This window comes from Lottia gigantea (genome assembly GCF_000327385.1).
Source record: "Lottia gigantea unplaced genomic scaffold LOTGIsca_223, whole genome shotgun sequence".
NCBI classification, from domain to species: Eukaryota; Metazoa; Mollusca; class Gastropoda; family Lottiidae; genus Lottia; species Lottia gigantea.
Window position 1 is genome coordinate 28,972 of NW_008708585.1, and position 72,089 is coordinate 101,060.

Sequence of the window (72,089 nt, forward strand, 5' to 3'; positions counted from 1 at the left end):
TCTCAGATCAATGATTGTACACACCATTGAGGCGAAATTTATTGAGCCGGAATTAATTGGTTTTAAAAGGAATTGTGCTAGACTGGTTTCTATCTTGAGGCATTAGGAGAACTAGTTCGTTATCTCTTCTATCTTTATAATTTGGTAGTTTTCGACGATCGCCGTCCAACTCTCTTCTAGATGAAGGGAAGATTGCCGACCTTATCCTTTCTCATAAAGACGCTATAGGCATCATTTGATTAGAAATTCTGGTGATCAAACTAGCGATAATCATAGCTGTCAATTTGAATTGAGACTCCCACGGCGAGCACCTTTTCTAATCAATACACTTGTATTGTTTGTTATGTTCGTTTCATAATTTCAAGTTAATCCAAGTTGTTTCAGCCAGATAATGGAATCCCTTGACGATGACAAGGATATTGTCTTTATTGTAAATAACAAGTCGTATCGTAGAAACGATTGGAAAGGTTGAGGAAATTGCATGATTCATCAAATCAACATCATTATGAGGGGGTGTTTTGAATGGAAATGAAAACCTAAGGGAGGTGAAAATCAGTAATTGTGCTCGAATTTAATTCGCAGAAAAGCCGTCTGTATAGTTTGACGAAAAGGCTGCGTGAACGAGTGTGTTATCGTGAATATCTTGAATTTGACTACTTCGCATCTTTATTTTAATAAATCGTTCAAATTAAGAAAGGTTACGCAATGTGAGGTATAGAAACTTTGGAATTATTCTCTATATATCTTTTCCACCAAATTATCTGGTAACCTATATGACCAGCCGAATTAATACCTAGGATCACAGCTTGTAATTCTTTGTCGCTTAGCAAAGATCGTTCAGGTTAAACCAACCTCAACCAACATGATGTTATAGACGGACATTTAAGTTGCAGGTCCCATTGATTGTTTTGGAATCTGATGAATAATTGCCTCAAATAACAAAGTCTTAAGCCGTGAACACACGACGTGTACGCGGGTCCGTACAAAATTCGCTACTATTTCCTACTGCATTGATAATCTCGCATCGTAAACCGCACCGGACACCTACATCGTCTATTCGCACTTTAATTAGTTCTCTGTTTGTGATCCATTGTGAAAGGAAACAGATTTAAACTTCCATTTCAAAGTTAGTTAAATAGCAGTTAAGGATGATCCTGAAATAAGATCAATTAGTAGTTTCACACCCTACATTCGGAGAATCATACTGCGCACATCTTAGATCAAACGGAAGTTCATCCACACGGCAAAGTACAGATTTCTTAGCCAAGAATAACCTAAAACAATCATTGATACAGATCTATAATTGGAGGTTTTTAGTTAACTTTGATTCCAATTTTGTCCAAATTGTTTTTTAGAGATCAGGACAGATTGACAACGTGTTTTCGACAGGTATTAAAAGCCTGTATATTTGAATGACATAATGTTGAATAACTTGGCCTTCTCGTTGAGTCTTTTTCTTCACAGTGAGATCATAATGTCAAAAGCTGTTTGGAACTTTGACATTATCTTTAAAATTATGGTTAGCTTAACCTATCCGCTAAATTTAATTAGATCTGACTGCATTTTCAGTCTCAAAATCCTCTCAAATCTCTTTATCTTCAACACAAACCAATTCAATTAACTTTTCTCTCTACCATCCCCAATTTACATCACATTAAAAAGTAAGTAGAAGCTTTTAGGATGGTAATTGAATATAACTGTAACGGGTAACGATGTTGCGTGTTTATTGAGTGAAATATGTAAAATTCTATACAGAATACCAAAAAACAGACATAAATACGAAGTTGTTTTTGTGCTAATATCTGATATATGATAAGCAAAGATGGTAATTAATTGTTTCAAACTCCATGTGAAGTGACAAAGCGATCAATAATTCAACAAGTTTGACAGCAGAAAAACATTTTCATATCACGAAACCATTATACAGATTTGATATATCTCTTAAGATTATTGTTATTTTCAATTATTAGTTTTGTTACAACCTTACAAGAACGATTTTCACAATTTAACAACCACCTGATGTCAAATATATCACCGTATACTGTTTTTTTTGTTCACGAAAAAACAAAGACACGGTTTCGATTTTGGTCAATATAATTCTGAGATAAAATTCCGGATCTATGACGTACAAAGATTCTATTCGTCTTCCAACTAATTTAGCCAATCAGAAATAAAAGGGGTAAGTTTGTCGCAAATAATTCGACTAATATTCATGCCGTCATTTTATTACGGAACCATTGTATTGAAATAACACAAAATGACTTTCGTCTTGTTATTAGAGCTATGTAAATCCATGCGTTAACAGATAGAAAAAAAGGTGTCGTCAATGGTTATAACGTCGAAAACCTTAATACAAAAGGTTACATATCAAATGCTCAAAAACGTAAAAGTAAAAACAATTAGGGGTATAGCGAAAGGCTATAATCTCAATTCGAGTAATGTCCTCAGTCTGAATCTGATTTTCATGTTTAAATATGAAATATAAAATGATAAATTGAATGATGTTAAGAGATCAGACATTACTCTTCGACTTCTACAAAAATCAATATTTCCCTTCGTTTTATATGAAAAACGTAATAAAATCATAAAGATATAAGATCAATCAAATTCGTATAATTAAAGTATACTTTCAGAGACAGCCATAAATGAACGTTGTTTAAAGGGAATTTAGTAGAAATCACAATTGTTTTCATTTTTCATTCTTAGGGCAAATTGTATTCATATTTACAGAAACTATCCAGATTTGACGAATACAGATTAATCTGACTTACAATATTTTCCTTATATCAGTTGTTTTGCTCCATCAAAATAAATATCATTGCGAGTGACTCTTCCTGGAAAATATATGCCCTTTTTCGACTGTTCGTCAAGCCATGCTTCTACGACAAGGTCATATTGTTTTCTTTAGTTGTATGTTCAAAGCTGGGTACAGTGACTTGTATTCTATTATGGTGGTTAGAGTTTATAATTAATGAGAACCCAGGCGAATCTAACTTCCATTACAATAAATCAAGGTTACGGAAACCATCGTGGACATCCCAAGGCATTAGGTATAAAAAAAAGATGTGTGCAATGTCAACAGTTAATGGTATCTATCGATTTGATTACATGCAGATGTAGAGTTTTGTTTCCTGTTTTTCTGCGCATGGTTACGGCATTCGTGGTATACACAATATAATACAAATCCAGAATTTATAAAGGAAGCTTATCGCAGAGTCGCCACACGTGTGTTTTAGAGGCATAGAGGACGATAATTAATCTACTTTAAGGTTTTATTTCTTTAATTAATGGATCGAAATGCACAGCAAATTTAACCCTAACATACCTTTTTATATAACAACGTTACGTTAAAAGGCTGCAATAAAAAACTACTCAAAGTTCACATCTTCTTCACAACATCAAGCTCTAGCGAGCTTCGTCTTGTACCCTGACTTCAATAATTACTGCCCTGTTGACATTATAACATTAACTTACTTTTCCTTATAAACAGGATGATTTAAGATTCCCGTTTTAATAGCTCAGTACAATAAATAAAATAAGAAGTCCGTTAATTGGCTAGACATTATTTTCAAAGTGAAGAAGGACAAGTTTCACATTGGTTTATTTTAGAATTATTTAAAATCAGTTCCTTAACCAGACATAAAAGACCCCTTTCAGAAATAATGCTAGAAAAATACGAATCTTAACGCCTTGATACGCCACTAAATTTCCATTTCCATAAATTTGATCATTAAGGAGCACAGATAGTTCATCTAAAAGTTCAACCTACACTAAATGTTGATAAATTTGATATTTTACGGTTCATATTTAATGGGTTACATAAACCTTATTATAAAATGTAAGTATAGACAGTCTTGCTATTAGTATGCTATTAGTCATTCCCCTTATTTAGACTAAATCGAGAGGTGACACAATTTCTTGTAATTTCAACTATCGATTCTGTCTGAAGACGGTGAAATCCTAAAACTAATTTTCTTTAAAGATCCAGTTAGAAACTTAGTTCCAAATTTACTGTAATTGAAAGATCTCCAATCGCTTTTATTCCATTTTATTCCTGATTTGTTCCATCTATTTCAGGCATTTAGATTGCTACAAAAACTTCGTTTAAAGTGCAATGAACTTCTTCAATTCAAAAGCACTGCTGACGCTCCTTAACGAGTACACACAGAAAACCTATGGTAACGATATTGTGAAAGTAGGAGATTTGTTAATGTAATGTACACAAATCGTTCATGGTTGGAGTAGATAAGAATTAAGTCATTTAAATATTTGCTTTAGAGGCTGAAATTTGTACAATGTTGAATTTCAGCTTTCATGAAATCCAACATTAGCTTTTCTGCGATTAAATTAAAACGTGTCGGTTAACGTCTTATAGTCATATCTGCTGACTGCTTTTGAAAATGTAAGCAAAGCTGCTGAAAATTTTAGTTCATTTAATTGTAGAATAGCCATTTAACCAGGCGTCTGACTAGTGTTCTGATAAGTAATCCAGATAGTTGAAAATTATCTTTATCAGTTGTCTGGAAGGAATTAAGCGATTTTCGTACATTTCTAGTACTTCTGAAGACTATTTACAAATATACAAGACTCAAATCAACCTTCGAAAATGGCGATGCTGTCCCTTTAAGGGTAAGTTTAAGTAAGTGAGTATTCCCTGCGTAAACATTTATTTGTATAATTCAAAAAGTGAAATATTGGAAATCAGAATATTTTTCAAAACGTTATAAAATCAAATAAGTTCACGAAAGAAGGATTACTCCCTCTATTGACATTTATGTTGAAAGAACAAAATTATTTTTAATGTTAACAGACACTAATAAATCTGAGCTCATACATCTTCGACTTGTATCTGCAAAAGCCGCCTGTATCATGAACTGCAGCGATTTGATTATACGTCATCGAATACAGCCTATCAGAGTAGACAGTAACATTATGGCTTTTGGTTTACAGACTTCCTGTCCACGACTCTGGTTGTATTCTATGGCGTACAATCAAAGCAAATCGCTACATTTACAAACTTAAGTTATACAAAAAAGGTGGCCACTGCAACTATTGCATTGTAAAGAAGGTGCTCATAGTGCTCCCCCATTATATTATCTGCCACAACTGTAAAAGATGTTTTTTCCTTCTCTTCCATCTATTTGAAAAATGGCCTTTTTATTCTAATATATGGAGAGCTTAAAATAAGTTGTTATCTAATATCTAAGAATAATATTTGTGGAGGCCTAAGGCAAGGTAAACAACATCAAGATTGGTTAATATTCTATTAATTAAATGCACAGATTTAGAATTTTATTTCAATATTTTGTAGACATTTTCATGGTAAACAGATTTTCACGTGCCAAATTTGTCAATTTGGGAATGATTGTAAGGTTTTCCAGGAGTAGTAAATTTATCACTGGCAAAAGAAAAAAAAATGGCAATTGCTATTTTCCTGTAAACTGTTTTTCTACTCCTACACATAATTGGCTAGGAAATAACAATTTTATTGATTGAATTACTTTAAATAAATAAGGCCACTGAATGAGATATCCATAAGAAAAAATGGTTGAAGGCCATGGTTCACCATGTTTTACTGTTGATTTGTATTTGAATAGTTTTCAAAAGTACTAGAACTGTACGAATATTGCATAATCTCGTCAAATATACCTCGGGGAGCCATGGCGGCTCAGTGAGTTAGACGCTTAACTTGAAGGTCGAGCTAATACATTCGGATTTTTCAAACCGGCTTCCTCCTGTCGGTGATGCAGGTAAGAGGGGCTGACATGGAAAAGGCGTGTAGTTCGGATGGGACAATAATCCAAGGTCACGTGCTGTGCACTTTAAAGATCCCTCGACAGTTGGAAATCGAACAAAAGCAGGCTTATGCCGCTGTCCTGTCAAAATTTCCCTCATGGCATTGCCCGTCTTCATTAGCCCACATGGTGCAGAAAAGTAGGACGTAAAACTCCATTCATTTCATTCCATTGCACTTCAAATATACCTCAAACTAGAAATTTCCGCATTTTCTGTATATGTCTTTTCTATATAGCAGTCGTCATTTTATCTTTCAAACGCAGATCATTCTGGACATGCATTTGAAAGCCCAAATTTCGACGGTGAACACTATTACTCATTAGTACAGGTAAAATATCCCGTTTCTAAGACTAAGGTTGATTGGTCAAACAAATGGTGAATCTGTCCTTTTAAATTACAAATAGAAACAAATAACTTGAAATTTTTATTCATGATTTGAAATGTACATTCATTGACACAAAAATCAAAGGCTTATTCATCTTCATAATATCCCTTGGTTTCCACATATTTCAATGCTTTTTCTTTGATAGCAGCTACTCTATCAGGGCTACCATATTTATTTTCAAAGTCTAAATATTTTTTAAAAATAAATTTCATCCTTTTTGCATTCATCTTCAAAGACAAAACTCTTTCAAACAGTTTTCTGGAAAAAAATTGTTTAAAAGCAAATATGGATGATGAACCTACTGAATTAAAAGCATTGACATAACAGTTAAAAAGGTTATAAAAGTTCATACTATTATTCAACATGAACACTTAAAGGTCATTGTCTGATAGATGTAACCACTTCTGCAGAAGAAAATATTTCCTGTGCCTGAACATGTAAGACATCTGCTTGCTAGTCTTAAGGAATACATACTAGTTTTACAATATGTCTTGTACGTTTTATGTTTCCCTTTCAATGGAATTGAAGACTTAAAATCATTTTTTGCATTGTAGGAAACCTGTCTTTAGCAGCCCATTACACTTAAAAACAAACTCCTTGATCTCCTATTTTCAAGACACCAAACAAGGGGAGATTACAACTTCAGACCACAATAAATTAGTACTAACCTTGTGCCATCTAAATCGCCTAATATTCGTATCATATCGATATACACAGACCATAAATCTAATCTTTTTGGATAATTAGTTACTAAATTTTCATACATAGTGCGACCTCTCTCACCATCGCCAAATTTTATCTCCATTTGTGCTACTTTACTTATCATTTCAATATCTGTAAAATGAAAAAAAAAAGGAAATTTCACTAGGTTTGCAAGAGATTTTCATCTGTCAGGCCATGGTCAAATAAAATTGCAAGGTGTCGTTTTATGGGGGGCAAATGTGGCAAATGCCTTTACAATGATTAGCTGTTTAGACATAAAGCGAATTCTGAAAATACCCCAATCAAATCTTTACCTCACTGTTTTACACAATGTTCAAATTTATCAAAATATAGTAAGTGTAAATACACTTACGTTCTTTCTTTTCTAAACATTTGAAACATCTCTGTAACAATTTTCTACCGTTATCAAAACGATTATTACGGAAACAAAACTGGACATAATTCAGCCATATCTGTTTTTCACCACTGAATTTTTTAACTAGAATTTCATAGAGTTCTTCTGCTTCCTGTAAATCAATGCACTTTTGTAAGAATAGAAATTTGCAGGTTTATAAAGTTAGATGAGGCACTTTTTACATTATCTAAAGCCCTTTCCCTAGGTTTTTATGTTATCTAAAACCTTTCCCTAGGTTTTTATGCTGTTTAAAACCTTTCCCTAGCTTTTTATGTTATTTAAAACCTTTTCCTAGGTTTTTATGTTATTTAAACCTCTAGGTTTTTATGTTATTTAAATCCTTTCCCTAGGTTTTTATGTTATTCAAAACCCTTTCCCTAGTTTTTTATGTTATTTGAAACCTTTTCTCTAGGTTTTTATGTTATTCAAAACCCTTTCCCTAGGTTTTTATGTTATTTAAAACCCTTTCTCTAGCTTTTTATGTTATTTAAAACCTTTTCCCTAGGTTTCTATGTTATTCAAAAACCCTTTCCCTAGGTTTTTAAGTTATTTAAAACCTTTCCCTAGCTTTTTATGTTATTTAAAACCTTTCCCTAGCTTTTTATGTTATTTAAACTTCCCTAGCTTTTTATGTTATTTAAAAACCCTTTCCCTTGGTTATTATGTTATTTAAACCTTTTCCCTTGGATGTGTATTAAGCCTTTGTGATGTTCCTGTGTGATGTTCATTAACAGTAAAACAAAAGTTTACCTCATATTTTTCAGAGCGGACATATATACTGATCATACGTTCATGTATTTTCTTAAAATCACAAAATTTCTTAGCTCTTTCAAATAATTCTTCTTGTTGATCTAAGGTACCATACATATTCTCAAGATTTAAATATGCCACCCAAATATTTAACTTTTCTTGTTCATCTCTGTAAAAAAAATACTTAGATAATTTCATGCTAAGATCATAGTTCCTATTTCTAGTTTTATATATGTAATTTGACCAAGCTGTACTTGGGTACAGATAATCTAAAATATCTCCCTACTAAGAAGATAGTAGAGAAGATACTTGTATACCTAAATTGTTTTCCTTGTCAAAAATGGTGGTTTCTTCTGTCTTTAAAATGACTATACCGGGTTAATTTGTAATGGTATAAATCATATTCCATTGAAAAAAAAAGTTCACAACTTTACCTAAAACTGATAGTGTTTAAAGCCCTTTCTGCTACAGCTCTAGCCTTATCTATTTCTGTACATTCTAGATGGTAAGCCATATAACGTGTCCAAACTAGAGAACTGTCTGGTGATTGTAAAACTAAACGATCAAAATCATCAGCTGTTTCTAATTCTTCTTTACCTTCTAGTCTTTTCTTTTCATACTGTTAAATACAATACATAACAATTTATTATACATCTAGATTAAATTTTGCAAAATTCTGTCATTAAAATAAAGCAATATGATGAATTTTATAAAAAATTTAATAAAAAAATAATACCTCATATATTTTCTTTTCTTCTGCTATTTTCTCCAATCTAATTTCAGCTCGACTTTTTTCAACTTTCTAAAAATAAAATTTGACCACAAATCAAATCAAGTGAACCCACTTTTAAACTCTGCCATGAAATATTTCCCTTTTTGACAATAGATCATGACATCATATTCTTAATGGCCTTTATTACGAAAACCTGTTCTGTGTCTGGTTTGTGACAACTTAACTTTCCTCTTCTGAAGAATCAGTGTGTAAATTACAGACTAAAATTTCTTCTACAAAATGGTAATTAGCAGTATAACACTTTAAGCCCAAAACTTAACTAATACTACTAACCTTGTCTTCTTCTGAATCTGAATCATCACTACTACTATCTTTGTCTTTATTAGTACTACTAGTAGGTAATGTAAACTCATCATCCCAACTAAAACCACTAGATACCTTTAATCTTGGTAATTCTGATTTCTACAATAAATGTCAGTATAACTACCACATGAAAATTAATACTAAAAATTGCTTTTATTTCTATGGACTCAAAATTGATTCAAAGTGACAAACCAAGCCACAAAGTATCATCAGGTGTTTCAAAAAGATGAGTAGGGCCTATGCTAAGCATGATAAAATAATTGATAGATAACCCTATAGTTTGCTGGCTGATTATAGGTGTGTATCTTTTGATAATCTTAATTTGGAAAATTATAAAAACTTTATTGACAGAGACTAGGTAATCCTAGGTATCCAGTGTTCTTGAAAATATTAATTTGATAACTACTGTACCGGTACCTGTTTTGAATTATGACCACTGCTACTGCTGCTAAACTTTGATGAGGTGAAGGATTTAACTATCTTTGATGCAGGAAATGAATCAATTTTTTGTTGAAATGGTTTGTTAAGGGGAACATGTTTATGTTTTTTCTTCACCTTCACTTCCCTTTGTGAACCAAGTTTTATTTTTTTGGGTAGGATAATGTCCTCATCCTCATTCTTAACACTTTTTTCCTTTACATCAGATTTGATATCACTGTCAAGTTTTCTTTTTTCTTTGCTTAATTTTTTCTTTGACATTTTTTCTTTTTTACTCTCATCACTAGTGCTTGCTTGTAGTTTATTAGTGTTGGCATTTTTGTTCTTTTTCTGTTGAGTTCTGTCTTTGACAACATCATTAGCATTTCCTACCACCATTTTCTTTTTATTCTTGTTTTTCTTCTTAGTTATTGGATTGCCAACTTTATTATTGCTTTTAGTACTAGTACTAGTCAATCCTTCTGTCTTAACCTTAGAAACTTGCAATTTCTTTTTCATATTCTTTACCATTAATTAACAATACTGCAGATAGGACTTAGCTAAAAAAAACAATAGGGGATTAGAGATATATTTATTTTGGTGTTATTAACTTTTGGCATACTTATAATAGTCTCACAACATACAAAAGTTTACAATATTAGTAGCTCAACTTGGCACCTAATCTAACTTTACATAGTACCATTTTGACTTTTTCCAGTGGTCATAATGGTAAGATACCAAGTTGACTATGACTTAACCCCATGAGAATGTCCATCTGGGGGAGTAAAGAGCTAGGGCTTAGCGAATACAACTACGAGAATCCAGGCTAGAGTCACAGACCGAGAGTCGAGGATGTCGATGGAGATGAAATGGTTAACCACAATATAGCTTTGTGAAAAAGAAAACAAGAGTAGAGAGTGAACTTTGAACGAAAATTAGAAGTTATCGACCAAAATTAATGATCTAAGTTCAATTAACTAGTATGTTTACATCTGAAACAATGCTGTTCATGGGCGCAGCCATATTGGACTCTTCATTTAAGAAGGTAGGTTTCACCCAATTAGGTCCTATGTTTTCTATCCGCTTGCTATGAAATTTAGTGTCAAAAGGTAAAATTTAATATGTGAACGACCCCATATAATTTCACTGTACCAATATTAGATATGAGGGTGTCATAATTGATACTTGAGAAATGTATCACTTTTTATAAAAAATATATGCCATATTATGTTGTTTTGTCATGAAAATGTAATAAAATATTGTTTTATCAGGAACCTTTAATCATTATCATTCAGGGAATTGTGATTGTATGGAGTTATGTTCCTTTGATAGGCCTACACTTGAGAAAGAATGACTTACAGCTTACAGGGGGAAAAACCATTATGGCATCAACACGTTTCCAGTGAGAAGGATTCATAAACTTTTCATGATTGATGTTTTATATTTAGAATTCAAAAGCTTCTAAAGTTATTGATTGAGTAGGCAAGATTTCCACTTGTCAATTATCCTATGAAATTGTAAGTTCATACATAAGAATTTGGAAATATATTAAACAATAGGGATAGGGAATAGGGATGCATGAACTGATTTGGAACTTTTGCCTGGACAGCAGCATTAGCCTACTTTTTTTCGACTTATAACTTTTGAGGGATCTTTAACATGTACAGCCTGTAGCACACCTGGCCTTGGTTTATTTCCCACCTCAACATCTTACTTGCTGAGCCACCATAGCTCCTTACAAAGTAGAACATCGTGTTACAAATGAATATTTTTAATTACAAGTTATACAATGAACACAAGAAATATCTAGCTTAAAATTATGTCTTCTCTTTTCTTGAGTTCTTCAGTTTTATAGTACATGTTCTTTTAGTCTTATCTATTGTTAAGACATCACACCAAAACCACTGACCAAGACGGTAATTTTCAATGTTCTTATTGACTTTCACAATAGCCTTATATTTCCATGGTAAAGAAACTGATAATTCATTAGTTTCTATATCTATGTGATTAACAAAACATTTCGTTGTTTCACCTTCAACAGTTTTTTCTCTGTGATCTGGAAAAAAAGAAAGGTTTTTCCTATGAAAGATGCAAAATTGTAGATGTAGATACAGTGAATACATTTTTGAAAGCCAAGATAAATAAAAGATACATAAGTTCAAGTGTTGCTATGCCAATGAAAATGTTAGACATGTTTCAAATCAACAAATAGCTAAAAATGAAATATATATTACCTAGTAGCGACAAGACAATTTTTCTCCTTCCTTTACAGCCTACTACTTCTGCGTCATAGCCTTGACCTTTCTTAAAATGATCTGCTACATGTTCTAAAGCCTAAAATCATGAAGAACATAAATGAATGAATTGAAAAAAAAGTGAAGAAAATGACTTTAGCATTTAGTTTAACAAATTTTTGTTGGAGACAAAACAAGAATACCATTTGACAAGAAGAAGAAATGAGCTCACAACTTGCCATTTTCCAGATCAATTGGTACAATACATACAATGAATATAAAATAGTACTTACTGTTAGGTCATTCGATAAATCAAATTTTGAAATCAAGCCCATTCTTTTAGATGATAAAAATACACAGACCTCTTCTTTATCAATCTACATAAAAACAATATTATACTGATGTTAGTATTATCTTTAAAAGTCAAGCAACAACTGATCGAACTGGCTCTCCAAAGCAATAATCCTACTGCATATTTCCATAGAATTGATCATTCACTAGCACACAAACCATTCCACAATTAACTTTTCTTTAATTCACTATTTTTTTAAAATGAAAACAGAAAAAATGAGTAAATTATCAAATACCTTTTTAATGAATACATTTCGACGACTCTTCAGTGGAAAACTTTTGTCAACTTTTCCAATTTTTCCCTTCAGCTGACTGAAAAAAAAGAAATCTGTAATTTAAGGCTCAAAACACTAAAAACAGCTGAAAAATTTAAATATTATTACTATTTCATCCAAGTACTAACCCAAACATCAAGGACTATATTAGCAGTCTCTGACAACTTTAATTGTCCTCAACACATATCCACAGCAACCTATCCACTATAAAGCTTTCATTTGAACATTTTAGTTTTGCATTTTGCCTATGACACAAAGGTACCATGAGAGAGCCAAAAAGTCGAAACCAGGAGAGATATTGGTACATAAAAAACCTTTTTCTTTAAAAATAGCAAATTATCCAAACTATATGTATATAATCAATAATTATAATATTTTATACCTAGGTTTAGCTACACATTCTGCTATCTTTTCTTCACTTTTTCTGATAAAAGAAATAAACAATGGTATAAATGATTAAATTTTTTGTTGATTTTCAATATACATTTCACAAACAAACACTAAGTTATTTGAACACATTCATGATAATATATATTAATGTGATGTCATTTCTTTTCAAATAACATGTCAGTGCGGTGATTTTTATTCAGATAAGCGTTTGGTAGTATGTGTATATCATCAATGGCAAAATTGATATTACTAATAATATATCATCAATCTGACTTGTATTACGATATATACCGCAATTCTATTGTATGAACTTACTTCTTGGCAAAGCCAATGACTCGAACTTTAAGTTTATCATTTATCTTGTATTCACTGAAAGGATGATATCCCTGAAATTAAAGATGAGTCAAAATTAAATGAGATCAACATATTATATTTTTACAACAATTTGTTATTTATTGTAAGTAAATTGAAGGGCGATAGTAGCCTAAATATTTACCATCCAAATCAAAATCAGGTAGATTTTAGCTAAATGTGTCCCTATGAAAATCAGCATGCATGCTGGTGATAATAAAATTATTAGCATGAAATGCCTTAGGAGGCACATGTTAGCTCATACAAACTTATTCCTCACATTAAAGATAAAAGTCAAACTTTAAATGGTTAAGTTTCATAACAAAATGCTTACATTATTTTCAATAGTGTCCACCATATCAGCGCAGTGTATAGTACCAGTATAACCCTCTATATCTAACTCCATGGTAGAGGGATGAATCTGTTTTATACAAGCTGTGTAACACCCACCAATAGATAGATAGGTCTTATCTTTTACAAACTTCTCTTTAAATTTCTCGATCTGAGCTTCCATTAATTTATAGTTGACTAACGCTATCAGATTCTCATTGTGAACACTAGAACATAAACTATCAATTATCATTAACCCTTTCAACATAGACTGCTCTACCAGCCTATGAGTTGAAGTTATATTACATGGAAGTTAGTGTTTGAAGGGTTAATAAAGAGTCAAACTTTCATAATAAAATGGAGTTTAATGTCTCACACTATCAAGTATATACCGTGAAGAAAATCTTTGCACGAAAACAGGGACAATGTGACTGCTTTTTGTCCTACATCCACTTCAGGTATAAACTTATTGATGCTGGCCAGATTTCCCCGAGCATAAGAGAAAAAGAGACTGGATGACACAATCACTAACCTATTAATTTTAACATTTAATTTGTGATGAACTGGGAATAATTCTTTATCATTGATACTATTAATAGTCTGAAATATATACAAAATACCATAGTCAGGGTTGATATTCTCTAATAATTTTACTTCAAAGTTTAAGAACAAGTATTTATCTTAATTCAAAATTTCATTGCCAAAATGGACATTCGATAGCTAACACACAAACTGTTTACACAACCAAATTAATCAAGTCTTTGATTAAGACAATAATTCCAATATAAATCCAGTCTATTTATGTATTATGTGGCAAAATTCCACACATGTATGTATCTTGCAATACTAGCACAAAATGAAATTTTACCTGTTTTGTAGGTACATAAGCCATAGAACCTAGAGCTTTTCCTCTTAATGATACTAAATAATATACAGGATTGACTTGTAATATAGTAGATGATATAGTTGTATGGATATTTAACTGAAAATATATTGATTTTAGAACTTATTCCATCAATAAAGGCCAGATATTTAAGCATATACACTTGATTTCAGCAATCATTTTTTAATTCTTTGTTCAATAGAATACATTTTCACTGTCATAAAAAATTTGTATTCATGATAAGGCCAATTGAGAGGGACAATGCAATGCATTAAGGCAAATTTTGCCAGGACAGTATTAGTCTATTCATTATCCAAATTCAGTGTCAAAGGATCTAAAACTTATACATTCTGCTTCCAGACAGGGGGAAAATACTATCTTGGCCCCTGTTAAGGCCTCAGATCAAAATCATAGTAAGCAAACATCAGCTGTGTAGTTACCTGTTGAACATCATCTTCTGTTTGTGTTTTTTTCATGGCAGATATAACCTTATCATCTAGAGATAATTCTATTCTATTATTTAATATATCTATAGACAATACAACACCTAATATCTTATCTCCTTCCATCACTGTTTTACCTAGAATAAAAACCAGAATTCAAATACATAATATTTACTTTTAATCACAGTTTTACCCATCTTCTAAGCTATTACAAACTCTGCCTTATACCTTGACTGCACTAGCCACTATTTCTGTAACTCAAAATGCAACCATTTGATTAGATTGTACACCAGAGAACAGGACCAATCAGAGCCTTCCATTGAAAGAATGTAATCATGGCTTATTGTTTACAGACTTTCTGTCAAGGGGATATTGTTAGTATTCAAAACTATCCTCAGAACAGGGCTTAAATTCCTGAAACATTTTGTTATAAAAGTTAATTATAATTAGTTACCATAAGTTAGATCAGTAGAGACGTGTGCCTGTAAACCATTAGATAATGTAGAGTCAATACCATCATCATCTAGATTATTAACTACAGTACTAACAACAGAACCTACTGGTATACTCCTCATTTTACTCATAATATCTGACAAAAAAAACAGTAAAATTCTAATTCTTATCTTTTCAATCGCTAATTATATAGCAACAATCATGGATTTTTTTCAAATTCTTCATTTCATTTGCTTTTTAACATCATTGAAAACAACGAAAAATATACTAGATAATATGAAACTAAGTAAACAAGATCCAAGAAGTCTGGAAAATTATTTTTTGATTTTCATTTTAAGTGTCGAAACTAGGCAAAAGTATAGTAAACATAACACTTACCTTTACAAGACATACTAGTACTCAGTAAGTCATAAACCAAATCTTTATTATCTAAATAGGATTCCATCAATAGTGAAGCTTTATTTACTGAGTTAGGAAAACAATGTTTGGTCAACATGGAACCAACAAATGTTTTTTTCTCTATATCAAGATAGGTAATACGTATAACTATACTCTGTCCAATATGGAGGTGTTCTACTATATCTTCATAAGATAAATAGTTATCACTTGCAACCTAAAATATCAAAATATTGATAGAACTAAACATTACCTTCAGTTTAACATAATGACCACATGAAACGTTTAGCAAAATATGTCAAAATATATTACCTAAGGGATTAAAAATGCTGGGTTGTTCTTTGAAAACCCTTGTTCAGAATTTTACTTAATTTGAGAGGAATATTAACAGCACCTTCCTAGCAAACAGTTACCAAATAATACATACCTTCATTGGAACTAATCCACCTAATCCACCAGTCAATGTAAAGAAAATACCATATTCTACTATATTCTTTACTACAGCTGGTAATATCATATCTTTCTATAAACAAATAATATAAATTATCATTTTACATGAGTAACCCTAAAAACCTTTTTACAATAAGATTTTATTCAGTGACAGAAATAAAAATTAAAAACTATATAACTTATTTTATCTTCTCCACCTGTTAATGTTTCCATAGTTCTTTTAAGTAGAGAACCAAGGGACATGGGAAAGGGGCAAAACAGAGAAAGGGCAAAATGTGAGTGTTTAAGGGGTGAATGAAGAGCGGGCAATATAGGAAGACGCCAACAAAGAACGTGTAGATCTTCTGGATCAATAAAACTCATTAGAGTGTTTAAAGATACTAAAATATATTAACGAGATCCTTAGAATTATACTGAAGCTTCAAAAAGTTACTGTTCACAGGAAATATGAAATGCATATATCCTTTTCAAGCTGATAAATCACAATCTACTTACACTGATATCAGAGAAATCTCTAGGTATAATATCATTCTCTGTCTGTTTTAATAAAGATGGTTTCATTGATACTACCTATAGTTAGATGTAAGGAAGAAAATATTCCAACTCTTCATGGAGTAAAAAATATTCCAAATCAATACATTTAGCAATTACCTACAATGGCAGCATATGCCAATTGTTTTGAAAGAAATAGAAAAACAAACAAATAACTATATTTTACAAGGCAAACACTCCAAGATTCCATAGTTCTTTTAAGTAGAGAACCAAGGGACATGGGAAAGGGGCAAAACAGAGAAAGGGCAAAATGTGAGTGTTTAAGGGGTGAATGAAGAGCGGGCAATATAGGAAGACGCCAACAAAGAACGTGTAGATCTTCTGGATCAATAAAACTCATTAGAGTGTTTAAAGATACTAAAATATATTAACGAGATCCTTAGAATTATACTGAAGCTTCAAAAAGTTACTGTTCACAGGAAATATGAAATGCATATATCCTTTTCAAGCTGATAAATCACAATCTACTTACACTGATATCAGAGAAATCTCTAGGTATAATATCATTCTCTGTCTGTTTTAATAAAGATGGTTTCATTGATACTACCTATAGTTAGATGTAAGGAAGAAAATATTCCAACTCTTCATGGAGTAAAAAATATTCCAAATCAATACATTTAGCAATTACCTACAATGGCAGCATATGCCAATTGTTTTGAAAGAAATAGAAAAACAAACAAATAACTATATTTTACAAGGCAAACACTCCAAGATTCCAATCAACCAGCTGGCACTTGGCACTGATCTGTCCTGGCTTACTGGTAATCATTTTCAGCTGGGTCAAGGCTGGTCATTTTTCAGTCTGGGTGACCTCATGTGGTAAGAAAACAATGCTCTGACCAACTGTGCTACAGAACCCAATGAAATTTATCATTCTTTTAAGAATAACAGAAAAAATCTTTTGTCATGTTGATGAAATAAAGTTCTACTTTGATTTTGAGCAGCTGCAAGTTTGGTACCATGATAACCACTGAAGTTGTAAAGGATACTATCTTATTGGTGCCAGAAAAATGTATAACTTGTTTTAAAACATCATCAACTTGTAACTTTTCCCACAATAAATCACATAAGTCATCAAAGTCAGCAAGATGAGATTTATATAACACAGCTTCATAACTACTAGCTAGATCTTCTACTATAAATACATCTCTTCTTTTAATCTTTATTCTACATTCTATTATCTACAATCACAGTTAGCTACATAAATACACTATTCATATTCACAAAGATTTCATTTTCTGCTATAAACATGTTTCAAATATAAAACTCATCATCAGGACTCTCATTTCGAGCCGGATGTCATAATAAAGGTGCCCAGGTAACACCATAGCAATTACCAGTCGAAATAATGAAAGTGGTCATGAGTACAGAAGAGAACTCACAACTAAGTTGCATGAGACATGCGTTGAAAATAGCCAAACACAACTGGTGATTTCTATGAGTATCCTTTTAGAGAAGAGTAGGCTTTTTTTGGAAATTTCTTACCTTCCCAGCTTCAAATTGATCAGATACTGAAATCTGTCTTTTTCTTGGTTCTCTTTGTCTGGTGCCTTTCTGAAATAGTATAAATCATTCATTCTATCATATTTACTAGAGTAACAACTAAGGTTCACCAGGATCCTGTCTTCCAACAGGTCCTCGGCCAAACCTCTTGGTATTGTTCGATTCTAGATTATTTGTACCCATTTTCAGATTAGAATATGAGGAAAGATGACTTTCAATTGCTAATCGAGATTAGGGCCCACCACCATATATAATAGTATAACAGTAAGAATAGCATACCTTGAGAGAAAGTATAATTTTCTTACTCTCTTCATCATAATTTATAACTCTACATCTTACTACTTGTCCTATATAAAAAACTTTATCTGGATGTTCTATTCTCTCTTCAGTTAGTTCTGATATAGGTACCCAACCCTACAAAATACAGCAAACAAGTCAATAATCAAAGCATTAAAGTCAGCAGTGCAAGGTTTAATTAGGAGCCAAAACTCATTATGTTGATACCATATAATTGCGAGTATAGTACGCACCCTTTCATACACTTGAGTAAATTGAATTACATGCATAGATATTCAAAGCTTATAAACTAAGGATAAGGGCAGATAACTCCCACCTACCTTTACATTATTATAGAAAGCTACCAGAACACCTTTATCATTCATCATAACAATAAAGCCTTCTAATTCTAGATGTTTGTGTATTTGACTGGTATCATGTACTATAGGTAAGGTAGTATTAACTAGTGACTTTTTATTAGTAAGAGTTACTTTATTGTCCTTCATATCTACCGATAGAACCTGCAATTAAAATAGAAATAGAATTATCAAAAAATATTTTCAGCAAATGGACAAATGGAGTCTAATAAAACATTGAAAATAGGCCTCAGAAATACCATGTATATCCCTTTTTAAACCCTATTTTGGTTTAAGTTGATTTTAAGGATTTTAAAACAAAAATTAAGATTAACCTACCCTACAATCTAGTTCATCTCCTTCATTAAATAATTTCTGTGGTGTTTTTAACGGTACATCAGCCATATGTAGAGCTGGTATAATACCTTTTAAATCTCCAATTTTAACACCTATTACTGTATCTTTTACATATTTCACTTCAACCTATTCAAATTTAATACAATAATACAAATTTACTCAGAATCTGAAAATTAAATTAAATTCTGAAAAATGAGAAGAAACCATTTAGCCTCTACTGTTCCTATTTAGAGTTATGATAATTGGCAACATCTTGAAGAAATTTTGCCAGGATAGAACTATTACCATTCTATTTCTAGGCTTTTTAAATTATAACATATACTTATTCTATGAAATATATATTAATTTACCTTGAACAAAGATCCAGGTACTATGTCTCGTATCTTGATAAAATCTCTATTTAATATACTCCTAGAAAAATAAATAAACATGTACAATAGCAGTACAAAATGTCTGAAAGTCATCAAACAGTTTTTATTCTCTGCATTATAGGTTTAAAGAGTATATCATGCAGAGACTTGTAAGTTTATGGCAGGTTATAGGAATTGGTTTATAAAATTCATCTTTTACCTAAGTAACAATTTCAATACTTACTGTTTCAAAGATAACATAATAAAATTATCAATTGGTGAAAAGCCTATAACTCTACATCTGAAATAAAGAAGATGGTATCATCTATTGATGAACATAAAACAAGAATGAAAAATTTTTTTGCAAGCCATTTAAAGAGTTGAATCATAATAACACCTGCCTTGAAGTTTTAGCTCACAACTAGAGTTTTCCAAAAATAAAAAAATTAAATTTTAAGTAAATACCTTTGTTTTGAGCCTATAGGAAACTGTTCAGATATTTTTTCAACTGTGGAATCTGATAGATGACCTTTCTGGAAAATGATAGAAAAAAAACATACTTAAATCTTTTCAAAAAAATAATTTTTAACTATATAAAAATATGTTATAATAATATAAAATGTCCATATGGCAATTTTTTAATCATTTTGTATCATATCACTTTTAGCAGGCAAAACAGACAGTAGAGTGAAACATTGAATCCATTTAAAACTATTAAATTTACCTGGGCAAATCCTGTTATTCCATGAGTTAATTTCAGATATATTCCTTTCTTGCTGGTTTCACAAACTACAGCATTCTTAACAATATCTCCCACAGTAAACTCATTAAATTTATTATCTAATGTGGTACCATTATAATATAGTAGATGTGGTAGAGTGGTAGCATATACTGTCTTACTCTCTGGATGAATATACAGAATTTTTACTGGAATCTGAAATAAAGAACAAAACAATTGAAACAAAACATTATATCAGAGGAATTTGTACTGCTACTAATAGGTTTTCTCTTAGACACATAAAACATCTTCTCTGAGCGAAAGTTTAAAAAAAAAATCTTTGTGGTTGATAAGGGGTCAGTATGCACATTTGGCAGTTGTATCTGACAGGATTTGCAAAATGTGGTATTTTGTGGTCTGAAAAACTTCATTCTTAACAAGAGTTATTCCCCTTATAGTACAACACAGTTGCTCGTACTGTATTAATCCTATTACCAGATAAGAAAACCCTATATAACATTAAATAACATGTTAAGTCACATCAAACTGTTTTTCATATTTTCAAATATATCTTAAAGAGGAATTAATATACTCAAGTCTCTTAGGAATATTCCAAATTTCAAAACAGCCAAGGTAATTAAGAATGAGAAGATTTATTTAATATCAAACATCATTTACAAGAATTACCTTTTGATCTTCTTTAAAATCTTCATGACTACCATTAACATGTGTAGAATGTATAACACAGAACTTATTACCTACACGTACTACTATACCATATTCACTAGACTGAAATATCACATGATAAACATCAAATAAAATACCTAGATTCTCAGTTGAAATCAGCTTATGTTCATGAGTCTGTTCAAACTTGTTCCACGAATCAGGAACATGCAGAACTCACCAATCGAGCGGCCCCCAAATGTGATGCTTCTTAATCCTGCTGAAGTGACATCAGCACATATGTTTAACAAGAATTACAAAGCTTGTTTTTGCAATCCTTTCTCCAAAACTAATGATTGATGAAGCTTTTTGAGCTTGATCTTTCCCGAACAATATTGCTTGTAAGAAGAAATATTTTCACTCTACCTTCTTGACAATACCAGTAACATTTAGGCCAGGAACTAAATTATAGTATGTAATAGGTCTATCAACTTCTATCTACAAAATAAACGAAAACAATCTACCATCTTAACCATCAGTTTCAATGTCTCCAAAGCAATTGAAGTATTGCTACAAAATGTGCATACAAGGTGTATCAAGGCTTTGAAAATCACAACTTTCTTCATGTAATGTAGCCATATCTGAACAAAATTTAATGTTTCTGAAATTTTAGTGAATAATACTGGTTATATGATCAATAATTACCATTGTTTTTGAGATAATGTCTGGTTGAATATTTAAATATATTGTATGGATACTGTCTGATAATAATTCTTGTTCATCTTTTATTTCTACATGACACCATACTAGCTCTCCTACCATTAAACTATCACCTATACAATAAATACACAATACAAGTTAATAAACACAAAACATATCATTCTGTCAGTATTTGTGTTGAGTTTGGGTTTTCCTAGTTTGAAAGGTAGCAGCACTTAGAATAATCCTTATTAGATGAATTCACTAATGTAAAGAAAATAAAGAATATCAGAAAATTCCATCTTGCATTTCTGAACCATTTGTGAACAGCAGTGTATTGGAATAATGAACCAAAGGTTCACATCAAAAGGCATACCTCTCTTAGGTTCAAGATATGTCACTTGAAATGAAAGGAATTCATAGTCAATTTGAAGAAGAAAACACTAACCTTCACACATAGTCGCGATATAAGTCTGAGTATATTTTTTTGAGAGAAAACCAGTAGTTTGTTGTATACCAATATCAACTAAATAACCATGATCTTCTTCACTTACCACACTTCCACATATCAACTACAAAAAAAAAATATATATCAACCTTTTACTTATTTCTTTATCTGAGTCAAAACCTGACAATATTTCCACTGTTACACTGTGCTCAGTACGTTAATTGTAAAGCGATCTAGTAATACCATAACAGAACCTGAAACATGTTGTTACTTAAGGGAGTTTCACACTGTTTCATGAGATACACAATGCATATTACAATAAATGTTACTAAAGTTTTTTCATTTGATTCCCTCTTGAGTATAAAAAATCTACATACCATGTTATTTTTCAAGCATTTAGCTGTTTTATTCTCATGTACCAGACGAGGGTTTAATGTTAAGTCTAATATTTTTTTATTGATATTATATTTATTATCAGCTATTTTACAACATACTATCATACCAACTTCAAACATTTCCGATAAACCATATACTTCCTGAAAAAAATCATTTGCGAAATAAATTAACATTGATAGCCCCTTCGATACTTATCATCTTATCACGTTTTTCTCTAATCAAAAGAAACCACAGATGTTGTAATGGTGCAAAATGAAGCAATAAGTCTCCCAAATACACATACAAAGAAGAGAAACCTCTTTTTGTGTAAATGTAAAAAAGTTTTCGATTTCTGTTATCTGTTTCACTAACCTCCTCCTCTGTTATCTGTCCATCAGCTAACTGTTGTAATTTATTGGTATAAGCATCAGATATTTCTGTTATAGCAACCACACCTTTTATATTGTTCGACAATGTAATGATTAGTTTATAATCTTTAATTTCACTGATACAACCTAATAATACCATACCAGGACATACTGACTGAAAATACACAAACAGTACAAATTACTAGTAGGGTTGTCAATAGTGTTTTCAAATTAATTTTGGAGCTAGAAATTGCTGATTTAATTTTGAACTACTGAAAAGTTAATACATGAGAGTATTGTTAGCACACATTAGACAATAGGTACAAATTTCATGACATACCTCTAATGGTGATTATGATATTTTCTAAAGAGATCAATGTACACTACCTTAATAGTAAACGGTTCTATCTTGTTTGAAATATGAGTGTCAACAGTTCCTTGTATTTTGTGTTTTTTTCCATCATCTTCTTCAACTTTAGAAATCTTTCTTTTCTTTGATTTAGGTCTACTTTTCTCGGTCTGGAGAATATAAATTTAAAAAATAAGTAATAACAAAAGAATTTGCATCTGAAAAACTATAAGCCTACATGAAAAGCATTTATCATTTAGTTCATATACAATTTCAATGTTGTGAAGCATTTTTGTCATCGACACCTCTTGTTATAAAGCATCTATTGGATTACAGGTCAAGTCAATACAAAGGATATCAAATTCTTGATTTCAAAATTAAAGCCATAGGCCTACCATGAACAGGTTTTTCTCCCGTTTTCTTTTGACCGGCTTCCTAGCAGTTGCCTTTTTATCTCTCTTCTGGCTCCCTTTACCTCGAGGAAAATCAACCTCCATTATTCTGGTAATATTATATCACAGGTTCCTGAAAGTATAAAACAATACTCTTAATCAATAAAATAATACAAATATAGTTCTTTTGGCCAAGGTCTTTCCTCGTGTGATAATTACATTTGAATGAGATGACAATGATAAATGACCATTAAAGGCATTGATACCCAAAAGTGATTGAGGGCATTTTTTTAAAGTATATGCCAAATTTGTAGGAACCTGTGTATCAGTTAAAGATCAAGAAGTGGGCATTTCAGTTTGAGTTGGACTTGACAGTAATTCTCATTTCATCAGATCAAGACTTACTCAAAGGTTGCACACGTTTTGGATTGTTATATTCAGTGGTAAATAAAGAGTTATGATATGATATGCCAATGTTTACACTTTTAATGAAGCACGTGTTGTTTTTAGGAGACCATATTGCTTTATATCAGGTCAACCAGGCGGTTGTTTATTAGGCTCCTTAAATATCATGATATTCGAGTCTTTAACGGTGTAACTTATTTATGGTTCATTGTACATGTTCACCATTTCCGGACTAATATGATAAGTAGTAAATGAAAAGATAGTTTTATGTATATATACATTGTTCATTTCTATTTACAATGTGCGAATGTTTTTCAAATTAGACTTTGAAATTGGACATGTCTGCTCTGTTATTACCTATGAAATTCAGTGCATATAAGATACCGTACACAGTTCCATTTAAATTTTATTCATGAAACGAAACATTTTATTACAAACTAATTGTAATTAATCATTACTAGGGTAGAATTCACCCTTCATATTTTTCAAAATAAAATATTGTTTCTCACAATATAACATTAGAGAATATCAAGATGGTTAAACATTTTTCAAAAAATAATCTTCACAGACTGTGCAGCAGTAAATCATATAAAAGGATAAAACATGGCGGAGATTTCACTCAACGTGAGAGCATACTGTAAAATAATACTCCATGCTGCCAAATATCCACATGCGGCTGTTAATGGAATACTCCTGGCAGAGGAGAACAAAACGAAACAATCAAAATCACTGAAATTTGTAGATTGTATTCCATTATTCCATATATCATTGAGTTTAGCTCCCATGCTGGAAGTTGCCCTTTTACAGGTAGGATTCAATAAGCCTATCCATCCCATAGAATCTAATTGTATCGATCATGTATCAATATTCTTATAATCTAACATCTGGACCATTTTGAATAATACAGATGAATGAAATTGAAGAACTGCAAATGTCATTAGGTTTATTCCCTATGATTATTGAGATAAGCTTGATATTTTTATTTTCAGATTGATGGGTATTGTAAAAGTAAAGGTTTAGTCATTGGTGGTTATTATCAGGCTAATTCTAATTATGAAGATATGACGTAAGTAACACACTACCTTTATTTTATGAATAAATGGAAAGTTATAAACTTTTGATTTGTTGTCTTATAAGCTTATGCTTAAGGAACAGTGCAGTTTGTGGAATTAACTATCTTGAGGTTTTCATAGTAATGTTAACTAAACAATTTCACAGGGACAGTTTGCATGTAAAGAACTTAAAAGTTCACCTTCATATTAAAGCTATTGAATAAAACTGTTCGAACTTAACTATTATTTTTCAGTTTGAATCATTCAGCTAAAGTTGTTGGTAGAAAAATATCAGATCAGATTTCAGATCATATTTCAGAAGCCTGTGTTTTAATGGTAAATATGATAATTAGAATCTGACATATAAAAATTATTGAAAATAAAGCCATCAGACAACCACACTATATAATGAGGAAATTTTGGAACAACTGAATTGGTTGTGTTAGCTATTTCTGAAGTAATATTTGATCTTTCTCTGCTGCTCGGATATAATTTTCTTCATTGTACACTGAGACGTTATACTCTGTAAAAACATGGTCATGTTTTGAGGATTATCTTGAGTTTTCTCCAAGTTGATAATGAAGTGAATTAGGAGGTTATTCTATTAATGGTTTCAATCATGTTTTTTGTAGATTGATAATAGAAGAATATTACCAGAGTCTTTATCAGAGGCTTATAAAGTTTATTGTTTTAAAGATAATAATTTTAAAGAATATGATAAAAGGTATTGATTTTGATTTGGAGATATGTACATTGACTGAATTATATTTTGAAAGTATGCGACTTCAATATCAGATTTAGTTAAGTGAGATATCATCTTGAATGTAAACAAAGTAAAGTTGTTATTGATTAAAAATAGCAAGTAATGCTTTTGGCTTGATGTTGTTAATAAACCTTCATCGTTTTCAAATTGATTTTCATGGCAAAATTGAAGCATTTTCTCAATGGAGTTCGCTTAAAAAAAAACTAGTTAGATAGAAGTCTTGTGTTGTTTCCCCCTAATATTTTATTAAGAATTTTGTATCAAAACATCAAATTATCTTTTTTTAGAGACACAGTTGAAGAAGAAACTTTAACAGTAGCTGGTGATTTACTACGATCTGAAGCTTATAGAAAACTTTTAGATTTTGATAACCATTTAGATGATCTAAATAATGATTGGAGAAATTTAGAAATAAATCAAGTAATAGATCAATGTGTATAGTAAATTAATATTATTTATTCAATTTATTGTTTATTTTCTGAGTTGTTATGAAATAAGGTCTTTATGGATATCAAAGCATGAAATATGGAATTTGATCGGGGATATGTTAAGCATTTTAGATATTTTGGTGCATAATAAGAGGCAGTGCTATCTATTTTGAAGAGTCTTAGATTCGATAAAGACATCAAAATGTGCTTCCAATATATGGGAAATTGTTTGGAGATGAGTTCAAAACAATGCATTTGATTCAGTTTTGAATAGTATTTTGTAATGCAGATCTTAAGAAAATTTGAATCAAAATTGGGCTTCAGTGATTTTGCATGATTTTTGTGTATAACACACTGCATGATTTGTCACCTTGAAGAGACAAAACTTTTTGTGTATACTGATTAATCATGAATTATTTTGTATGATTTTTCTATGTGACACATTGCATGATTTGTCAACTTCGAAGAGAATATACCTTATAATGATTAATCTTGATTTTGTTAATAATCAGGGTTGAATATGGGCATTATTATCTGAGCTTATTTCATAACTTCCACCTTTTTTTATTTCAATGATTACTGTATATATTTTGTACATTGATTTTGTCAACTAAACTCTAACTTAGAAATCTTTATAATTTGTTGACAATGTTTTCTGTATGGACTTTAATCTTGGTTATTTTGACCTACCACTTGGAGAATAGTGAAAAGAAGACAGGAAAATTGAATTAATAGTTATTGGTTTTCACTTATTCTGTCATTATGTTTGTTAACTTTTAAACAAGTGTAGAAAAACCCATTTTGATCAGTTTTACGGGTAGTTACAATTAAACTTATTGGGAATAATAACAGGATTATGTCCCTTTGACAGATTATTCAAATATCTCTATATAGGAGCTGTATCAGAAAGAATCATAATCGCATTTTATCACCAGACACCTGGTACCATTCTTCATTTGGAATTGTCAACTCTGCATCAGTTTCAGAGTTCACATGTAGCTCTTTGAAACAATTTGGTATTATATTGTACTGTATGATTTGGGAGTAAGATATGTATGAAAGAATGAATCCTTTGTATATGTAAATTTAATGATGTGTTAAATGGCAGAAATGGACATAATTTTGTGTTATGTAACTTGTATCTATAGACTATCTAAAACATATCTTATTGAAAGTAACTTAAAAAACAAACTTAGTTAATTCTAAAGGCAATTCTGACTCATTATTGCTTTGAAATATTAATCTACCAACTATCTCTTTATGTTTTGTGGGTAGATTTATAAAGATATCAGACCGTAATAAATTACTTTTCAAATATTTAGTTATGTATTTTGACAGATTCAATCAATATTCATATTCACTTTCATGATTTTGTCATTCATATTTGTTCTCACACCTTAATTGGAAATCTTGTAATGGAATGGGCGTTCTTCAGTTCTTGTTTTTCGCATTTGCAAGGCTGGATGTAATTTGACAAGCAACAAAGAAAAATACCCCTTATTTTGCAAATGAGTACTTCCAATCATACTTATATTAATACGAAGTATGCATGTTTGGAAGAGTTCACTTAAAGGTTGAGGGGTATACAGCCTTGCCTATTTGAGCATGCAAGTTTTAAGTATAGAAATGATAGATAGTGCTATTCAATACAATGTCAAGAAAATGTCCTGTTTATGTATGATGTTGAATTTTTCATTGTTATATGTATATATTGAACTGTAATCAAACATTTTTTTTAAGTCCACAAACATATTGAGAAATAAATGAAATCAACTGAACAGTTTCATATTTTTCTTTGAATTATCTCCCTTAGACTTAATGTTCAGAGGCACTTTACTCACTGTACATTTCACTGAAAATGAAATTAATGAAGTTTTACGTCTTACTTTTCTGCACCTAATGGGCTAATTAAGACGGGAAACGCCATGTAGTGTACAATTAGGGAAATTTTGTCAAGACAGCGGCATTAGCCTACTCTTTTTGATTTCGAGGGATCTTACAAACACACCCTGTGGCTGTATCACGATGCCCCTGTTTATTGGTCCATTCCAACGACTTGTTTTCCATGTCAGCCTCTCCGACCTGCATCACTGAAGGGAATGACATTTTTCTGCAAAATTTTTCTGCAAAGTCCGTAACTTTTCGACTCGCATTTCATTGTTGAATATGACAGAGCAGATGAGAGTGCAAATATGCTTTATGAATTTTTCCGTACATTCCATAACTACGGAATGTGATTAATTTGTCATTAGTATCAGTGATTTCAAGTCAAGGCGAATAACTCATATCCTCAAATAATAACTTGAAATTCCACAACCGACTTTTGCTATGTCAAGATGATCTTACATTTTTCGAAGTTTTAAGGGAATCGTCTTTTCTCTCTGTTTAACAGGCTGGAAAGTCAGATAATATCTTTGGCCAAAAAACAAACCTAATAAACCCGAATTTGTTAATTTTAAAACAGATTCAGAAAATGATAATTATAAATATTCAAAGAGAATTTCAGTGCAAACTCGCCTGATAAATATCTTGATTAATATCGACAAAAGAGGTGCAGTCTAATATTTCTTGAAAGATCAGTTTTTTCGACAACAAACAAATGACTCGCGCATTTAAGTATGAATTCGTATGAATATTTGCTATATCACGATATCAATTCCAGCTATCAGATTAACTTTCAGAATTGAAATTCGACGTAGGTGTCCCCACAATTCAACTATAGGTAAATGTGTAAGTTAAGACTTTCGTCCCTACTAGGCCGATATTAATGTTATTCAATTGAAATATTAGCCTATAAATAATACTTTGTTAACGGTAATACCCATTTGTATTTTCTCATAATCTAGGTGTTTATACTTAACACATCTGTTCACTATTAGCATAAAATATACCGAAGACCTTTATCTAAATATCCAATTGAAATCAACCTTAGAAGGATATTTTGGCCATGCTGTATGGAATAAAGTTTGGTTGATTCATAACTCTGTGTTTCATAATTTTACATGAGTACACGGCATTTGATTGGACACTTGTTGAAATTTACGAAAATAGATACAGTTATGACGCAGTTATCGGACCTGTATTATTAGATACAATATGGAAATAATGCAAAAGAGTGCCGAAAGATTTAGCATCTAGTGTCTGACAGCTTCTACTATCAAGCCTCTTACTACTAGTACTAGTGTTATAGTACTACTACTGTGGCATCTTCACTCATAGAATCATCGATCTTTCCACCAACCATACCATCCCACTCATTAAACTAGACTTCTCTTTCTACTCGCGGCAAACGATTCGACTTTACATCGTCCTTCATAGATCTTTCATGTCAATGACATCTTCACGTAAATATACCATCAGATCGTAGCGCTATTGTGTATTTTTGAGCATATTGTTAAGATAAGTGCCAAATTAATTGATGATAACGAATGATGTATCCTGTATTATATCACTATCATCGTGAATACAGTCGGAAGTATTGATGTTTCTATTTTTAGATGTGTGTAAGTATAAATCGTATATTTTTATTTGTAAATATACGTCGTTATTTTACTAATATTATCATATAACTTTAGTAAGCAAAGTTATATCTTTATCCCTTTGAAAACAACGGCACAGCCCATTCTCAACTGGCTGACTATGAAGGTTTCACAAACATAGGCTTAAGATTAAACTTGTAAGTAACAAGGTTTCACTTGCCACTCTCATTTACGTATCTCATTCACATCAAGAGGTTACTTCAGGACTAGTGGCGTCATTTTTATCTAAAAAGTACGAATACGGAAAGAATGGGGTCACACATAGTTCTTTACTATTTACTGATTTGAAAAGTCTTTGGCACATAGAACCCTTCTATTTCCGATAATACTATGTATGTTTTATACTTCTAAATCAAATATTTGCTTTTGATATGGAGATATCCTATTTCAATGCATTACTGATTACCTTGAGAAGTGCTTTTTAATTAAAACATTTTCATTAGTATAACAATTATTGAATATTTTTTTTGTATATTGATTAATGCATACAGTCCTTGATCTTTATACGATAACCCCTTTCTGATCACTTTTATTACTGTCGTTCGTTGGGTGGAGATGTCTTTAAAGTGAGATTAACTTTTTTAACTATTTTAAATATCTATCTGAAAGTCTGAGAGCTTAAAACTGGACGTTTCGGTCAAAAAGGTGTGAAAATCGGACTAAGAACGAGAATGATTTTAATATGTTTTAAAAAAAATCATAAATCATGTTTTTTTAACGGTTCTGGTTTTTGAAGGAAGCACAAGTCACACTCTACCTTTAATTAAGCATAATGAAAGTTTATTGGAAATCATTTGATGGAATAATCCTGATTGTCTGTGAATACGATAAAAGTTAATTATAGCTGTAGGTGTATAATATGTATCAAGGTTACATTGTTGTTATTAGTTGGTATATCCATTATAATTATTGAAATATTTTTCTTAACAAGCTAATTATCTGCACTGTTCACAATAGGCTAATTCTACCTGGAGGTAACAGGATTAATGAGACTTATTGATCAAGTAGAAATGTAATAATTTCCGAACCAGTTTATTCAATAACGTAACACGATTTTATGGTATACTGCTATTTGTGTACGTCCAGTAACAGAACAGATTTTATGGTATACCGATATTGTTGTATAATATCCAATAACGCACAGTTTTATGCCATACTGCTATGGCGTATATCCAATAACGCAACACAGTTTTATGCCATACTCCTCTTGGTGAATATCCAAAACGCACTGGCTATTTGCACCGTCACGATGCGTATTCTCTATCGCTGCTAACCACGGTACGGATAAAATAGAACACAATAGGCGGGCTAATATTTGGGGTTTTTTAAAAACGTGAAACCATTTTGATTGTGAAGAATGATATTTTGAAGTTAGGTAGGGATGGCCATATGTTTGTACTGTTGCGGTACGAATAGCCTATTCAAAAACGTAACCGAGTTTCATGTTATACTGCTCTTGAAATAAATCGATAACATACCGCAATTTTATGCTATATTATTTCTGGTGAATATTCAATTACGTATCGCAATTTTATGCTATACTATTTTTGGTGTATATTAAATAACGTAACGCAATTTTATGCTATACTATTTCTGGTAATATTCGATAACGTAACACAATTTTATGCTATACTATTTTTGGTATATATTCTATAACATAACACAATTTTATGTTATACTATTTTTGGTATATATTCTATAACGTAACACAATTTTATGCTATACTATTTTTGGTGTATATTCTATAACGTAAAACAATTTTATGTTATACTATTTTTGGTGTATATTCTATAACGTAAAACAATTTTATGTTATACTATTTTTGGTATATATTCTATAACATAACACAATTTTATGCTATACTATTTTTGGTGTATATTCTATAACGTAAAACAATTTTATGTTATACTATTTTTGGTGTATATTCTATAACGTAAAACAATTTTATGTTATACTATTTTTGGTATATATTCTATAACGTAACACAATTTTATGTTATACTATTTTTGGTGTATATTCTATAACGTAAAACAATGTTATGTTATACTATTTTTGGTATATATTCTATAACGTAACACAATTTTATGCTATACTATTTTTTGTGTATATTCTATAACGTAAAACAATTTTATGTTATACTATTTTTGGTGTATATTCTATAACGTAAAACAATTTTATGTTATACTATTTTTGGTATATATTCTATAACGTAAAACAATGTTATGTTATACTATTTTTGGTATATATTCTATAACGTAACACAATTTTATGCTATACTATTTTTGGTGTATATTCTATAACGTAAAACAATTTTATGTTATACTATTTTTGGTGTATATTCTATAACGTAAAACAATTTTATGTTATACTATTTTTGGTATATATTCTATAACATAACACAATTTTATGCTATACTATTTTTGGTGTATATTCTATAACGTAAAACAATGTTATGTTATACTATTTTTGGTGTATATTCTATAACGTAAAACAATTTTATGTTACACTATTTTTAGTGTATATTCTATAACGTAAAACAATTTTATGTTATACTCATCGTTGTGAATATTCAGTAACGTAACACAATTTTTGGAATACTATAATATTGTATGTTCTTAATGTGACACATTTTATACGTTTGATGTAACGTAATTCCATGGTATCTTATTCTTGATTTTTATTGAATACTATGTTTAAGTACACCAAATAAAAAGTTATTTTCATCCGAACCAATTAATGCGTTACGTAACAGTAGTTTTGCCTTATGATTTTCATTGTAGCCTACACGGCGTTTAGGTAATTTACACTGTCAATATATCAAGTAAATGATTTATTGGTACGGAAAATATAATAGCAAATTGGGTTATTAGATTGCAAGAAAATAATTAGGATTTTTTCAGCAAACGGAGGAAGAATTTCTAAAATGTCTATCAGAAACCTCGGTTATAAGTTATAATTTGAGACAGTGGTCTTTTCGTTGAAATTCGTATTCGGTCTACCTTTAACACTTCATACTTAAATCTAAACGAATTTTAAAAGTCTACTAAGTATTTTATTTTGACTAATGGCAAACTTTATAGATAGATTATGTCATAGATTATAAATGTCTTGCTTGTTTGATTTAAATACATATGATGAGTAGTGTTTCCGGAACGTTTAAAAGTGCAAACATGCTCTTGTCAGGTCAATTTGATGAATTGATTTGTCAAATGTGAAGGTCGAAGTTACAATTTCGGCTTGTCTGGTGTGATAGGGAGATTCTGACAGAAATGACATTGAACGACTTATCTGGCAACGTTTGAAGTGATTCGACCTATTTACCTAAGTAAAGTTGAATTCAATCAAGCGTCCGAGGGCGCCAAAATAGGTTTTGCTTCATTGCTATGAAAGCAATTAGTGTTGCATACGATTAACTTCAGTTCATTTTTAACTCAATAGCATGCATACTGAAGAGCTACCCATTTGTTGAAGTGTTCAATTCGAATTCAAATTTCAAAGGAGTTTTTGAACAATGTTGTAGTGATAAGTGTGTAGTATTACAGATATATTAGTACATTGCAATGGTCGAACAAGTGTTGAAATTTACAGAAATCGATAAAGTGATTGCACAGTTAGTTATCGAACCTAATATCTTAAAATCTTAATACTTAATACTTTACCGTGGAAAGATAGATTTTCAGAAAGTGGTGTTCTAAATGAAAATAAACCATCTTTAACATTTAAGATTCATATGGCGTACATATTGCTATTTCAGATAAATTCTGTTGTTTTGGTGGTCTTTTTCCGATTTCTCTTTGTAAGTGTACTGCAATGAGTGTGTTTTTTAATGCCCAATAATATATCTTGAGGTGCAGTTTTTGCACTCCTTGACTGTCGCCCTTCATACATGACACAGTCGAAATCCCCATCAATCTACATTATATCATAATGCATTTACTTAGAAATAAATAGAATTTTAAAAAGTTTATACTCAATGACATATTGACATATTTTTGTCAGCTATGTCAAAATGTCGAACAATGACATATTACTGTGCCTTAAGAACTTTATCACTTTTATTTGTTTTAAAAAATCTGTCGAGTACAAATACCATTGTACCCTTGGGCATTCCATAGTATATATAGTGGCGGAGCCAGGTTTACGTCCGAGAGGGGGGGGGGGGGGATATCTGAGGTGATTTTTGACCGAAAAACATATGCCATATATTTTGTTCATCTCGAAAGTTTTTATCCTACCCCGAAGAAGCATCGTATATAAATGTATATTTGTGAAATTTTGCCATATTAGATTAAAAGCAGAAGAAAGATTTTGACATTTTATCTAAAATAACAATTTACTGTCATATTTTCTGAGATTACAGACGAAACAGACCTCATTTTCTTTTTCTGAAAAGGCCTACTGACGGCTGAAATTGGGGTGTATTAGTTGAAGAAAGCAATTATTTAGACGACTATATCCCTTTAATAAGAATACACTCCTATATTGTTTTTAAAATGTCTGCAGTATTGAAGGATAATAGGATAATATATCACTATATATTTATTCTAGAACTAGTTATATTGATTGCTTTCAAAATGATTGTAAAATCTATGTTTATACGTTTTAGATGAGAAATGTCATTCTAAATTCTGTTCCAAACAATCCCAACAAAAAGTTCCTTGATAATGCCAAGAACTATACAATGGAATTATTTCATTTAGATTAAAACGCACTAGTGACTTCACTACAATCAAAATCAATTTTTTATAGTAATTTTCTCAGTTCAGATCAGGATTAAGCCTATAAATAAAATCTGTTTCTAAACAATACAGTAAAATACAATTTGCGATACTGATAATAAACTGTTTGTGACGTCGTGACATGCAAACTTTCAATTTCAATCAGGAAAACATCAGGCGCCCGTTTTTAGGCATGGTAACTATAAAATATTGATTTTACCGTTAATTTAAATGGAAAACAAAGAATATGAATATGATATATATTTACTATACTGCTTAAAGGTTAAAAGTTCTTTTTCTCTTACTTGGCGTCACCAAACCTTACGTTTGTAATCTAAATCTTAAGTAATGGCTTAAGATAGACGTGTATTCGTCTAATTAGGGCCGAGACAACATTCTAAAATAACAGGTCGAATTTTGTCTTGTCCCATCAGGAAATGAATGAACCAAATGGTGTATTACGTCCCATCTTTCTGCACCTAGAAATAAAAAAGGTAGTTGATTCAAGAAGAGACCGAATATTTAATAATTTATGTATATACTAAAACTAGAATAGAATTGAACTCATGACTTGTATCCCCCAAACAAAGGTTCATTTCACTAAGACAATGAATAATAATATATTGATGTTAAAAGTTGAAGTTATAATAGTCCCACCTATTCATTTATACCATTGTTTGTAGATTTAAAAATTTCAAATTAACATTGTTTGATTTAGGGTTTATTTAGGGGACAATCGTACTCATTTCAGATCACGCCTGTTGAACCTGAACAACTTTATTCGTTTGTATTGGCAAGGCTTAGGCAAAAGTTATGATTCTGGAATTCTCAAATTATCTTTACACTGAGGGGGTTGTGACGTAATCGAATCAGTGATCATGGAAATGTTACTTATGATACATGATTATGTTTTGGAAGCAAAAACTACTTGATTCTTTTCCAAAAGTTCCCCATGTAAAATAGATATGCATTACCAACTTAATAGTTGGCAATTGATCACATAGCCATAGCAAGAAAACTAATCTAAAGATGAATTGGCCCACGTTCATAAGGATTTCAAACAGGTGGCTTTGTCAGTATAATTAGCCTATCAAGGAATGGTACACCCTATCATTAAATATCTCAAGAGCCCACTGCGATTTTACAGATCTCGGCTGACTCTCGTCGTCTGTTTTATTCACATCAGCGCCTGGAAATTGATGAAATAAACAATCGGTGCCATAAATTACTGGCCCTACAGCGATTCTGGTTACGTAATGTACAATTCTGTAATGTTCAAATCAACACATGAAGACATTAAGAGTACATTATCAATGGTGGTCACTGATAGAAAGTTGTCTGTCATCAATTAAAATCAGATGAAAGTGGCCATTGACTTGGTACTCATTCAATAACAAACAATAATCTTGTTATCAGATCTATTGGGAATTCTTTTTCCCCAAACTAAATCATGAAATTAGTCTCATAAAATCTGGTACAATGTTAGAAAAATACACCACATTGTCCAAATACTTTAACATCTATAGAGCTTATTGTTAGCAATCGAAATTATCTTGTGCAACTGCTAGAAAATTGGCATCGGTAGTTTTCTTTGCTCAGAATGTATTGAAGGTTTAAAAGATACCTTAATCGGGGTTATGTCGTCCCAATTTCGTTCAATAATTAAATATTGTCATCGAATATTCATTCATGCATTTATTATAAAAAAAAAAATTCATTAGCATTAGAAACTATACGCAATAATTTCAGTCTAAAATATGCATTCTTGGTGCATTCGATTATTTGATTCTTCTATCATTTATTAAATTTCATTAATATATTCAAAAGTTTATGCGGACCTTGTTATGCATGTCGGATATCTTATTTATTTAAACTTCCTGATAGAACTCTTAACAGATCCTTATCTTCAGATGTCAGCGTTCAATGACCCTGAGCATATTGTTACATAATACATTGACCAGTCTGTGAGGGTCGACAGATTCATTCTTTATTCGCTTGACCATCGGTCATTGACATGCTTGTTTATACAGTGTGGTAATATTACAGCATTTTCTCTTGGCAGTGGCTATTTACCACGCCAGTGGTAAATAGCCATAAGTAACCTTACAGATTGATCATGATTTGATATTCTTTTCGGAAAAAATTGCTTAAACCTACCTAAATATTTGAAATAACGATTTTGCAATCAAATACTAATCCTGTTCATCAAAAATTCCCTTTTTGAAATGAATGAAATCTTGGCTACGACACTGAGTAAGTAATGTATATTTCCACAAAAATTGTAATGTTGTGTCCTATGGATATTAGGGTGATATGAGAATAAAAATCCCATAAAAGCGCAGGCCTAGGTCATGAAGTAAGAATTTTATATTTAGCTGTGCTGTTAAACGTCTTTTTCATGTTTTGCCCCTAATTCGTTCGCCCTGGGTCCGTTCGCTCCACAATATTTTGTGACACAATAATCCATGATCCACAAAATTTGGACAAAAAGTTTAAATATTTGTTTTATTGTCAAACTTGGTCACTTATAAATTTAAAAAGGACCCGTTCGGCGTCCGCTATCATGTGACTAAAAACTGACTTGTTAGCCTTTATCAAACCTTTTCCAATTTGTCGTCCAGAAACTTGCCTTCACTAACACATGTTGTTTCTCTAAACGATTCTATATTCCTAAAAGTGTCCAGAATTAACATGAATACGAAACAAATAAATAAATTATGTAAAAACCGCTAAAGTTCCTTAAAATTCTCAAGAAAGTGGAAACATGGCTCACTTTTCAACTCGATTCATGTATCATGGAACAAGGGACAGTTACACCAATTTTTTGACCAATCATACTTTAGTCTCAGAAACAGGATTGTTTTAGCTAAGCCAATCAGTAATAGTGTTCAGAGCTCACCGTCAAAATTTGAGCCTTCAAACTCACATGTGAATTATCCTTGTTTGAAACTAGTATACAGAAGAGGTCAGTAATGATACAGATATTGACAGTGTTTGACTGTAGTTTGTAGTAGAGGTCAGTAATGATACAGATATTGACAGTAGTATGTAGTAGAGGTCAGTAATGATGCAGATGTGGATTCTGTTTGACAGTAGTTTGTAGTAGAGGTCAGTAATGATACAGATATTGGCAGTGTTTGTAGTATGTAGTAGAGATCAGTAATGATACAGATATTGGTAGTCTTAGGGTGTATTGAGACGAGTCTCAATGAAAGCACTGGCCTAGATCACAGAGCAATAGATAAGTCTATCAATTATGTGAAAATTAGTTAGTCATTAGTATGATTATAGTTGAAAAGACACACACACAATCATACACTGCATGTTATATAATATACTGTATATAGCCATGGCACCAGTCCTGAAATAAGTATTCCCTGAAATCTAACTTAGAAATCGATTAATTTATTGATATAACATGATACATTTATATGAAGAAATATCTGCTCATAGGATGAATGGGAATTGTTCAATGGTTCAGTTTTTGACTAGTATGTAGTATGTAGAGGTCAGTAATGATACAGATATTGACAGTGTTTGACTGTAGTTTGTAGTAGAGGTTAGTAAGGATACAGATATTGATAGTGTTTTATTATAGTATGTAGTAGAGGTCAGTAATGATACAGATATTGATAGTGTTTGACTGTAGTTTGTAGTAGAGGTCAGTAACGGTACAGATATTGATAGTGTTTAGACTACAGTCGAACATAATCTGTATCATTACTAACCTAGACAACATACTACAGTCAAACACTATCAATATCTGTATCATTACTGACCTGAACTGCACACTACAGTCAAACACAATCAATATCTGTATCATTACTAACCTAGACTACACACTACAGTCAAACGCTATCAATATCTGTATTATTACTGACCTAGGCTACCTACTACAGTCATACACTATCAATATATGTATTTTTACTAACCTCTACTACATACTATTGATTACCTTATACTAGTATGTGTGTGGCTTATCGAAATTTTAAAGTGCTTGAAAATATGAACTATTTGAGATCAGGTTATTGAGCTACACAATTCCATCTCGACCCCCCACCCACCATTTTTCCATAAAAGCTCTCACAATAGTAACTTCCCTCTTTTCGAAGACTTGTTGCTTTCTGTGAATGTAGCCTGTATCCCACTACAAGTTTTTAGGCACCAGTAAGTTTTTTCGTCTATAAGAAGCCTGGCCAAGGCGAAGTGGCATTTCTGGGAAACATTAGATGAGGTGACAGTACTACTGATGCCAACATAATATCGGTTGTTTCGGACTCAATAACCATACTTGAATACCCCCACCCACCATTTTTCCATAAAAGCTCTCACAATAGTAACTTCCCTCTTTTCGAAGACTTGTTGCTTTCTGTGAATGTAGCCTGTATCCCACTACAAGTTTTTAGGCACCAGTAAGTTTTTTCGTCTATAAGAAGCCTGGCCAAGGCGAAGTGGCATTTCTGGGAAACATTAGATGAGGTGACAGTACTACTGATGCCAACATAATATCGGTTGTTTCGGACTCAATAACCATACTTGAATTCACCTTGACCATTATTCTTCACGCACTTCACGTTTTGTACTCACAATGTTTATACAATATACCACGACCACCTTTCTCCCAGCCATTTTAATAATCTATTTCACCAAGAGAGGACGATCTATTTATTTCACTACTTCACTGTCCAGTTTTAACAGTTTTTTGTTTTAATGGTCGTTAATTTTATTGAAGTCAATTTTTAGAGAACCCGTAAGTGTCTCAGTGATATTATTTTCGTTCAAATCCATCGTTGTCGTAGAAAACTGTTATTTGATCAAACACAGTTCATAATTCCTACTAAATTTGATATTCAAATCTGTGAAGCTACACACCCTTTCTAATACGCCCACTTTGAAATATTGGTGTTGAATAACGTTGACTGAAAATCTCTTGAAATTTGTAGCCCTCGGTGCCAAGATATTCGAAGTTTTGAAGTCAATATTTTCATTTTTATAAAATTTGACAAATATTCAGAAATTCATTTAAATTTCCACCAACGATGCGATATAATAACACATTCAAATTTGATTAGACATTTTCGCTCTTTATTTATGTCATATAAATCTTTGTCATCATTGCACGTTGGAAACGTTTGTCCTTGGTGAGTCTTGATATTGTATATGGGGTCTCAATTCATGTAGTGGATAGTGATTACTATTACGCTCTAGCTACTGATCGTGTAAACATGACATTTGTGGCACTTTTACAAGCGTGTACGTACAAGAAATGTTTATTTTTTGTCATTTCTATGTCAACGGACGTTACACGTTATCTTAAGGGGTTAAAATGTTGCTTAAAATATTTGAAGAAATCTGAGGTCAGGTGATCTGTCAGTCAAAGTGTGTGATCACGTGACTGGTATATAATTCCAGGTAGCATATAACGTGAAACCAGCAGTTGAACCAGTCATCAGCTTTCTTCAGCACGAGCACAAACGGTTGCCGTTAGTTAAAGGATTTATACCACTTGTAAAGCAGATTACTGTAAACTATAGAAATGGCAACTTGGGGATATGGCAATGACAACGGTAGGTTATACTTTTTATTTATAGTCATTTCGACTATTCGTTTCCTTGGATTAACTAAAACTGCTATTGTCATTCATATATTTATATCATTTTGGTATTTTCATGCTCGGTGAAAAAATTTATTAAGTTCTATTACTAGTTTGCATACGTTTAGTATATAACGATATGCCTACTATATACTACGAGGGATTGACTAGCCACCGTATAACAAAAAAAATCTTATACTATATTGTACAGCATGTATGTACTTTAGTTCGTTCACAAAATGATTTAGATACATGCATAATAAATGATTTAGAAGGTCTATATATCGTCATATCAGCTAGGTTGTTAAAATTGTCAGTAAAAAATTGTTAACGTGACCAACATTTATCGAGGGTAATAATATACACTGAATAATGTATGAGAGGCCTTAATGATTATTTAATTTATACGTTGAATACTACAAATGCTTAATGGAGCTTTTACATTTAACAGCATAATAATAATCATAAACCATTTATTACACTCGAGCTGAAAAAAATTTACAACTCATTTCTTAATCTAAGGTGGCAACCACTGTATACATCAAAACAAATGAAATTGTCTATCTCTTGGTATAATTGCAATTTTCTGTGGTTAATATGACATCAGAATAACATAACGTTTATTACAGGATGATGCACATATGTATACATAGATTTTAGATTTTTAAATTTTGACATTTTCCCTGAACTGATCGGAATTTCCCTTGTTATGGTTTAACATATGTTTAAACGCGTAGAATGAAATCGAGACAAATGAAATTATCTGCATCACATTAAATGCATTGGTTATACTTCGCGTTTGTGATAGCTTCAGCGATTTTGGGCCAGAAGTAAAAAAAAATATTAGTTACACAGCAATTTACATTATATTCTTCTTTATAAAGTTTATATTTGGCCATATGCCCTATTATAACATAAACAATATAGGGTTTCTGTTTTGAATAGAACGTACTTCAAAGATAGTCCTCTGTTGTATTATGATCTTATATGTAGGAGAGGCCTTTGTTTGCCACACGCACAGCTTACTCGAGGCTCCCGTAATGTAAAAAGTTTTTTTCTTTTTTTCAAATGCAGAAGTTAAAGATAACCACACTTGAAAACCAAGAGATTTTACCGATTTTGTCTTCAGTTACTTAAGGAAATTTGTGTCTGCCTCACATACGAAATGCTCTGTATGTTTTATATGACCAGAATGATTTGCGTTATTGATAAGAATGAAAGACCAAATATTAGATAGATCTACATGGGTAGATTTCGATAGGAGTAATCAACCAGTGGGGATGTATTATTAACAAAGAAAGTCATTAAGACAGTGATAACGCATGGTCTAGAATAGTGTGTAGCTTGTCGCGATAAACAAAATTTTGATGCATTAATGACTGGTTTAAAAACAGTCGACAGAATGATAAAAGAGCATAAAATGTCAGGTTTAAAGTTCACGACGTCAAGGTCATTGCGCCGGCCAATGATTCTTTTGTTACAAGATCCGACTATTTTCTTTAATTCAGCTTAAATTTCAATAATACAGATGTAGGGGGCTTTAAACTTATACCAATATATCGTTGAAAATACACCAGCCGTCACCACTTCCAATCCCATTGATTTGACACGAAATGCATTTAATTTTGAAGTCTGTCGAACTCGGAAGCTTAGTAACGCTCCTTTACTTTACCACAAAAATTTCATTTCATTTCGTGTGTGGCCTATTAGGAAGCAAGTCAATATGTTATGGACGTATATTATGCAATTATCTATGACACAAATGAAATTTAGAAGATAAACTCTTTAAAGAAATTTGTGATAAGAATATTACTAGATATACAGATGTTGTTTTGATGAATATTTGAAAGTTATCTTCTGTTCTTGATTCAGGATATAAACACTTCCACTAATACGAGATAAAAATTTAATCAAAGTTTTCCTATCATATCTTACATTTGAATATTTTGTTAGGTGTTGTACAGATGTCATAACTAAAACATAACACTCTGAAAAAACGAAATTATTTGTCGGCCTATGAGAACAAACGGAAAATAAGACTTCAGATTTTAAAACACACCTTATCCCAGTTCTTATATACAAGCTAATTTGTTAAACTTAAAATATATCATAACATTTCGTACAATGATAAATCCATTTTTGATTTTCATCGGGTTTGCTTGTGAGAAAAAACATATGTACAGTGTAGTTCTATTTATACAAAGTCTGTTATCTCACAAACTTGAAGGTTTAACTTTCTTTAGTAATAGACTTGTATAACAGACGTCGTAACACCTCAACAAAATATATATCTTATTGTTATTATTATATAAGAAAAAACTACTGTGATGGCACCTTTTGAGTTTTGCAACTCTTTGCTAGTTTGTTTATGTCACGAGAGCCTAAATTTCAGAGAATGATCGACTTTATAGTAAAATAGTAGGCCAATACAATTGAGTCAGGATTGATACAATCTAAGAGCGATACGACTTTCGAGTACCAAATCACCTTTACTGACATACAAAATGCATCTACGTTAATGGTGTATTCACATTTTCACCTAGTTTCTAGAGGTGACATTTCAAATACCAGCGTTGAACGAAATATTTTGCTTTGTGATGTTATCATTAAAGAACATATTAAATTTCGTTTTCACCTTGTATCACCTTGTGTTGATATTATCTGTTGTAGTACATTCATTAATATCCGCCACCTTACATTGACTCGTTAGTATTAAGGGCATGGCAATTCCCGTGGGTATCCCGTAATAGTTTATTGGTAGTACATATTGTAGATATTCAAATTTTGATTTTTGAACATTTGACTTGATTATACAAACACTTGATTATACAAACACTAGATAATACAAACACTTGATAATACAAACACTTGATAATACAAACACTTGATAATACAAATACTTGATAATACAAAATACTTGATAATACAAAATACTTGATAATACAAAATACTTGATAATACAAATATTTGATAATACAAATATTTGATAATACATATATTTGATAATACATATACTTGATTATACATATATTTGATTATACAAAAACTTGATTATACAAACACTTGGATTATACAAAAACCTGATTATACATACACTTGATTATACAAACTCTGATGTACACTATAACGTAAATATTATAATTGTTTGACATGCCTATCGATCCTACTTTAATATTTGGTGTACAACAATGTGATTCAATGTGGTAAGTGATCAACGTTCATTAGATCATGCATTTGTTGTACAACGGTAACAAATGCTTTTAATATACATGACAGACATTATTGCACATTGTTTCAAAGGGACAAGTAGACGCTTTTTATAAGCAATTCGACTTTTATTAGACATGTATTTATATCTTATTTTACAGGACCCGCTACCTGGGTTAAAAGTTTCCCTGTCGCTGCTGGTACCAGACAATCACCTATTGATATTGTTCCCACAGCCGCTAAGTGTGATACCAAGTTAACAGAAAATCCATTAACAGTTAACTATTCGCCAGAACCAGCAATGGAATTATGTAACCCAGGTCTGAGTGTGAAAGCCAATATTAAAAGCAAAAGTGGTATGTATATTTTTTTGTGAAAATGATTGACTAGCATATTCACTTATTTTTGCACATAGGTTGGATCCACAGTTTGCTTTTTGAGCTGGTGCTTGTTATAGGAATGTTATATTTCCATGTTTCGTTCAGATTGAGTGAAATACAACAATATTCTAGTTGTTAATGATGATTCTCTTTGCTTAACAGTTATCAAAGGTGGACCATTAGAAGGAGAATATAAATTAGAACAGTTCCATTTACATTGGGGATCTGCAGATAAACAAGGATCAGAACACACTCTTAATGGTAAAATGTTCCCTGCAGAGGTAAGTCATAGAATTCCTTTATCATGACTTTTTATATAGCATACGGGATTATGTTTGGCAAAATTACAGTGGAGTGGTGGAATGATCGAAAAGGTAAATCGGTAGAAGTCGCACATACCGAGAGATCAATTATTCCATGTACACAAATGTATTCAAATGTGTTATTTTCTTTTCAGTTACATTTGGTGCACTACAATGCAACAAAATATTCCAGTTTTGGTGAAGCCGTAGATAAGCCTGATGGTCTTGCTGTATTTGGTATTTTCTTAAAGGTACATTCTTTCTCAATATTTTTTACATTAAATTTTGCTTTTATATGCAATTCATAGTGTGATAAATGGAATACTTGCAAATAAACTGGTTTTTTTTTATGTTTTCTCCGCATTTGTATTAGAAATGTATCTGCTCTACTTTATCGGATAATTGTCTTTTCAGATTTCTGACAAACCTCACCAAGGTTTGAAGTCACTAACTGACGTCTTATCTGAAGTACAGTATAAAGATAAAAGTATTAATATCAAACAAGAATATAACCCAGTGTGTTTATTGCCTGGTAAGTGACAATATTCATTTCATAAACAGTGACATTTTCCTTTTACATAGATTTATAACATTAATCATAACAGGATAAAACAAGGAGACGTTCTGTGACCTACTTCTTTTAGTCAATGTGAATAAGAGCAAAGTCAAAGCCCAATGACATAAGAAAAGCGTATATTATGTAGTTATGTAGTACAAGAAAAAGATTCATTAAAACAGATTTATAACGTTGATGATAATGGGGTAAAACAGGGAGACGTTCTGTGACCTACTTCTTGTAGTCAATAAGCAAATGAACAATCAAATCCCAATGACATTAAGAAAAGATCCATTAAAACGGATTTATATCGTTGGTAATGGGATAAAACAAGGGCACGTACTGTGTCCTACCGTTTTAAAACAATGAGCAAATGAACATTGAAATCCTGCATGTATAATTTAACATTCGCCTTCTTTTTTTCAGACAATATCAACAAATACTGGACTTATCTTGGTTCCCTCACCACACCACCATTGTGTGAAAGTGTAACATGGATTGTTTTTGAAGAACCTATTGAGGTTTCTGAAGATCAGGTACGTTTTTTATGTGAAAGATTTGCTAAAAAACTAACATTATTGTAAATATCAACGTCGTAGGCTATGTTCACAGCACTATCAAAGTTTGGTAGCTAACCAATAATACTGCTAGCAGAACTATTATCCTTATGCCCCCTGATAGCGTCTACTTGCATGTCAACTTGAAAAGCGGTTCATAAAGCAATTACAAATTGCTAAAAATCATCTAATGACCACGATTATTATATTTCAGATGAAAGCATTTAGAGCTCTCTGTTGTGGAGAATGTGGAAGTGCACCTATTGTAGATAATTATCGACCACCTTTACCACTCGGTAACCGTCAACTTAGAGCTTCATTTCAATAGACTGATGATTGAATGGCCGTGTACATGACTTGCAGTATGAATGGTTTTATAAATGGATGTATGACAGTTTTACTCATTTTATCACCGACTTATAAATTGACTTGGAATACAAAATGCAATAATTGAATGTATGTATTTTAAGGTATCGATTTGTATCTCATTTTAAAAATCATGTAATTGTAAATTCCTAATTTTATGTAGACGACCTTTTAATTGTAAAGCAGTTTTTATCAAAGTATCGAAATGGATTTTATCACGGGTTCTTGTTGCTTATTAAAGCATAATTTTTGACCGTTATCTACTGAACTGCTGGTACAGAAAGTAGTCAAAATAATTTTTTTCCAGCATTAGCTATTTTATTTTTAACATTGTTAATATATAATGGGTTGTTGCTAATAAAATTTATTTAGGTCATTTTTGTTTCATTTAAACAGTACAAAATGCTATTATCAGTATAGGACACTAAGGGCAATCAATGAAATGAAGCATCTTCACAGTGTCAAGCTATCTCGATCTTCGTCTTACACCTTGACTGATTCGTCTGTCACGGATGTTACAAATTAGTGTACAATCCAATTAAATTGCTGACTGACAGACTGTTGCAGTCAAAGTTTAAGGCGAAGTTCTTAATAGCTTGACATTGTGAAAATGTCAATGAAGTAATCGTGTTGCATCATCCCAATACACATTTGATATGGAAAAGAAAAATCTAAACACTCTCATATATGGAAGGACAAAGCAGCACTCAAAAATACCGAAAAATCAAATAGGAAATATTATATGGATATTTACCTTATATCATGGACACTCATCCCTGAATAATTGAGCCCTTGTGTTAGGGTTAACCTTGCGACTGGTAGACTCCAAGAACAGCTGGGTTTTCGACGACTGGGAAACTACAATTGCCAGTGTTCTATAACATGTAGGTAGATACTATCTAACATTGAATCTGACAGATGATCTGGGTAACGGGGATCTTCCACCATGTAGTTTCTTCGTCAACTTGTGAAACTCTTTGAATTGTCATTCGACAGGAGCCCATCTTATGTTTAATACTTTACTATGCCGATTCATAAGATAACTTCTGATCATATGGGTACCCGTCCTTTTCAGAAAAAATTACATTCTCGTTGTTTCCCTATCTCGGAGCAGTAAGTGGAATTGTTGGTGTAACGGTCTGCCAGAGACAAGACTACAGAGCGTTGGTGTTCCATAAAGCAAAAATGATCATGGCCACACTTGGCTTTGCTTTGGCAGGACGGTAACTACCACATCAAGGCAAATGAGACGAATGCCTTATATATATTGAATGGGTACTGATTTATTATAAAATGCGACTCAATTTTTTAAATTCAAATTGTAACGTTTTCTATACGTTTTACTTCAAGGGAAGTAACTCTCTGCAATTTATCTGACCACTGAGGCTACTTATGAAAATTCTTTAAATACCATTATAAATTCTTCAGCGCATTGGTTAGTAAAATGGAAGGTATCGACCCATAATAAGTCTTCGGAGTACTGTGATTCGAAGCATTGCACGGAGGTACAATGCGTACCTCTCAAATTAAGAGAATATCCCAATAGACCCACCTACTTCTGTCTCAATTTCTAATAACCTTAATTCTACGACGTCATGACTTCTGCAACTCCCTCTAAACTCTCTTTCTGTGGTATCTGCAACCATGAATCTCTTACAATACCACTAATTACAATTCTTAGACCGTCTCTCACATCTTTTACCTCACCTCTAATTACTGTCATTCCCCTGTCTCCTCTTTTCCTATCTCTACCCTCTGATTTTCTTCCCCTGTCTCTTCTTTAACCCTGTATCTCTTTTTTTCCTATCTTTTCTCTTGCCCTCTAATTACTACTCTTTCCCGTCTTTTCATTGAACCTATTTCTCATCTCTTATAATTTCCGTTCATTCCTTCATCTTTAAACTTATCTCCTACCTTCAGATAACTGTTCTTTCCCTCCCATTTCTTTAACCTTTTCTTCAACTCTCTTCTCTTACCCCTGAAAATTCTCTCTTTCTTTAATTACTATTCCCCGTTTATCTTCTCCCCCTTAATTAATTCCCTAGCGCTTCTCTTACTCTCCGATAACTGTACTTTCTCTTCCTTAACCTTTTATCTCTTTTCCTCTAATCTGTTACCCTCTTCTCTGCTTTAACTCTCCAATAACCGTCTCAACCACCAACTTCCTATTTTTTGCTCAACTTCGCTTTACTTTCCTCTCAAATGCTTTTATCTTATTCCATTCGTTATTTATTAAGGGCGTGATTTTATTTGGGCCTGAGATTAAAAGGCTTATAGTTTTTTAAATCTTTTAATTTTCTTTTTTTTATATTTCTGGGATACATTTGATTAGTAACTGAATAATACGTCATTTTTGTACAATTCATTATGTAACAAAATGTATTTAGGATGTCCTTTTAACAGAATGTGTTTACTAACATAAGATCATTTTATCTTATATTTTATACTTAATTTGTATAAGAAGCTATCATTAAAACATAACATGCCATTAGAGTTTTAGAGTTGTTAAAACCAAATAATTTGATATAAATTCTGTACAATACTACACTACACAGATATAGAATGTGTCATGTACAAAATCAAAACACAAATTTAAGAATTAAGGGGCGAGAGGGCATGTGACTAGCTTACTGTACAGTTAACTGGCATAATTAATATGCCTTATATATATTGAAGGCCCAATCTCATTTATATTTTTCCCAGAACTGACTGAGTCACTCTATTGACTTATGTCCAAAAGGGAACATTTAACTGAAAAGGTTGACGAATTTTTGCTTAACTAATGATGTATACAAATTAAATGTCTATCATCAGTAAGATCCACATTAATTAAGACAAATATCTATAAACAATTAATACTTAAAACACACAAAAAAAAAACATAAAATACACAAAACATTTAACACAAAAATTATATTCCATGCACAGTAACCTTAAGATTGAGATATTTTCTTTCCATATTCAGGCAAACTACAGCATTGTTTTTGCCATCATTCAGGGATTAATAAGTAGTTTTACATCAAATTTTGAAAAATATCAATGTTAAGTGTCACTGACTAATGGAAATATTTAAATTAATATTTAATTAAATAATTTACATCATATTTGGCACCAAAAAACATAAGTATTCTTTTGTTATGAAATGATATGTGAAGGATTAAAGAAACTTCCAAAACAAAGACTTTTTCCCCAGCTATTTTGGAGGTATTTTCAGCTATCCAAAGATAAGAATTTTTTTTCCTGTATAAGAGTAATATTCTTTTTTTCTTTTGAGCTCTCTGATGTTACAAACTCCATCTTACATTTACCACATTTAAATGCCACAAATTCCAAATATTATAGAAATACTCAGGTTTTTAACCAACTTAATAAAAGAATTTGCCTCGACGATTCTCTTAATAACTGAACTGATAATATCAGCTGCTTTTGACAATGAAATTCAGATAAGGAGAGAGCGTAAAAGGTTGTAATATACATGTATTTATTTTTTCATTGATCCATGAAAATGACTTAACCATCTAGTTCTATAAACAAAATCAAGAGTGCTGATTCCTAAAATATTTTCTTGCATATTCTTGACCTACTAAAGTTTCAAGAATGCAGAAAGCATCGAACGTCCAAGTACCCAGAATAAAGTATGGTATAAAAAAATTCACAATTCAAAACAGAAAATTTTGATGTTAAAAAATCTAAACAAAGCAAATTTCTTTTAAAATTCATTACTTATAAAATATAATTGGTATAAAAAATGCCTGAACATTGATTTGAAAATTTGATAAAGAGCTTATTAAAATAAAAAGTTGAATTAAATCATAACAATAACAAATTGCATAAAATTTCATGTATCAAAATAATCTGAGAGCACATGCTAAATTTTTCTGTCAGATACAAGAGAATATTCCCTCTAAATGCCATATAAAATATTTATCATTTATGTTGAAAGCACAATTTTCTCACAGTGAGAAAGCAACAATCATTTTCTCCTAGCGATAAGAGATGGCTTTCATTCACAGTCTTCTCCGAGTTCACCAAGCAGGGCTAAAACTCTAAAAATCAAGCGATCTGCCATCATTTATCATTTCAGAAAAGAAATGAATGAAATTTTACATCCTACATTCATCTTCTCAGAAATTGTCTTGCCAAATGATCTGGGTAATCGAGGGGAAACTTGAAAATTGTCTGATATCAAAACACAATTTTTAGCACAAGCCAAGGATTCCAAGATGAAAAAACGTTAGGATATTACAGAATAATATTTGTTAAATAAAGCACTGAGTTTCTTAGCTGGCCATGCCATTAGCTTCCTTTCTATCCATATTGACATCTTGTAATTTACGTAGGAAATTACTACCCTGACAGATACGTTTAGCTGGACTCATAGATTCATCCTTATCAACTTCTAATAATAATCTCTTAGTTGTTAATTTACTTTCTTCTGATTTTATCATTTTATTAATTGCTCGGAGATCCTGAAAAAATAAAGAGGTAAACAATTTTTTTCCATGGATGGGACTATAGTCATAAAGGTTAGCTGAAAATGAGCTGATCAAAATGAGCTTTTCTGCTGGGGTAAATGTTTAACATTTGCATTTCATTTCAGCACTTTACCTTAATGGACCCAGAAAAGCAATATTTGGAACATTGCATCCATTTAAAGCTTAAATAACATTTGATTGACTTAAAAACTAGGTTTTGGTGGAAATGGATTTGAAAATCAGGTTTTGTTGTTTAATTAATAAAATATTCTACTCACAGTTGGTGGACTTTTATTGATGCAAAATGACATTCCTTTTGGTGATAAAACAGGATTGGACTTGGTTTTATGGGGTGATATATATACAGGACAAGTTGTACTAACACGACGAGGTGAACCCTTGTGTGAACGTACAGACGGAAATGGTGATAAGCTGGGATGTTTCTGAAACAAAATGGATATATATATAGATGTAGCATGACTATATGTTAGACCATCTTAATAAGCTAATAACTGAAGTTCACGAGGTCACCATCTAAAAGCTGTTCCTTGGTAAAACCTTTGATACTGATCTTTGTAAGATTATCCACACCTTTTCACAGCTGGGTCAAATCATTATGATTTATTCAAGGTCAACTTTCACCAACTGGTGAGCAAGCAAAAACACATTTCTAGCCCTCTTAACCTTATACAACTCTTCCTCATATGAACATTTCAAGCATTTATCCAATACACCAGGGTTTTAGGGTTTAGGGTTAGGTTAGGGTTTAGTGAGTTGATGATCCTAAAACTTAATTCATGACTGTAGAAATTTAATATCTTACCCCTTTGTCTTTAGAAAATTCTAGAGCATAATCTCTCAATTTTATAACATATACCTGAAAGGATTGGAATATCAATTCAATACATAATGTTAAATAATATCATACTAGCTTGACATTGTGAAGATTCTATAACTGTGTAGACATGTTATCCCTGCAAATCCTGAAGCAGTAGCTTTGACTTTGACTTAATAGGTAGATCTTATATACTATTTTCAAGTAATTCTTAAAATTTCTAAATGTGTACAATATTTTGCGATTCAGATAATCATTCCATTACTTACAGAGTTATAAAATTGTATCAGATCTCCTCGTTCTTCACCAAACTCAAAGGTTGTAGCAGTACCAATTAATTTAGTAGGTGTAGGAGGTTGACTGTTAGGTTGGGGAATAGGTAATGTACTTGTTGATCTTATATTGGCAAGAGATTCCGTTCTCCCTGAAAGGAAAGAATGAAAATTTAGGTTCAAGCAGATTCTATCTACCAGCTAGTCCTTAGTCACTTCTTGGGTTTGGTCTTTTCTAGATTTTCTGTACCAACTTACGACTGGATTGATTGGAATAATGATGAAAGTTCATCGACTTATATGAGAACCCATAACCACCATTTTTTGCAAAGTAACCGAGCAAATGACTATAACCCCGTTGGACATTCCTATGGTTTAAGGAGCTTTCATGATGCATTGATCTAAATCTCTAACTTAGGAAGTTATATCAGGTCTCCTACTGCACAAGCCATTATGGAGTCCATATGAAATCTCTATTTCAGCATTCAAGAAAGTCATCATTATATAATATCACATATAAAACAATTATAAAAGCTTACTTTTTTCCTCTCTAGTAATATGGACAGGTGATGTAGAACCACTCTTACTACTATCACTAGAGTTTGAATGATGTCTTCTTCTATTGTTTAATAATACACTGCGATAAATCTATAATTATAGGTATTTTTATTAGCATAGCTGTATTGATCACTGACAATCTTTCACTAAGATCAGAAGATCAATACTGAACTAAATTCAAAGAGATGCGCTCATGTAAATAATATATTTGTTTTATCAGCTTCATTTCTCTTCTATCCGTGTGACTTTTTATAATTCAAATATATATGGCACTCTCTTGCAATTTACTAGACCATAGGGCTCTGGATAGCTGAAATTTCTCTCCATCGTATGGTAAAGCTAATATTCAAGAGCCTATATAACTTACATGACTATGAGATTGTGGTTGATATCTGTAGCACTTCATGATATTTTGGAATGTTAATGGTTTACCAGTAACCTACAGCAAAACAACAAGGCAATGTTTATCATTCTCTTCTCTCCAAGAGTTCAATAAAAAAAAAAGTTTTCTGCATAGCCAAAGCCAAATTCTGATATTGTCATAAAACAAACTTATAAATGCTTAATTAATTAAAAATATAAGAAAGCAACAAGGCTAGTTAATAGGGAACCTTGCCGATTGAGCTATCATCTTTTCTTTACACAATTTAAATTTGTTTAGTCTGTACAGAGGGAGTAAACGGTACATCGATTACTCACCTTAGCGATGACATAAACAGCACACATGATGAGTTGATCTAGATGTCTGTCTTTCATTAATTCAACATGTTTCACCATAGTATGTTCAAAACATGTCCACATTTTACGTCTTAATTCATCTGAGTCAATATCTAATCGATCACAGAGATCACGTAATCTTACACTAGCTAGATGATACACCTACAATACACAAACATTTCATAATTCATGATTCAGAAAGGATCAATGCCAAGAAGATTGGCATCAGCTGGTTGAAATGATCCTTAACTGTGAACCTAAGTTGTTATCCTTGTAAATATAGTTGTTTCTTTCTTTCTCACTTATACAAGACAATATTTCACAAATTAAGTTAACTATCCATTAGCTCATACTGCAGACATGTGTTTCTGATACTAAATGGCAGGCACAGGCACTTTTGAAAGTAGAGATTAATTTTCCACTGCTTCAAGTAAATCCTTAAAGCTCTTCAGAGAAGGTTTTATGATTCATTTTATCAACTGACCTTTCTAAAGAATAAAGCTAATGATCCTGTCTTCTTAGGTCTGAAATTTTTAGCTTTCTCTGCTTGAGCTACCACCTTGGCCTGCAAGATGGACTGTAATGGTATCAACACCTGAAAGAAAAAACAAAATTATTGTCACATTGGATACTTTAAATATAAGAATTTAAGGAAAATTTGGGTAAAATAAATTGGTCACAAAAAAAATCAGGCATAGTATATTGTATATCTGTATTATGATTACAATAGCATCAATTACCTGTTTGCCATCAACAATAACAGCTATCATAGAATCTTGTGATGTTTGTGGTACTACCACTGTCTCTGATATACCAGACTGTAGTTGTTTTGATAGGATAGTTTGTGGTTGAGATGTAGTTGGGGTGCCAGTTTGAGTACCAGACTCTGATTTAGATGTAAATAACTGACGTCTAGCACTACCAGGTTGAGGAGAATTAAATCTATCAGATACAGGTATACCAGTTGGTGATTGTAATGGATCATTTGCATCAATAACTACAACAGAAAAAACATCAAGTGATAACGATAAATGAACTTACTTTTAACAGTTCTACCCAGTGATAACGATAAATAAATTTATTTTTAACAGTGAGTTCTACCAAGTGATAACGATAAATGAACTAAGATAAATGAACTTACTTTTAACAGTTCTGCACAGTGATAACGATAAATGAACTTACTTTTAACAGTTCTACACAGTGTAAACGATAAATGAACTTACTTTTAACAGTGAGTTCTGCCCAGTGATAACGATATATAAACTTACTTTTAACAGTGAGTTCTACCCAGTGATAACGATAAATGAACTTACTTTTAACAGTTCTACACAGTGTAAATGATAAATGAACTTACTTTTAACTGTTCTAACTAGTGATAATAACAATATATGAACTTACTTTTAACTGTTCTAACTAATGATAATAACAATATATGAACTTACTTTTAACTGTTCTAACTAGTGATAATAACAATATATGAACTTACTTTTAACTGTTCTAACTAATGATAATAACAATATATGAACTTACTTTTAACTGTTCTAACTAATGATAATAACAATGTATGAACTTACTTTTAACTGTTCTAACCGGTGATAATAATGATTGTTTAGGTGAGGTAAGTAGAGATTGTTTTGGTGATAATATTGTTTGTTTACCAGCCTCTACTGTCAATGTTTTAATACGGGGATGTTTAATAGCAGAACTTCCACCTGGTCCTAGATCTATATGATTAGGTGGTGTAACCTAAAACAATATTGACAAGATATTATACAACCAGAAAACTATGATTATATTCAGAGTTTACAAATAATTCAAGGCCTCGACTGTTGGAGGCTGTGCACTTTAAAGACCCCTTGAGATTTGGAAAGCATTTCCCTTCCAAGATTTACAATAAAGGGAGACAACCCTTACTACATACAATAATACAGAACACAATATCACATGCCTTTATAAGAAAGGAAATGAGTTAGTGGAAATAACTATTAAGTATATCAATATTTGTTATAGATGAGTGTATAAATTCTGACCTCTTCACAAGTTGGTACACCAGATTCCTGATCCTGTATAGCATCCCATACTGGTGATTCATTCTTCCACGCTAAACATTCTAATATAGTTTCTTCTATCTATAAATCAAGTAACAAAAAAAATTCCAAGAATTTAATATTAATTCTCTCAAATGATGACTTCGTGATTAGTGATGTCATAAAATGCTTAGTTTTAGTGAAACCACAGACGACTGATTCAAAATCAGAATGATGCAAATTGATGCTGCTAGTGTCCCCGACACAAAATTTTTGTTAGAAAACCTCTTTACAATCCCTTTAACAGCTATATTCAGCAACATTTGTACTTACATGATTTAGATGTTTGACAACATCTCTAGATAACCCTTCCTCAGCTCTAATAATAATCTCTATAACTTTATAAAACTGGTACGGACTTAAATCAAACATATTTACTATCCATGGAAATGCTCTACAATATCAAATAATCAAACATTTGTTATATTCTTTATCAATTTGATATGAAGTTAGTTTCCCGTCATTGTTGATTTGACAGCCAATCACAGTCCTTGACAGAAAATTTGTATACATTACGGCTGTGTTCTGTCGATGCTTCTGATTGGCTGTATTTGCTAGCATACAATCGCTTCATTAACAATCTTCCATGACACAAGAAATGTGACTATTGCAGTCAAGGCAAGTATGAAATTGCTTTAACAATTTTTGTAGAATGACACTCACCTTTGAGAGTTGTAGGAGAAGATAACTATTTCTAAACAACAAGCATATAATGATCTATGAAAGATATCTTGTTCTAACAGACTCTGAAATACAAATTAACATTGATATAAAACTCATATATTGTTATTTTGTGATCTGGTATTACTCACTCAGGCTCTGATTTGTTTTTTCTGCTCATAAAGTTACTTGTCCCTGCATGGGAAAAAGATTTTGATTAATGTAGATGGGCAATGCCATGAGGCGAGAAAGATGTATTTCAATTATTTATGTACATTATGTGCATACAATACAGAAACTTCAACAGAATTATGCTGCAAAATGGAAAGGTTTGGTGTATGGTGGAGATTAGTGTACGATGTGGGATTATCAACAGTAGAAAATAGTACAAGCAAATTGTGTAACCAATGTTTATATATGTACTCCTATTCTATTTTCTACTCTACCGATTATCCAGCACACTACACCACACTTTGTGTATTCGCTTTAAGTCTACTCCTGCTCTAAGAGTGAATATTAGAAAATTCTGTTAGGATACTGATCAAGCACACGACTCACCGTTAAATCGAGATTTTTATTATCTTTACTACTTGATAGACGTTTTCTTTCCCCTTCTATAATATTCTCTAGTGTTTTATAATATAAACTTTCACCAAGTTGTAATCTTCTTCTAGCAAAATCTATATGTGTACCAGGGTGATCATTGGAAGGCTGTAAATCAACACACAAAGTTTTAATGGAATACTACCTCATAACTATATAACAGAATCTTTCTATAATCCGATAAATCCATACAACTAAGTTATTACCCTTAAAACTATATATTTACCTTGTTTATATTATACAGGGATTCTGTTGTACAATTATGACACCAGGTCATTTTGGTTTATATGTAAATTAAATTGGAGAATATGTGCTAGCTTCGAAATAACGCAAATGTCTTTATAAAATCTTGTTCTTAACACCAAACAATAAATTTTTATTTTACATAAAGTTTACTATTCACAATAATTTGAATACAACACGATCTGTGACAGACAATAGGCTATTGACTATTATTTACTCACAATACAAGTCAGGTAGACAAATTTTTATCGATATTTTTAATCTGTCTAGACATTTTCAAAAACCTTAATAATTTTATATATAACAAGAAGATATGTACCTTTTATATGGGACTATTTTTAAAATGTGAAGGTATTATCTTGACTATGCCTGGATTGAGCCCTAGACCCTAAGGCTAATGAGCAAATGAGGGTCATTCCAGGACAAATCACCCCAAAAAAAAAAAAATTCTTAACTTAACACTGATTGTGATGGAATGTTGGTTATGATGAGAAATGTTAAAATTCCAAATTTCGACAAAATTTGGTCATGGATAATGGAGATGTGACTATTCTCACTTTTGATCTTTTCGACAAATTTTGATAACCCCTCAATCTTTAAATTGACATAGCTCTATCACCCCTGATCCTAAAGAGCTGTAATTGGTGTCATTGGAAAGGAAAAATATCAAAGATTCCATTTCTTACATAAGCCTTTATAAATGTCAGGGAGTGATTATCCTTTTCAGTGACCTATAAAACTAGAAATGTTATTTTTTTTTTATCCAATAAAGTACAATTTGTCATGCTTCATTTAGTTCATACTAGACTATTATAAAACTATAAAAAAAACTCTATTATTAATTTATTAGGGGATTTCCAGGGAATATAATAAATAATACGAACTAGGGGGTAATTTATAACAATATCATGTTTATCTTGGGAGATCAGATATATAAATAGGTCATAGATTTTTTATAATTATCAACAGTCAATAGACTTATTCTAAATCTAGATCAATAATTATTATCAACACAATAGAACTTAAATAAAGTAGGTCATTCTTTACTAAGTCTAATTACTAATATTAATTTAGCTATCGTGGCTTAATGTTAATTCTTAGTACATTGCATGAAATATTAAAACCAGGTAGTACTTCAATTGCCTACTTTTTTTCTTCAATCATTAATTAAATCACAGGCCTAAAATGAAAACTTGCCTCAGAATTCAAAACTGAAGACTAAGCTAGCAACACTACCTCAACTTACAAACTTCCGAATATATATGAAAGGTAGATACTGTCAAGGTATAGAACACCGATTGTAAAAGCTTGATCATTGTGAAGATCACGTTCAGTAAAAAACTCAGTCTTGAGTGTGAAATTCTGGTGACACCTGAACTGGGCAAAGATGACCTGCCAATTACCAAACCATTTGGCCAAGGATAACATGATCGACACAATCTCAAAGAAATTGTCAATCAGCAATGTGTCAATTGTTGTCAATTTAAATACTTTTGACATACATATAATGGAAACTTACCTGAACGTAATGTGTACAAAATGTTTCTCCCATTTCTTTCACTCTGGCTACAATATCGTCATGAGGATTTTTAGCACAGTCTCTGAAAGGTTTATAGATCTTGTCATTAACATTGACATTATAAAAAATATGATTTAAATTGACTAAGTCAATTGGTGTCAGAAAATTCAATCAATTGTGACCTCTAAACAACTTTTTTGGAGATAACACTCTTCTGAAATATCTCCTAATGCATACTCCAAAATTGGGGATTTTCACAGCCCGCATACCTAAGCTTTTTTAGACTTTATCTTGAAATACTTACTTGAAATACTCTATGAGTTGATCACTAGGACATGTTTTCCGTCCTGATAATAAAGCTTGTAATCTTCCTACACTTTGAGTTGCCGTGGAGACAGGTGTTATACTAGGATCCTTCTCTTTTAAATATCTTCTACCAGTTAATGGTGTAGATGGCGCCAATGTCTTTGTCTGAAAATTAAAGGCACTATAATTAATAGGAAATGACAGATATAGTGAGTTTCCTTGCTTTTGTATGGTGTTCTGTTTCCAGCTCGCATAGTCTTATTAGTTTTACTTTTAGAATAATGATAAAGTAAAATTTTGTGGAAAATGAAATTTATGACCAAAATTTGTCAAATTCATACACATTAAAAATCTACCATACCTCATCAACATGTTGTTTCAGAGAACGTTTTGCTTGCATCTGTTCAGCTAGATCAGCACCAGATTTACCAGGAGTTCCGATTTCTTCTTCAGCATCTTCTCCCAAGAATATACGTTCATCAAAATCACCTACACTTAATACATACTCTTCATACGCATTATTGATTGATTTACTAAAATATAATAGAATAGTACCATTCATAACAAAATATTCATTGGATTACCTGAAAACTTTTGGGAGCCAAATGTTCTAGCCCAAATCCATAACACTTAAGCTTTAACTTGATGCAATAAACCAAAACATAATATTGAATAAAGATATTGAGAGAAACCAATACATAAAAGGCACTTACCTGTTCATTTCAAAATGTCCTATTTCTAGTACAGCAGATAAGGTTTCAAACTTCCCCTTCAAGACCTGAAATAACATGAGACAATATTATATCCTCATTTCAGTTCCAGAATGGGCTAATGAAGGTATAAAACTTGACACAGTTCAGTGAGGGATATATTTTGTCAGTCCTGCAGCTTTAGTCTAGCCTTGTGATTTCCATCTTTCTGAAGATCTTTGATGCATACACGAGTGATGGATATAACTGGTATAACTTCATGTAGAAATTAAAAATTGTCTGCGACTCTAACCTGCGTCAATGGTGGGACACAGCATTAAAAAATATAAAATTTTATATATTTGAATATTATCTACCTTTCGATCGAATAGTTTCTTGATGTGAGGTTTCCACCAATGTTCTTTAATAGTTTTAGCTTCCAGACTTAAGCCATCATGTTTATCACATAATAACTGTATGATACAGGGAGCTTCAACAGGGGGCTTCCAATCTTTACTATCATAATCACTTGGTAAACCTAACAACAAAGATCTATACATGATAGCTTTTACGAGGCGAAAACTTGATCCACTTTATGTTCATTTTGTCATCACAAGAAATTGCTCTTAAATTTAAATACGTTCTGTTTATATACAAGAAATGAAATACCAAAATATCATTACAATGGCAAAGTTAACTGTTTCGACGAATACAGCCAATCAGAGCCCTCAACAGAAAGACTTAATATTGTGACTTATTGTTTACAGACTTCTGATTGACTGTATTCACCAGCGTACAATCCTATCGCTCATTTACAAACTTCTGTGATATAAAAATAGCAGCTATTGAAGTCAAGGTATAAGACACTGTATGCAATAGCTTGACATTGTGAAGATAGTCTAATGGAAGCCTGAACCATCTTATCATCTTGTCTTAGAGTACTACTGTGGTAGTAAAAGAAACCCAGAGAATATGTACATACCTGTAAATTCTGAATTAAGTAAATCTTTTCTACCTCCTAATAAGGCATTGGCAAAGAACCAATCAATACAACATAATAATAAATGGTAAGAATTAACTAGATCATCACTTATTGCTGGAAAATTACCTGAAATTTTACAAGAATATAGATATAAAGTTTACAATGACACAAAGAGAGATGCCTTTGAAGCCACATGTAATTTTTAATCTGACCAATCCTATCTAGACTTAACATAGTATTGTCTATTGATAAAAATTTACAATAAGATGTTATAAGAATAGTACCTTACCTTTCACTTGAACAAACATAGTCCAAGCAAATGTAAACACCTCACTAACTGTACATGGTAAACGCCTAAAATCAGAGAAACTTGATTTAGACATTTGATCAAAATTAAAAAATAAAATAAACTAAAATGGCAAGTTTAAATGAAATTTCATACCGTTCACAAAATAGATCACAAGTCACTTGTAAGCAAAATAATACAGACATATAATTACCAAGTTATAAACTATACCTCAACACACACAAACTTGATAACAATTATTCAGAGTGTTCGCTTTGCTGATAATTCAGAAGTATGCATATTGAAAGTAGTCAAATATTTTCAAAAATTCTCCCCAAAACCTTTAAATAAATCTAATATCATGAACACATGAAGGAAAAACAATACAAAGGTAATGGTGGTTAGCTATAGTAGGTGAATAAAATAAACAGAATAAAGTGATGTTAATAGGAACATTAAACTGGTAACTAGTGAAAATGAAAAGAACTACCTCTCATCTACATTATTAGCAGGACTACATTGTTTGATTCTACGCCTAGAGTTACTTTAGTAAAATAACAGACACACAAATTAATCAAAGTTATAAAACACATAAGTGACAGAGGGTGGAAATGATAAATATTTTGCACAATTTTCTAAGATCAAAAGCACATGTATTCTTGTTTTATAAGTGAGAAAAGACTAAATAGATAACAATTTCTGCTTCGCAAGCTTATATAGTACTTTTCAGTGTGAAAATTTCATATCAGTCAAGAGAACTAATAGACTAAAAGTAATATATTAAGAGCAAGTCATACTAAAACTATCTTTCTCATGTTAGAAGAGACACACTAAAGCTAATATATCACTAATTAGAAAGAATATGTCAAACAGATAATAAACCAAACTTACCTCTTATTTCTGCTCCTAGGCCTAGGACTATCTGTAGCAGGATCTTGAAATATATCCAAAAATATTGGTTGAAATTTCTTGAAGATAACAGTTGACACAGCAAAGTTTCTTTCAAGTCTGTCAACTTTATTTCGGAATTCCTGTGGTAGATTGGCCATATCTGACCATTTTTTCATCTTGTTGAAAAATTGTATCAAACTAAAAGAATAAACAATAAAATATTTACTCAAAATAGTAAATGGAAACACTTCACACAATGAACAATATTATTACTAAATAAATATCAAACTAATAAAGAACAGACACAATTTGACATCTGTACCAGATTGTAGGAAGTGAACTGTCATGAGTTTGATATAGCCTAGCCTAGCTTGGGCTTTATAATATTAGTGGATAATACTTTGAATGAAGTCATATCATGATTACTGCAAGAAAGCTAAGAATTAATTGGTGGTCATTCAGCCAACTTGTGATACTCTAGTCAATATCCCTGTAGCCGTAGACCCTACTAATGTTAACTCTCAATCTGGGTTGGTCTATAGGCTCATTATTAACCTACCTGAATTTGGCAGATCGAAGCAACCGAGTTAAAGACACACAATTTCCCTCTACAATTCCCCGACCAACAGTAGGAACAATGGTACGTCGACATGCTTCGTACAATGCACAGGCTAGCCATTGAATTTTATCTCCCTGAAATAAAAATAGTGATAAATATGAATAAAAATTCGAACGGAAGTCAGCGTGAGAGGCTATTTAATACAAAACATGGCGGCCGTATTTTCTTTTTATCTTACCTCCAGAGTGAAATTAACTTGGATTCTCTGGTATGATTGCCACGCTTCCTCCTTCGCATTGAGGTCCATGTTAAGATCAAGGCATAATTCATCATATCTCTGTTGGACGCTGTCCTCACCCTCGTCGGACAGCCCCATTTTTGCGGTTGAAATTGATATCAACCCGCTATACAGGCCAATTTTGACCCGTATTCACACATTGATGGAAATCCTGTGGCGGGAAAATGCTCGCTCTTCTTTCACTTCTTATAAATCCATCCGCCACAAAATATAACACCCGTTTAGTTTTTTGATTAAACTTTGTTGAAAGTATCAAAATAAATGATTTTTATATTTTGAAATACAATGGTTGATTTTCTAAAGTTTTATTTCATCCCAACTAAACTTATTCCCGAATTGCAAACCCATGCGTATGAATGTTGATAACGGTAAATTACAGCATGTCTCCACTCGATTGTCAATATCAGCTGAGTGCGATATTATAAAACTGAAAAACCGTTAAATACCGTTATAAACAATCCCATTAGCCTAATATGCCTTAGATATACAGATTTTGTTATACACCATTAAGTTTAATATGAATATAAGCCTTGTCATATATGCTATCTAATGCATGTCAATTAAAAGGCAAATAATAAATTATATTATTATAACGCGTATATATATCATATTATATACACCAATATTGTCCCTGACCTCGTTAAATCATTTATCAGTGCCATATACAGGCCTAAAAAGTGTGATATTGCCGATATATCCATTTATCCAAAATGAACAAATTATATTGAACAATGTGCTGTTGTAGAGTTCAATTAATTCTTATGAGCCGTTTGATACTGATAATGAAGCAGTGTTTACTGGCATTTATTATAGGACAGATTCAATTTATCACAATGTTCCAAAATGTATAAATTCCTGAGGACTGTACACCAGATTTATACCTCAACACAAAGCTAACTAACTAGACAACTAATCAACTATCAGTGGCGGCGCAAATGGGAGCACAGACATTTAGAATGAACCAAATCATGCATAATTCTTTCTTTCAAATATTTCCATTGGGAAGAACCGTAGGAGAATCGCGCATATCATGAATCGCAAACTTGACAGTTGTCCCCCATTTAGTCAGGGTGCCCTATCGAGATTTGGAGAAAAAAAAAGTCTAAAAATTGCGCATCATACACGCAAATACACGGTAATTATGTCTTTGGACATGGACATTGTAAGTCAGTAGGCCTAACCATTTACATTTTTTGACATTTTCCATGACACAGTGGAAAGCATGTGGGTGTGACTACTTTTTCCTCACAATGAGATGAAAACTTACATATTATGTAGTGGTTAAAGAGGACCATCATCCATGTCCAATCCATTTCAAAAGTAACCACTGAGTTGACTTCACACTGATCTTATAACAGTGGATATCAACTCTTAAAAGCGAAATATTAAGATTTAAATGTATAAAATAATTTTATTCACAATATAATTTATTTTCATATATACAAAAGCACAACAGAAATTACTTCAGTCAAGTCTTCAGACAGCATTATATATATCTCTCTTTTTAACTATAATCTGACAATAACTTGGTGGATTTGAACCTATTTACAGTATTGGGAAGGAGGATAAGTGAATTGAAACAAATTATATATATATACCATGTACCTACCATTTATATAAGATACAATTAGTATTAACAACATATACAATGTCTCACTTTTCTTATGTTAGTACAAATTTGAAATAGAGAAAATATCCTTTACATCCAGTGCCAGAAATAGTTTTTATATCTCACTCAGTCTATTCAAAGAAAAAGATATATCCATTACAGATTGGATATCATCAAACCAATTTAAAGGTATTATTTAAAGCTGGGGGCATGATTGTGACATTAAATTGATACATATTTTTACAGTCAGTGAAGCACTAACATCACAGAGAACTTTCAATCAGAGAACAAATGAGACACCTTCTTTGAGTTAATTGTTTGGAAACATTGGAGGAGGTTTTTTATGTCTATTTTCAGTGGCCAGTCTTTGACGTAATCTTCTAACTTCATTTAATAATTCCATCTCTTTTTCATCAAACGTCTCTCGACTTCTTTCAAATGATACTGAAATAATAATTTGTTGCAAGGATGTAAGATCAAGTGTTTTTTTATTTATCTGTAGTTGTATCAATGTTAAGTCTAGAAGCATGGCTGATGTTTTCTAAAAGTCTAGAAGCATTACTCAACTCTTACAGAAGAAAGTGAAAAGTAGGAAAAATTACAGGAGATTTGAACTCATATATTGTAGGGAATCATAAGATTATCTACCTTTAGAAGAATTGGACTCATCTGTTGGATAACCATCTAATGGTTCTTGAAAACTTATCTGTTTAGATGTACCAGCTGAAATTTAATCATAATCTTTTAAAATTACATCACAAGATCGATTAGATCAGATGCAAGTGATTCTAGAAATGATAAGCCAGGCCTAATCAGTGAGGTCTCATTTATCTGAACATTTCTGTTTCCAATAAAATGTACAGTTTCCACTTAATGGAGGAAAGTAATACATAATTAACAAAGTGTGAACATACATTAAAAATTTGATTTGGAACAACTGTCAAAATCAAAGTCGAAACCATACAAAGTAACCAGCTGTGAATTTATCCTAAAACCAAAAAGGGGAGATAATTTAAAATCTTACCTTGTTGAATATTATTTAGTAAATGATCAGTATGATGTTTACTAGTGTGTTGTTCTATTTCTAATCTATCTAAACGTCTAATATTATCAGATATATGATCATCAACCTCATATCCTAACTCTTTATAACCTTCAGCTGTATCTTTCTCCTACAAATATAAGTTCCAAAATTTTAACACAGGTATATCATTGGACGTCCAGATTTATTTGCAAACCACATCATTATAAAGATTTTAAAGGAGAAGTGTGTGCCAGTGTCATAAAAACAGTAATTTTGCTTAAATTCTCTCTTCCAGTACTCAACAACATGGGGGCATTTTCCATTAATGTCAGTAGAGAGACTGTTTGAATATTCAAATTTAAAAGAAAAATTCATAATTAGCTTGATTTGTATAAATATTAACTATGATATAAATATTAATAGCAGAGATAAATTACGAATTAGCAATCTTACCCTTTCATCTTGACATTTTTTCATTAATTGATGAACTTCTGTTTCTAATGATCTGTTTTCTGTATGTAACCTGGCCAACTGTAAAATTGAATCATTTGGGAAAGGTAAAGTTAATAAGCCTTTTGATGAGTAAATCAACAGTGTACATCAGCCTACATTTCTACACCTTACTGCCACCTAAGATGGGCAATGCCATGCTGTATGCAATAAGGAAAATTAGCCAGGGCAGCAATTTCTATTATCTCTGCTCTGATACACATTTAATATAATAATGCTGATCCAAAAATATATTTTCAATGCTGAATATAAAATTCATATTTGTACCTGAACATTTTTAGCTTCTCTCTCTAAGTCTTCAATACGAAATCTTTCTTCCATTTCTTTCCGTGCCCACATATCAACATTCTTTTGGGTGGCTACAGCTAAATTCTGTTCCATCATCTGTAAGAAAATGTTTTGTGTAAAATAATTACAATACTTTAACTCTATGAGATCTGGACACATAAGAGACAGAAATATGCCATAGCCAACGCTTTCAAGGGCAAGGCCATTTACAGGTTTGATGTGTGTCTTGAATATATGTAAATAGTCTTCAGAAGTACTAGAACTCAAATTGTCGTCATTTTTACTTTCAAATGTTGATAATTCTGGACTTACATGCATTTGAAGGCTCAAATTTCAAGGGTGAGCTGTGAACACTATTACTGATTAGCACAGCTAAAATAATTCTGTTTTTGAGACTAAATGTCCTGTCCTGTCAAGTCACAACAATGAATCGAAGAAATAAGGCCTTGTTTGATTGGAAACAGCATGTCAATAAAAGCTGACCTTTCTAACTTCCATTTCTCGTTCCTGTTCAGCATTATGTATTCTCTGTTTAATACGTTGTTCTAATTCTTCTTGTTTACGATGGGCATCTTGTTCAGATTTTAATTGTTGAGATGACACAGCAAAATCTCTAAATAATTCCTTTTAATAAATAGAACCAAATGAATACACTGGAATAATATGATTTAAGAAACCTTATTCATGATATATATCATTTGCTTGAAAAATGTGTAAGAATCAAACTCGCTTAACATCCGTAACAAAATTTTATTACTGGATGCAAGCTGAAAACCTTGGATGACTTTTGGACACATTTCATGTCTACCTCATTGATTTTTAACGATTATGGTCCGAGACTAAGGTTTAGATAAGTACATGTAGGTTTTCTTCTGATATGAATTATCCAACCTGTTCAAACATTTTTCGTTTTAATTGTAATTCTAAATTTCTTATTTCTGCTTCTTCTATAGCACCTTCTGTTTCTTGATCTCTTAATAATGCCTGAAGAAAAAAAGTATTCTTTAGATACCCAACTATTATATATTTTACATTATAATTTACATACATGACGGGATTAAAAAAATGTTCATTTACAATGTAGTCTAAATATCTCACTATTTCTAACTGTCTACTGATCAGTCATAGCCTGTAGCACACAACATTGACTTCCATTTGTACAAGTTCTTGTTTTATTGAAATCCTTCCCTACCTTTCTCTGCATTTCATCATCTAAACGTCTTAATTCTGCTTCTCTCTGCTGTTTTTGGAATTGCAGGAATTTTCTTCTGGCTGCATCCAGTAACTGAAGTTCTTTTAATTTTACTTCACGATTCATAGCAAATAATCTAAGTTGAAATAGAAACATTTTTTAAGGCTCAATTTTGCTCTTGAACAGAATTTACCATATGAATTGGAGCCCTTTGGCAATAAGAAAGATATCCTATATCATGCTTGTAAAAAAGCCCACGATGAAATCCAGACATACCACAACTAGAAAATGGATAAATCTTTACCTCTTTCGTTGATCTGCTAACTTTTGTTCTTCAGCTTGTATCATTAATCGTCTCTTGTTTTCAGCCTCTAATAATAATTGTTGTTGTCTATACCAGGCCTCTTCTTCTTGTCTTCTCTTAGCTGCTTCTTGTTCAGTATTTAATGATAATTGTCTGCAGAAAAATAACAAAATTAAAATGTTGATAGAGACTGATCCAATAATCACCTGGACACTAATCTCAAAACAATCTTAGAGCTAGGATCCTAGAAACAGTGTTAGTAGATAAGAACCTAGAATATCCTAGCGCTAAGATCTTTAGAATATGGAAGTCGGTTTTAAATCATGAAACCAAGCATACATATTTCTGGGTTTTCATGAGAATATATATATTAACAATTCTTACTTTTGTCTGAGATATTCATCTTCTTCTTGTCTTATTCTTTCTCTTTCTTGTACCTATTTAGCAAAATATGAATGGCTATTTCAATCCCTCAATGGAATAGCTCAGTCAGTAGCAAACTGGATTGTTGTCTGCAGGGCGATTAAATGCTCTGAGCTCAAATCCACCTCATGTTAAGAAAATTTCTGATAACATGGCAAGTGCCTCTCAGAGTTGGCTTTCACCCTTTAATAAAATATAAAATATTCCAAAATAAAATCAATCTAGTATGTAAGATAATAAAGATAATAAATAAAAGTAATATGAATTATTACCTGATAATCAACAATATATTTAGGATATTTATTAAAGACAGGATATTGACCCCGAGTTAATGGTTTAAATTTCTCTAATAATTTAACAGGATGGATATCATCAGGAGTAGACTCCATTAATCTTAATGCTTGTTTAATAACCAGTTTAATATCTACAGCATTACGATGGTGGTAAAAATACTGAAATTAGCAGAATATTGTAAATGTCATCAAAATACAACAAGAAATGAGATTTTTAAATACTACTTTCAACTCCTTATTAGGTTAATGCTTTCAAGCCAATTTTTCCAGGATAGTGGCATTGTACTATTTCAACCTGTCAAGGTATCTTTAACATGCACATCTCAGTTTATTGTCTCATCTGAATAACTTTTTAAAAGTAAACTCATTGTATCGAATAAAATAATTTCTTAAAATACTCATTGAAAACAGATTCAAAGAAATTCTTATAACCAATCATGAATATCCAAGACCATCCAAGAGAACTTCCATTAAAAGGTTACAGCACCCAAAACATATTCTATTCTGGGATTGAATTTAGAATATATATGAGCTGATTTCCCTGATGTTCCTGAAAAGTAGAGCACCATACCTTAAAATCATCCAGCTCCACGCACTGTGTTAAAGGTCCTCTAGCACATATAGCATAAGCTACAACTAACATTAATATAAAGCCAGGATGACGACTAAATATATTATCCCATAACATTAACCATTCTTCTTTAGTTAAAACTTCAGAAAATACAGACTCTAATAGTGGCCATGCATATATCTACAATAAATAACAGTAAATAATCTCAAATTTATCTTTAGTTTTAAATAGAAATATTTGATATAGATAATAAAATACCTCTACTGAAGACAATCAACAAGATTTCAATCAAAGAAACACTTTTTGCAGTTTGAGATTTTGTAGTTTTTAAAATGTAGTGTTCTTGCTGAGCTTTAGAAGAATATTACTATACTGCTCAGTTAATGATTCTACATTTCCTTATTCAAAATTTACAATGTAATATTTCATGATGAAACTGCAGACAACGATCCAATCAAAGACTATTCACTTTCGTTCAGCAGTGGGCGGGAATCTTTTTACCAAGAACAATGTTATCAAAAAATAAACAACAATAATTTGAAAATCAATAATTTATTTCAAATTTACTTAAAATGTAAATCTTATTTACAATAATAAATACAAATTCATTATTTACATAGCACTATAAATTAGTAAATCATAAATAAAACATTTTAGTTCTAACTTCACTGACTAGCTGTCAGTCATTAATGTCAGATTATCTTCCTGATTCAGGAAGACTTTCACGAATGTACATGACATTTTGTACTTAGTCTTAAGGGTGGCGCTTGATGGGTTAATTCTAAACATGTTCGCCTGTTCAAATAATGGATTCAATCGAACCGTACGGACGTGAATATGTCACATTCCTAATTTGGAATACTGTTTACACCTACTTTGTTTCAACAGAGGTGGACATTGTTCTAAATAATTTTATTGCACTGGTTAAATCCAGGATTTTTGAATGGGCAGAACCGACAAATTGAGTACCCTTAAAATCTACAGTCTCTTTCTGAACATTTTTAGACCATACCATAATTTAACTAGCAAAATTGTTCATTTCATATTCCTTTCACACATCAGAGATGACATTTCCACTTTTTGACCGAGTTGTGGTCTATCTCTCCAAAAAGCACATTTCTAAACTATATTCAAGCAGAATTATTGTTCACATAAATTTCTATTGTATGATTGATTAAAAACATTAGCACCATTCACAATTTCTGATAATTGTTGGATTATTTCACCATACATTTTTGGAGATTTCCCTTCAGACTGTCCATTGCTTGTTAATTCCGTACAAATATTCAATAGTCTTTTCTCAACTTGTTGTTTTTGGCGTTTAGGTTTCGTGTTACTGGATCGGTTACGTTTATTAGCAAACCATGCTTTCACTTGAGCTAAAGATATTCCTCCTTTATCAGCTAATATTATTTTTTCTTCATCATTAGGATACGGACTCTCTAGATTTTCACTATACCATTCATTCATCACTTGTATAGCTTTGGGATTCAATTGTCTTGATCTACTCTTATTGTAGACTATTTTATTTGGTATTGGTACATGACATGCTTTTAACAACTGTAGACTTCCAGTCACACGATTGGTTAATTGCAGGCGTTCTTTATCATAATATTCATGAACTATGGTCAACTTTTCTTTAAGTTCCTCTTGAGTGATAAAACTCATAGCTTTCAGTTCTGTTACAGCTTCAGTGCGTCTGGTTTCATTTTGAGAACACTGACCGTAATAAAAGGTTTGTAATTCACTAACACGAACATCTCCTCTCATTGATAGCTGTCGAAAATCAGCCTGAAGATTGGCTTCCTGTACTGCAATCATAGCAGAGTCTAAATTCACTATTTCTGGCACTTGGGATTTTGAGGCTGGCACTGCAGGAACACTTTCATCTATCAAGGAATATGGAAGTTCCTGTTGAAAACAGTCTGATAAAAGAGTTGCTTGAAGTTGTGTGAACATTGGATGAGATGACAGTCTAGAATATTCACTACATTTACTAAGTTGAGTAGAATTTGGACTATAATCCACTATGGATGCCATTTTGTGTATGTTCACTCAATAACAAACTACAAAGTCCTCCAAGTTTCACAGAATTTCTTTTCTTGTCAGCAAGATGTTCAATATCTCATCATTTTCTTCAAAATTGCCACCATGTGAACTTGTTCAAAACTGACTTGTGAATGATGTGAAAAACATCTCACTTGAACATATATCTGAATTCATATTTCAGAAGTGACCAATGAAATTATAGGTAGCAGATACTCAGTTGGTGTGTCAACCAATCAGATAAGGTGTCAGTTATTCTCAGTTCAGTAGGTGTGATTAAGTGTCTTACTATTTAAAACTAATCACTACTAATTGAATACTAGTGACTGACTGAATGAAAGTTTAAGACAGTTCTCTGTTTATGACAATCTAATTAATTCAACTGGTTGACAGAACACTCACCAGTGATGTCATAATAATTTTTCTGAACCTGGTCATGTGACTTAATTTTTCAAATATACTGAAGTGTATTGAATTTTAAAATTTCAAATGTCTCAGAGCTAGCCCGACTTGAATGATTATTTTTGAAACTAACTCTCATTTCAATGCTTTTAAATTTCATTTATATACAGGTACAGTGACAGCCAACAATTAAATTGCTGTCTCTTAAAACTGGGCCTTTCCAGATATTTACAATATAAGACTTTAGGGATATGAGAAAAATAAAAAAACTCATTGAACAGGAGAAATAGTTTTATATACTAACCTGTGAAGTCACACCATATCTAACAAAATGTTGTAATAATAACCTATCATGATGAGCCAAAACATTTTCTATCATTGCCAGTATATTTATAGGTGGATTGGGGAAATATTCAAACCAATGACTTCCCCAATTTACTGAAATATCGATGACAATGTAAACATACTACTTGTTTAATTTGTTGTATTTGACAACTTTGCAAATTTGTCTCAAAAACCTGGTGGCATATTCTCGAAATGATCTTAGCACTAGGATGTCCTAGGTTCTTATCTTCAAGAATACATGGCCCGTATCTCTTGCAAGAGGGTATTAACTTGATTAATTTTGGGATTAAATTATATGATTGCAATTGATTTAGCAAAAAAAAAATCCAAAGAAATCATACATCCAGATATCTTACCTAAAAGAGTGGCTATTATCTCAAAACAAACTAAATGGTTATTTTGAAATAATTTAACAAAGGGAAAAGCTAACATAGGTAAATATTGTGTTTCACCAAATATTGGAGACCAATGAGCTAATGCTGATAATATTCTGCAAGACAAAAAATTCATTTCATAAAGCTTCAATATACTAGAAAAGTTCTTGCTTACTCTATTTACATCAAATTTATACTGTTGTCCTTGCTACACAAACTACCAAGTAAAGTGGCCTGCTCATTTTATTATTTGGAATTGGCCCTGTACTGAGCTTTGATGTACACAACATTTTTACATAAAAAATTAAGAAATTCACTCTACAATCCCTTTCAATTGAGCTCTGAACTATGCTTCTAATCATCAATTGAAAGCACATATATACTTGCAATAGCCTTGCCTATATCACTAAACATCCACTATCATACCTTTGTAAAACTCTCAATAATTTTCTACTTTTTAAAGGATAAACTTCATGCATTTTAGCAAATGATGGATGTGTTCCTTTATCAACTAATGCAGCATAGGCAGCATGATTTTCAGGTAATCTTAATACTGATCTCCATATAAACATCCTGAAATAATAGACAGGGTTGTGATGCTCAACACAGAAAATTTGTAAAAAGACCTTGTGTCAACTTTCTTCAATGTATAATATGAGGGAAAGTATAATAATTACCTGTATTTGGCTGGATATTCACCATAACCCCTTAATATAGCTAATAATTTACTCATTTCCATACCATCAGGTAAACTAACCTAAAAAAAATAACAATCAGCTTTTATACACTGAGTTTCTGCCGTTTATATTGGGTGGCCTAATCAAGAGTCTCGGCATTAAAGACACATGGATTTGTTCCATTCATATCTGGGTTAGATTCAGCTTTATGGAAACAGCAGAGAGTTGCCAAAAGGCAAGCTTGTGTATTATGCAAGTAAATACTGTTCAATCATCATCTAATTTGTTATAATGTGTATAAAACTGATATCAAGGTAGTAGGAATTAATAAGTACCTGAGTAGTATCTTGAGACAAATTAGTATATTTACGAGATGTAACATGACTATTATAAGATTTAGTACTACCAGCAGTACGATTCATAGACTTTTCACTTCCTACTGTTGACATAGTATCACACATTTTATTACTGGTTACAACTTTAACTAGTGGTGCAGGAGGCTGAAATAACACAATGCACAGGAGAGTGAAATCCTGTTTAGAAAGTTTAGATCATCAAAAACTTAATATACTAAGAAATAAAGGATCCAGAGTTATGTATTGCATTTTCACCCAAAAATTGATAAAATTTGTTTGCATTTTGGGTAGAAACACACTTCAAGT

General features: G+C 31.7%; 8 protein-coding genes across 8 annotated transcripts in view; 3 read left to right on the forward strand and 5 right to left on the reverse strand.

Annotated features, from left to right (window-relative positions):
* Positions 1 to 874, forward strand: part of LOTGIDRAFT_174874 (hypothetical protein) — a gene marked incomplete at both ends in the record, with an annotated part of 5,805 nt that extends 4,931 nt beyond the window's left edge. Inside the window, one exon of the mRNA XM_009054740.1 lies at positions 798 to 874. Within this exon, the coding sequence (XP_009052988.1) occupies positions 798 to 874 (77 nt within the window). The remainder of the gene's footprint in view (positions 1 to 797) is intronic.
* Positions 875 to 6,267: 5,393 nt separating this feature from the next.
* Positions 6,268 to 8,616, reverse strand: LOTGIDRAFT_144090 (hypothetical protein; the record flags this gene model as incomplete). The annotated part of the gene is made up of 5 exons (XM_009054741.1): positions 6,268 to 6,439; positions 6,850 to 7,015; positions 7,257 to 7,410; positions 8,049 to 8,217; positions 8,483 to 8,616. Coding segments are annotated over 5 exons (795 nt in total), but the record flags the coding sequence as incomplete, so codon positions are not given.
* Positions 8,617 to 11,318: 2,702 nt separating this feature from the next.
* Positions 11,319 to 24,010, reverse strand: LOTGIDRAFT_239331 (hypothetical protein). The gene is made up of 33 exons (XM_009054742.1): positions 23,929 to 24,010; positions 23,527 to 23,656; positions 23,170 to 23,301; positions 22,787 to 22,957; positions 22,417 to 22,575; positions 22,040 to 22,163; positions 21,598 to 21,725; positions 21,319 to 21,390; positions 20,917 to 21,018; positions 20,236 to 20,445; positions 19,977 to 20,044; positions 19,756 to 19,812; positions 19,512 to 19,572; positions 19,144 to 19,287; positions 18,790 to 18,969; positions 18,452 to 18,586; positions 18,155 to 18,223; positions 17,629 to 17,850; positions 17,142 to 17,216; positions 16,613 to 16,687; positions 16,095 to 16,190; positions 15,650 to 15,884; positions 15,273 to 15,407; positions 14,816 to 14,955; positions 14,361 to 14,474; positions 14,025 to 14,092; positions 13,497 to 13,719; positions 13,127 to 13,197; positions 12,804 to 12,845; positions 12,383 to 12,458; positions 12,089 to 12,172; positions 11,796 to 11,895; positions 11,319 to 11,617 (listed from the first exon to the last, which is right to left on the reverse strand). Exons 2-33 carry the CDS (start codon positions 23,626 to 23,628, stop codon positions 11,379 to 11,381), a joined length of 3,909 nt encoding a protein of 1,302 aa, XP_009052990.1. The 5' UTR covers positions 23,629 to 23,656; positions 23,929 to 24,010; the 3' UTR covers positions 11,319 to 11,378.
* A 521-nt stretch (positions 24,011 to 24,531) lies between these two features.
* Positions 24,532 to 24,998, forward strand: LOTGIDRAFT_144085 (hypothetical protein; the record flags this gene model as incomplete). Its single annotated transcript, XM_009054743.1, has 2 exons — positions 24,532 to 24,735; positions 24,918 to 24,998. The coding sequence occupies 2 exons, from the start codon at positions 24,532 to 24,534 to the stop codon at positions 24,996 to 24,998; spliced, it is 285 nt and encodes a 94-aa protein (XP_009052991.1).
* Positions 24,999 to 39,068: 14,070 nt separating this feature from the next.
* Positions 39,069 to 45,766, forward strand: LOTGIDRAFT_205401 (hypothetical protein). The gene is made up of 8 exons (XM_009054744.1): positions 39,069 to 39,178; positions 39,841 to 39,995; positions 43,390 to 43,584; positions 43,771 to 43,889; positions 44,066 to 44,161; positions 44,325 to 44,442; positions 44,893 to 45,002; positions 45,238 to 45,766. The coding sequence occupies exons 2-8, from the start codon at positions 39,965 to 39,967 to the stop codon at positions 45,349 to 45,351; spliced, it is 783 nt and encodes a 260-aa protein (XP_009052992.1). The 5' UTR covers positions 39,069 to 39,178; positions 39,841 to 39,964; the 3' UTR covers positions 45,352 to 45,766.
* A 3,391-nt stretch (positions 45,767 to 49,157) lies between these two features.
* LOTGIDRAFT_227069 (hypothetical protein) lies at positions 49,158 to 61,507 on the reverse strand. Its single transcript, XM_009054745.1, has 25 exons — positions 61,310 to 61,507; positions 61,072 to 61,205; positions 60,513 to 60,710; positions 60,112 to 60,165; positions 59,625 to 59,689; positions 59,336 to 59,461; positions 58,731 to 58,891; positions 58,378 to 58,442; positions 58,026 to 58,197; positions 57,663 to 57,829; positions 57,359 to 57,440; positions 55,552 to 55,704; positions 54,997 to 55,079; positions 54,607 to 54,727; positions 54,277 to 54,375; positions 53,821 to 53,992; positions 52,987 to 53,243; positions 52,731 to 52,841; positions 52,229 to 52,408; positions 51,897 to 51,968; positions 51,536 to 51,619; positions 50,969 to 51,010; positions 50,688 to 50,741; positions 50,143 to 50,307; positions 49,158 to 49,858 (listed from the first exon to the last, which is right to left on the reverse strand). The coding sequence occupies exons 1-25, from the start codon at positions 61,445 to 61,447 to the stop codon at positions 49,670 to 49,672; spliced, it is 3,144 nt and encodes a 1,047-aa protein (XP_009052993.1). The 5' UTR covers positions 61,448 to 61,507; the 3' UTR covers positions 49,158 to 49,669.
* Positions 61,508 to 62,763: 1,256 nt separating this feature from the next.
* On the reverse strand, positions 62,764 to 65,424 carry LOTGIDRAFT_227072 (hypothetical protein). Its single transcript, XM_009054746.1, has 6 exons — positions 65,284 to 65,424; positions 64,780 to 64,896; positions 64,456 to 64,533; positions 64,003 to 64,150; positions 63,627 to 63,701; positions 62,764 to 63,422 (listed from the first exon to the last, which is right to left on the reverse strand). The coding sequence occupies exons 1-6, from the start codon at positions 65,296 to 65,298 to the stop codon at positions 63,289 to 63,291; spliced, it is 567 nt and encodes a 188-aa protein (XP_009052994.1). The 5' UTR covers positions 65,299 to 65,424; the 3' UTR covers positions 62,764 to 63,288.
* Positions 65,425 to 65,911: 487 nt separating this feature from the next.
* Positions 65,912 to 72,089, reverse strand: part of LOTGIDRAFT_227074 (hypothetical protein) — a gene marked incomplete at both ends in the record, with an annotated part of 8,942 nt that continues 2,764 nt past the window's right edge. Inside the window, 10 exons of the mRNA XM_009054747.1 lie at positions 65,912 to 66,128; positions 66,297 to 66,449; positions 66,681 to 66,733; positions 66,992 to 67,171; positions 67,584 to 67,763; positions 70,336 to 70,469; positions 70,733 to 70,866; positions 71,177 to 71,323; positions 71,428 to 71,502; positions 71,782 to 71,927. Coding sequence (XP_009052995.1) covers positions 65,912 to 66,128; positions 66,297 to 66,449; positions 66,681 to 66,733; positions 66,992 to 67,171; positions 67,584 to 67,763; positions 70,336 to 70,469; positions 70,733 to 70,866; positions 71,177 to 71,323; positions 71,428 to 71,502; positions 71,782 to 71,927 — 1,419 coding nt within the window. The remainder of the gene's footprint in view (positions 66,129 to 66,296; positions 66,450 to 66,680; positions 66,734 to 66,991; positions 67,172 to 67,583; positions 67,764 to 70,335; positions 70,470 to 70,732; positions 70,867 to 71,176; positions 71,324 to 71,427; positions 71,503 to 71,781; positions 71,928 to 72,089) is intronic.

Excerpts from the sequence above, each read along its gene's own strand:
- LOTGIDRAFT_227069 (XM_009054745.1), bottom strand. The coding sequence starts at position 61,447 with ATGGGGCTGTCCGACGAGGGTGAGGACAGCGTCCAACAGAGATATGAT. Across the intron at positions 59,462-59,624 it reads TATGTTTGTTCAAGTGAAAG|GTAATTTTCCAGCAATAAGT; the intron begins GTAAGGTACTAT and ends GTAAAATTTCAG. Across the intron at positions 51,011-51,535 it reads AGAGTGGTTCTACATCACCT|TTTGGTGAAGAACGAGGAGA; the intron begins GTCCATATTACT and ends ACAACCTTTGAG.
- LOTGIDRAFT_227072 (XM_009054746.1), bottom strand. Across the intron at positions 64,534-64,779 it reads GAGAAGCTAAAAATGTTCAG|TTGGCCAGGTTACATACAGA; the intron begins GTACAAATATGA and ends TCAATTTTACAG. Across the intron at positions 63,702-64,002 it reads ACTAAATAATATTCAACAAG|CTGGTACATCTAAACAGATA; the intron begins GTAAGATTTTAA and ends ATTAAATTTCAG.
- LOTGIDRAFT_205401 (XM_009054744.1), top strand. The coding sequence starts at position 39,965 with ATGGCAACTTGGGGATATGGCAATGACAACG. Across the intron at positions 43,890-44,065 it reads GTAAAATGTTCCCTGCAGAG|TTACATTTGGTGCACTACAA; the intron begins GTAAGTCATAGA and ends TTTTCTTTTCAG. Across the intron at positions 44,162-44,324 it reads TATTTGGTATTTTCTTAAAG|ATTTCTGACAAACCTCACCA; the intron begins GTACATTCTTTC and ends TTGTCTTTTCAG.
- LOTGIDRAFT_239331 (XM_009054742.1), bottom strand. The coding sequence starts at position 23,628 with ATGGAGGTTGATTTTCCTCGAGGTAAAGGGAGCCAGAAGAGAGATAAA. Across the intron at positions 23,302-23,526 it reads GGGAGAAAAACCTGTTCATG|ACCGAGAAAAGTAGACCTAA; the intron begins GTAGGCCTATGG and ends TATATTCTCCAG. Across the intron at positions 12,173-12,382 it reads GAAATGTATTCATTAAAAAG|ATTGATAAAGAAGAGGTCTG; the intron begins GTATTTGATAAT and ends GTTTTTATGTAG.